The sequence below is a fragment of the Cinclus cinclus genome, chromosome 3 (genome assembly GCF_963662255.1).
Source record: "Cinclus cinclus chromosome 3, bCinCin1.1, whole genome shotgun sequence".
In the NCBI taxonomy this organism is placed as follows: Eukaryota; Metazoa; Chordata; class Aves; order Passeriformes; family Cinclidae; genus Cinclus; species Cinclus cinclus.
In genome coordinates this window covers 97,830,677-97,902,765 of record NC_085048.1, presented here as the reverse complement: position 1 = coordinate 97,902,765, position 72,089 = coordinate 97,830,677, and the positions used below count along the sequence as shown (strand labels likewise).

The 72,089-nt window shown below is 41.6% G+C and overlaps 2 protein-coding genes across 3 annotated transcripts; one reads left to right on the top strand and one right to left on the bottom strand.

The window, feature by feature from the left end:
- The first annotated feature begins 30,827 nt into the window (after positions 1–30,827).
- LHCGR (luteinizing hormone/choriogonadotropin receptor) lies at positions 30,828–55,408 on the top strand. 2 transcript variants are annotated; one of them, XM_062489368.1, is made up of 11 exons: positions 30,828–30,985; positions 38,840–38,911; positions 41,538–41,612; positions 43,933–44,007; positions 44,544–44,618; positions 44,709–44,786; positions 47,358–47,426; positions 48,069–48,143; positions 49,355–49,540; positions 51,967–52,047; positions 54,250–55,408. In XM_062489368.1, exons 1-11 carry the CDS (start codon positions 30,828–30,830, stop codon positions 55,406–55,408), a joined length of 2,103 nt encoding a protein of 700 aa, XP_062345352.1. The 2 variants fall into 2 exon arrangements, with proteins under 2 accessions (XP_062345352.1, XP_062345351.1); XM_062489367.1 differs by having other exon boundaries at positions 54,166–55,408.
- A 4,297-nt stretch (positions 55,409–59,705) lies between these two features.
- Positions 59,706–71,012, bottom strand: GTF2A1L (general transcription factor IIA subunit 1 like). Its single transcript, XM_062489043.1, has 10 exons — positions 70,992–71,012; positions 69,046–69,147; positions 68,655–68,778; positions 67,234–67,289; positions 67,067–67,159; positions 66,162–66,255; positions 64,380–64,975; positions 62,593–62,883; positions 61,696–61,785; positions 59,706–59,813 (listed from the first exon to the last, which is right to left on the bottom strand). The coding sequence occupies exons 1-10, from the start codon at positions 71,010–71,012 to the stop codon at positions 59,706–59,708; spliced, it is 1,575 nt and encodes a 524-aa protein (XP_062345027.1).
- Between the last annotated feature and the right edge of the window lie 1,077 nt (positions 71,013–72,089).

The following is a 72,089-nucleotide window of genomic DNA, read 5'->3' as shown; positions in this document are numbered from 1 at the left end:
ATCCTAGTGTTCAAGGAAGATATTCCACTCCCTCTGACCTGGCAGTTAATTAATCTTTGAAGAAATCTAACCCCACACACACTGAGGAAGAGCCAAGAGATGATGAGGACAAAGATCTGAAACCAGGGTCTTCCTGCTGGGTGAGCAAATGCAAATGATTCCCAGATGATGGGTATAGGAATGAGGCACAGGTTTTATATGATGCCTGAGTCAAGGTAATGCTTTTTTATTATTGGACAAAATATAAACTATTTATTTCATTCATCACTCACCTTTAGAGAAGAGGAGACTTGTGTCTGTTCAATTATAAATAAACAAAAGAACATAGTTTGATAAGAGTATGTGCAGCCCCACCACAGCAAGTCTTGCAGTCATTTTTGTACATTGAATAAAATATCGGCCTTTTATGAAGTCTATTACATTTCTTAATTTGTTTTAGACTGTGTTCACTTCCTTGTTATTGTTTTAAATGCACAAGGGATAATTTTAAACTAATCTTCTCATCTTTTGCAGAAAACCCTCATCAATAAGCGCTGAAAGGATGATTAAAATATCACTCCATGTAGAACAAACTAAGTCAAAATTACTGTGGGGAGTAAATTACCCTAACAGAGATGTAATGTCAATGCCTTAATTTTATGAAAGATTTATTATTGGAAAGGAAAAAGAAAATGTACCCTTAGTAATGTAAGCAGGTCTTTGTCATAACAGCTTTTTTAAACAGATAAATAGCATGGTTTGGTTTCATATTTCTTCATCCACAGTAAAACAAAAACTCAATGGAGAAAAATGATAACAGCCTTATCAGTGTCCCTGGGATGTAATGTCCAAGTGTCCATACCACCGGAATTTGTCTCTCCAGGACGCAGGGATGTGGTTGTGCCAGCTCACTTCATACTTTTCCCTCACATGGAGCTCTTTGCCATCTCTAGAGCTGATCTATCCAGGAGTGTCCCCGTCCCTGCAATGAGCCCAGCTTCTGCCAGGGGCTCAACCCCACCCTGTCCAGCAGGAGCTGCAGCATCCCAGGCTCTTTACACTCACCCCGTATTCCTTTCCTGGCAGGAGACAGAACTGCCCCTGTTCAGCCACGGCCAGAAAGGGTTGGCCTGTACATCAACCAACTCACATTATTTTAACGCTGGTTAAAAAGAGAGGGTAATTTGATCCTAAAGTACTCTGGCAACAAGGCTTCAAACCTGAACAGCTCCTGGGCTCATCCTCCATTATTGTCCTTGAGCTGTGTTTTTGCTCCAGCTACAAGCTGTACACGCCTGTAAAGCATGGATTTTTCCTTTTTGATTCTTTGTTGTTGTTACTTTTCTTTCAGTGTATCTTTTCATTCCCTCCCAACAAAGGTTCATTTTTTTCTCTTGAAAGCTTTCCAGGATTGCCTGCCTAGTTATTTACTTTTGATTTATGTGGAATCAGAGATGCTAAGTTGATATGCTTGTCAAACTAATTTTTGGAACTTGTTATATTAACCTATAATCCTTAAGGATACTTTATTTCTTTAATCTAGAGATGAATATTTGAATTCTGCTGCTATCACATCATTTTGTTCTCAGGTAAATTCCTTAAGATTACCTCCTCGTGTTTTCACATTTCTTCCTAGTTCTAACTAGGTGGCAAAAATAATGACCACGTTGAGCAGGCCTTTACTGATACAAAATAACACACCTTGAAGTTTAGGTCTACAGACCTCGAGTTAAATTTTTATACCTAGAGTAAAATTTTTATTCAGATCTGATGCAGCCTTCTTTATTCTGCTGCACTTCAAACATATTTATGACAAGAGAAAGTCAAATAACTAATATATTTCCAAATCCTGCCAGCTGCTGTGCTTGTAAACTGACCAAGTTCTAATTTAGCCCATCAAAGCAATTTTCAGCAGACTTTTCTTTTGCTGTTATACAGTCAAACATATTTCTCTGATGGACAGCTGATAAACATCTAGGGCTGGGCTGACTCAAACACTGTCAAATATCTGTCATGGCAAATTATTCTATAAGATAAAAGCAAAAAGTATGGCTGCCAAAATTTAAATTATTTTCTTTTTGTCTAAATTTGCAGTCTAAACCGAATAAATTATTCTGGTATTCTAATGCAGTTTATTGGTGAAGCAGTAACTACAGTGCTGCAGAAGCAGGACAGGTACCCAGAGAAATCCTGCCTCCAACCAAAACACTGGACAGAAAAAACAGCACTGTGGATGAAGTACAGAGAGATAAGCAGACCAATTATGCAGCACAGAGGAAATTCCCAGGAGAGCCAGTATGGAAGCCATGGTGTCCAGCGCATGTCTCAGTGGTGGGCTTACTCCTGTTCTTCACTTCTTGTTCCACATGGATGTCCCTTGCCTTGGAACCTTCCTTCTTTTGATACATTGAATTTTCCCATTCTCCTCTGTGAAAAGAGACACATCATTCATTTATTTATTCAACAGTGTCTGCTGCTTCTGCTGCAAAATTACCCTTTCCATTTTGCAGAATCCTGTTGCCTCATTCACTTCTTATTCTTTATCTACTTGAAATCCCTCGTATTTATTTTTACTTCTTGTCCAATTTTCATTTTGCCTTCTATCTTTCCTAATCTTATGTCTCCTTTAATATTTTCCAGTTTATCCTTTAATTTTTTTCAGAACACCTCTAAGTTCAATCTTTCATAATTCATGTGTCCTTTGCTGCCGCTCTTCCCACTTGAAAGTCACAGTTATCTGCATTATTTTACTTTCACAGCTCTCATCGCAGTGCAATGGCAAAACTCCTATTGATTTCAGTGGAAATGGGTCTCTTGGAGTATTTATGGCTTTGCACAACACACATAAGCCCTGGGCAGGGGTAGACAATGTAATTAAGCAATCCAGGGTGACAGTCTGCGCTGCACTGCCGATTAATGGGTGAGCAGCGTGTGTAATAAACGTGAGCCTCTGGCACACCTGAGGTGAGCATTAATCAGCCCTGTGGTACAGCCTGAAAACTCTGATAATTATGAAATGGGTAGTTAAAACATTAAAATGCCCTTTTCTAAGTGATAGAAATCATTAATCAGAGCAGAGATCTACTCCTGTGTCCATGACTCCATCAGGCTGCAGTGAATTTCCATCACTGTTCCTCTTTATGCTGCAGAAAGAAAGGTGGGACATAAGAAAAAAGACAAAGTATAAGGGCTCGCTTGTCCTACTACCATCCCTCTGAGACCCACAGAAGCACCTGCCTTGCACCACCATTGAAAGAAAACGTGGTCATGTCACAGCCACAAGGTGCTCTGGTCACACTGGGTCATTCAGGTGCACTGAGCGTGACCACATGGCAGCTCAGGCTCTGCCTGCACTCTTTGTTTGCACAGGGCAGAACTGATAGCTACTTTCAGAGTCAATCACTGTGGCTCTAAAGTTCATTTAGCTGGGAATCACAGCCCTGCTGAAACAGTACTGAGCCTGTTTTGCACTAAGGATTACGAGAGGCACCTCATCCCCCTTGGAAAACCCAGTGCTGCATGCCTCTGCTGACATCCTATTCACTCGTCCCCCACATAGCTCAGGGCTCCCCTGTAGCCTCTGGTGCTTTTCTGACCAGACACCTTCAGATTCACAATCTAATATCATTTTCCTGTAGCCTTAGCCTCCCAGATGTCTTTTGCTGGGCAGGCCATCTGCAGAGGTGGTGAGGAGGAGGAGGGAATCCAATAATAGGTAATGGTGAGCCTGCAGGTGTAGCACCTGCCAGAACACCCTCTGCTCCATGTTGCACTCTTCTAACACTTTAGGACAAACCTTCTCCCACCTTTCTTCTGTCTCCTACCAGAAAAGCTGCACTCAGATGGTAAGAGAGGCTGAAACCCACACCCCAATTCTGGGGCCGAACTGTTCTCATTGGTGTCCCAGATAATTCTGCTTTAAGTTATTAGACCTCCTCCTGTGAATCAGCTTTTGAGTAGTGAACAAGATAAAAAAGAAGTGAGAACAGTAACATCAGAAAGCAGTCAAGAAGCAGATCTTGTTCAATAAAGAATGAAATTTTCTGTTGTCCAGTGCTTTTCCCCAGCAGAGAGAACAATGGAAAAGACCCAGTCCTCCAAATTCCACTCTTCACTAAATAGCTTCTTTCTCTCCATTTGCATTGGGAAGGGCTGTTCGATGCTATGTTTGTTTTCCAATTTGAGGCCCACGCCAACACTTTCCAAAAGTGTTGGCATTTTCATTTTGTTCAACTTAATGGAGGGTGACTCAAACCTTAAGCTGTTTGAGTTTGGAAAGCAAATCAAATATACAGTGCAGCAGAGGGTGAGGAATGCTACAGCTCTGTACCAGAGACATATTTACAAGCAAAATTTCTCTGTTTCCCTTCCAGAACAACTCAAATACCTGTTCAGCTCTGTTATATCCATACATTTCCTTTCTGAAGGGACCTACCACAGACTTCCAATAGCTTCACATGCCTGTCATTTCTTTCCTTTTTCTCTTTTTTTTTTTTTTTTTTTTACTTCTGTGAATCACTGACAGTTCCAACTCCCTCAAAGCCAAACTGGTGTGAGTCTCTCTGTCCTTTCTATGCGTAAGCAGAGCCAGAATGGCCACAGAACACAGCAAGAGGTCTAAGCTCTCATATACCTGGAGGTGTTCCTTCTCAGTGCTGCAAAAAGAGAACAAAAACTCACTTGGCCCCTGAGGCTTTTTGCACATATAATAGGTTTTCTACAAGCTGGACACTGATGTGTCCCACTCCATCAGTCCCATTGCTGCCATGTTAAATCATGCAGGTGAACAGGCAAGTTGCAGAGAGCAATGATTTTTCTTTTTGGCAACAATTGGCTTTGCAAATCTGTAGCACAATTAAGCAGGCTGGATCCCAGCAAAGATTTTGGGGTATATAATTTTTTCCCCCCATCTGCAAACTCCAATGCTCTGAGGAACCAGTGGAACATCAGAGACAGGCACCAGACATTTTGTAACTAGACCAAAGATCTCTACTTTCATCAGGAGGAGAAATATTCTAGAAGAAGAGTGTATGCCACTCAATTCTTTACTGTGAATGTGGTGAGGCTTTGGAACAAGTTGCCCAGAGAAGCTGTGGATGCCTCTGGGGCTATATAAAGTCAGGCTGGATGAGGCTTTGAATACTAGATCACCTGGTTGAGTGGAAGTTTTCCCTGCCCATGGCAGAGGGGTTGGAATGAGATGATATCTAAGGTCCTTTCCAACCCAAACCATTCTATGATTCTATTTATCAGAAGCAGAAATCTAAGCATTTTCTTCTCAGATCTGAATTTAGCTCTAGAAGGGAATATGATACTGTGTTTCATACAAATTAAAACCAGAAACAGCAGGTTTTGAGGGCTCAGCAGAATTCTTAATTTCTAAATCACATAACCAGCTGGCAGCTCTGTAGCTGTGCATGAGGGGCAAAACTTGCCACAGTGCACATGGGCAGTATGATATTGAAACCTTTCCTGGAGACTCCGCTCTGGGCACGAAGGGAACTGCACACCCAGGCACAGCTGCTGGTGCAATTCAGAGTTATCACTCAAGAAACCACCGCCACAGAATGGATGCAAATCACCAGAGGCCTGCCACTTAAACAGGAACACGGGAGCAAATAAAGACTGGGACAAGTGACTAGCTAGAATTATATTTGGGAGGATTAAAGGAGAAGCCCTACTGAAGAAGACAATTTCTGAGTGTCTCTTTGTTCAGTCTTTACCCATCTAATCTGAAATACTCAAGTCTATTTCAAAGCATTCAATTTTGGTTTTATTTTAAAAAACATAAATTAATCACTCTTTGGCTGTGACAGTCAGCTCTCCAGCTAGTAAGAAAATTTCAGAAGTTTTTGTAGTCAATAACTTCCAGCAGAGAATGATTAGCATGAGGATTGATTGTGTGATTTGCTGTAGTATATGGTAAATGTTTTCTGCAACTAAATAAGAAGAGCATAATCCTACTCTGTGGGAGGGCTGGCTTTAACTGCTCAGAACATCCCCGGAAAAAAAAAAGGTGCTCTTAAAAAACTATAAAAGAAGTACTAAATAGTGTTTTCTCTTTCCACAGCAGAAGGTCAGGATGACCTAGCACTGTTGCAGTAACATTTTTAACTTAGAGGATGATAATTACAGGTACATTTCCACCTCCCAGTGCTGAGAGAAAATATCACACCTGGTATTAATCACACCTTCAGTACCAAGCAGTTGTGTGTGTGGCCCCCAGCATCTTTCACTGGGAGCAGCAGACCTGTGGTAGTGGCAAAGGCAGTTCATACCTGAGCTCTCAGCCTCGTACAGCTGGGTTGTGCTTCCACGTTCACCAGAGCTATAAGAGGGCTACGTTATAAAAAAAAGCAGATATCCTCAAAAGCACAATGAAATCTTAACCATGCCCTAGATCCTATTCCTCACCTCTTTTCACCAAAACAATAAAAGGCCTGCCTTCTACCTACCAAATACACAATTAGACACCCCCATCACGTGTCTGCTCAGCCTATTTTCTTTAATGAAAGTATGTTCTAGAGAAAAGGCTCCCACACTGTCACTCAGAACAAATATACAAAATTAATAGCATATTTCTAGATCTTTGCAGACATAATCCCATTTTCTGTGATGGAAAGAGCCTATTTTGGAGGAAAGCAAGCAGTGCTCTTGCTCAGGGCCCCAGGAAAACGTGCGAACCTTCCAGAGTATCTGTGAGAGGAGAAAAGGACCCATCTGTCTCAGGTCTCCATTTCTCACAGTGCACAAAAAACCACATCTAGAAGCAGCCTTGAATCATCAGAGCTGCTTTACTGCATCACTCACACTGCAGTACTGCTGAAGAGAGAAGTGAGGCAAGGGAGAACCTCCATAACGAAGCATGAGAAAAAAGTTGCAACAAAAGAGTACTTTAATTTTTCCCCCATCTCTCTCATAACCAAAAGAGAATGGAAGGGTGAGTGCTCAGACTTGGGAGAAGAGATGGCATGTGGGTAGATGTTGGAATTTACAACACTTGTTTGCCAGCAGGTAGTTTTTTTTTAAATGCTCCATGACTCAGTCTCATCTGAGGTTTTGCAAGCAGAGGGACTCAAGAACACTTCAGTCAGTACTTTGGATTCCCCGACTTTCAGACAGATGCACGTGCTCAAAAATCCAACAAAAATATTATAATCAGTGCTGCAGAGACCCTGTGAGGGTTACTAAGGATAATTTCCCTGTCTGGGTTTTCATTTCAGTACCAGCTATAGAAGGATAAGTATCTATACATTAACATTACTCTCCTTTCTGCTTTAATTTGGGTTTGGAGTTGCCTTAAAATGATTGTATGCTTACTTAAGAAGCTGTGTTACTTCCAGCAAGAGATGGCTTTTACTGAGAGTATTTCCCCGAATGACTTCTTAATCTTCCTACCCTTGACCTTTCAGTTCAAAATATTAAGCAAATCACAAGCTATTACTTGTATTTATTAGGCCATTAAAAGCCAAACATCTTCTGTACACCATGCCCACTAAAGGGCAGCACACAGAGAAATGCAACAGGTCGAAGATCTAGAAAAAAATTTTAGTGAAACAGAAATTTTCAGAAAAGAAGCAAACAAACAAACAAGTAAAAGCCACAAAAAACCCCTACACAAACTTCCAGGAACAAGAAGTTTAAGAACAGCTTCAAGATTTGGCAGTGTTGATGGTATTTTAGATGAAGTAGCTATTGCAGAACAGGACAGTTTACAGCAATACATATCACAGTGGTTTACTTCTCTTTCTTCTAGTGACTACATTTCAGACAAGATTCTATTAATTTATTTTGCCATCATATTTTTTAAGTTCAAGAGGTCTGTGGAGAATGTGAAAGGGCATCGTATATCAGTGTACTATGACAAATACTTCCATGTCCAACACTGCCAAATAGCAGCATTTATTCACCTGCCTCTGCTCAACCCAACATTTATATGAGGAGCTGCAGCACATTAACTTGAAGTGCTGAATTTTGAGCTGCTGTCCAAAAGGCCAAAAAGCTCATATATGTGAGGGAGATGTTCAGGTGCAAGCCAATATATATTAAAGAGTGTGACATCCAAGTGCAGAATCAAAGAAGGTGGGAATTTAAAGTGTATTTGAGGGAGGTCCTTACTAGGATCTTAATCTGCAGTGGAGGAGCCACAGACTTTCTCAGAGCTACTGCAATGGCCCAAAGTAACAAGGAGCAGGTGCCTGAGTGTTTCACCCTTCCCTTGCAGAGGAAGGTCAGCTTGTGTCCTGCTAAGGCTTATGTTACAGCAAAACAGTGGAAAGCATGGTTCTCAGCCCAGAAAAAGATTTATGAGGTTTGGCGTTCAAAGGCACGAACAGACAAGGAAAGACCTGGAATGCTCACAGGCAGGGAGCTTCCAAGTGGCACTTTCACCCAACCCTTGAGTGTCTGCAACCCATCCATCTTAGCAGACCTATTCACACTTAGAGGTTACCAAGTTTTACAGCCAGGCCCTGGTAACAAGATGAGGGTGATGAATTTTTTGCTTCTAAAGCAGCAAACTCGATGTGATACTTTCACTCCACTCAGCTGAGCACATGTTACAGTGCAGTCTTGGTCTCTGTTAACAATCACAAAGAGATATCAGACATTTCCTAAGAATCAGGTTACAAAAATGTAGCTGAGAGACATGCAAGGACATAAAAATTCCAATGAGATAAAAGCATCCCTGTTTACATAGCAATTCTGCTTCATTAGACTCAATGTTGCTTCATTATATTCAATGCCATTTAGTTTTTATTTTCATTTCAAGGCTGCTTGTTTATACTGAGGCAGAGACGGGGAAACACACTAAAAACTCTGGGCTGACTGCAATGTTGAAATGGATTTCAATATGCAATAAAATGTATATTACATGTCTAGTTAAGATAGCATCACTATTTGCTTACATAGGATACTGTACAAATAATATCCTAAAAATTAAGTTTGCCGTCACCAAATCCCATAAGCACAGAAACTCTTGATTGAAGCATCTCAGAAACTATTCAGAGCAGAGATATCTTTTTCACCTATTCATGTATACCTTCTGTTAGATGACATCCACTCCTATTCAGGGCTTCAAAGAAACACTTTTTTCTCAGGGATGAATTTCACTTATTAGTATTGATGCATATGTCCATCTGGAGTCTTTTGCCAATGGCAAAAATTCAGGGGACACGGGCTGGTACCACTGAGAAAGAACAGACTACTTGCCACATTATAAAATTGCCTTCTTTCTTAAAATGCTTTTTATCAAATTTCGTATATGCAGCAGCTCAAACCCACTAAGGGCTTAATTTTTCATTTTATTGCATGCTATTTTGCACATCTTGCTATAGGGTTTCCCTGAAAGTGCATAAACTCATTTCAATTGTTCCCAGCGCTGACTCCCGTTTAATTAAATGGTAGTACTCCAGCAAGATTTATTATGCAGAAGCTAAGACTTTTTTAAAGCTGCAACGGAACATATAATAGATGTGTCACATTTTAAAAGCCTAATTAAATCTATTGTTTCTCTATGTCCTCAGCATGTCTCTCTCAAGTGCAAGATATAATTTGAAATGGCTGAGATGTTTATTTCCATGATCATATGATACAGATCCACATTTTGGGTGGTTACTCCTGGCAAAGTGAACAGAACAGTCAGTAAGAGTACACATGTGTGGGGCACCCAGATAGTGAGAGGAGTGAGAACCAGAGGACATGTTTTGCCCTTTGTGGGTTTTATCTGATGTCCCTGGATGGGAAAGGTTGCTGAGTAAGGCTTAGGGAGGCAGGTGGAAATCCAGCTCCATTCCCACTCATTGTGCACAGCTTTCTGGCCTTCTACACCCCCAAACTGAGCCTGAGCCTTGCAGAGATGAACAGGAGAGAGTTGGACCACCAGGGAGCCTTCCCATGTCACCAAAGAGCCTCTACAAGACAAACAAACCCATCACTAGCGTGGCACAAGGGCTGGGCTTTACCTGCCTGCAGCAGGGAGCAGAGGTGGCTCTTAAATCAGCAAGGAGGACACAGAAGGGTGAAAGCAGCCAGTGCCAGCATGGGAGCAGAGCAGGCACGGAATGCTTTCCTTCAGTGATGCCTCCCAGGACAGGCTGTTCTGAACTGTCCCATCCTCAGGGATGTGCCTCATAAATAAAAGGCATTTGTCTGGAGCTGGCTGGGATGGCAGCTTTGCATGAGCTTCCCCCTCCTAGCTCAGGGAATTCTGGAGTTTGGGCTCTTTAACCACCTCATGTGCCAGCTCTCAGATGCTGAAAGGAAAAAAATTACAGTGATTATTAGGACAGATCCAGCCAGGAATTTTTCCAAAGCACCCAACATTAAGCAAACTCTGGTCCCAAAAATGGAAGCTGCCAGCACTTACAGGAGTAATTAGGCTACAGCCTTTCTAAGAGAAAACCCCCCTTATCTGTAATCTCGGAACAGAAGGGATGTGCAGCATTTCAGAGACAAGCTGAGCTCCAGCTGAGGGAGATATGAGCCCGTGAGGCCAAACTCTGCTGCCCCAGTGGTGTCTGAGGAACAGAGCAGAACCCAGGGCTCTCCTCAGAGCTGTGGTCAGAACCACTGCACCCCATGCCTTCTGCACAGTTAATACAGTCTCAGCTCATTTTAAAGGCAATCAAATACAGCTAGTCCCTAAGAATGAGAATAATAACATGCACCAAGGGAGGCAAATTCCCTTAGAGATCATTGGAGATTATCTTAAGAGAAGAAAATTCAGTACAGGCTTGACATAAGATGTAATAACTCCTAAGAAGCACCCTTTTATGGGGAATCAGAAGCACAGTGGTTATTTAGTCTTCGGCATCTACAACCTCTTATAGTGAAGAATACATTGTAATTATTTAGTCTTAAATAAGTAATCACTTTTTTCCTGCTTTAATATTCTGAAAATAATTATATTACTTGAGGTTCATTAACTGTTTCCAGCAGAATAACCAGCTTTATTTAATTAGCTGAATGAAGCTTTTTAGTTACTTATTTTCTTTCCATCACTGATTAAACATTAGTTTCAGAAGATTAGCAGCCATTTTCTTCCAGTCAGTATGCTCTCTAGTTTATAATCTTTCCATGAGAGAAAAAAAATTGCAGTAAATCAAACTGAAATGCTGTGCTTACTTAGAAAATACATCAGTGAGAAATAAGGTTTGCTGAACTCTTTCATCTGCTATCCCATCCTTTGCAGTGGAAATGGTAAAATGTTCAAAAGCAAACTGAATACCACTTGTAAAGGACCAGATTCTCTTGCTACACCTTTATTATTGAGCAAGAACTCTGCTCTGGTTACCCTCAAAGGGACACGGGCACGACAGTTATGCAAAAACCTGATTTAATACACAAACCATGAATTACATTCAACTAGATTTGATACCAAAGCACATCACTTCACAGATTGAAATATGAGCTGTTGCTCTCCCAATCCAATGTCAGCACATTATAGGCATCAAACATTCAGGATTTATTCTTCTCCTTAAATCTGACTTTAGGTAATTCCTACAACAGTCAGTTCTATATTTTTTTCTGTAGAAGTGGTGTCAAACATGCCCCTGCATGCTTCAGCGGACCAAAAAGGACAAAATAAGTAAGTGTGCCCATATGAGACCTTTTTGGCAAAGTACAACTCCTTGTATGCCACCCTGGAAGAAAAGGGGTTGGAAGGAAGGGGAATGGTGAAAGTAAGGAAGAAAGCGTCTTGGAAACAGACACTGTCTGTGTCTACCAAAAGCACCATCCAGGCAGCAAACAGCCCTGCCATGTGCAGGGAGAGGAGGGTTGCAGGCTGTGGTCCTTAGGCAGGACCCTGGGCAACCAGGAACCCAGCACAGGCTCAGAAGGTAAAGAATATTTTTATCGACAATTTACATTCCTATGTAAAGGACCAGTCGCTGCAGAAATCATCACCTTCTCTTGCTGAACACCATCTAAACTCCACAGTGACAAAGATCTGGACCACCAAAAACAAATGATCATGGGATGGCAGCATAACTTCTACTGTTTTAAGAGAATCAACAGCTTTGTAGGAACAAGATCCAACCACATCAGCTGTCTACTACTGCCTTATCTTTTGTAAATTTTAGTAAACAGAACCTCTACATCTACAAAGCCTACAAATACCAGCATGAAATTTTACATCTCTCCTTTCAGTAGGGAAAAAAATACTGTCTCAGCTTGCGTAGCCAGTTAATTTTCATGCCCTGCAAAAATTGTGCTAGTCTGCAGCAGCAAAGCCAGAGCCACTGTCCCTGCAGCACATTCCCTTGGAAATAAGCACAGCCAAGCAAATGCATGACTGCAGACTTCAAAAAGATGCACTGCTTTGATGTGCCATGGGTTTCAGGTAGTCAGTGTTAGCAGGAGGGTCAGGATTGGTGTATGGATCTTTAGTGAGGGCATAAATCTATTTCATCCTCAATAACAGACATTTGAAATGAAAATGTAATTTGTTTTGACAGAAAATTGCAAATTTCTATATATTTTAATATTTAAATATTTGTATTTTATATATATTTATATAAAATATAAATATATTATATTTTTATATATTATTTACAATTTATTTCTATATTAATATTTATTAGTCACTGTTACCTTTCCTGTGCTCAAGGCCTTTTTTTTGCAAGTTATCATACAAACACAGACCTAAACTCTCAGATCTCTTTACAAAGATCTCTTTACATTTGCCATCCTAAAACAACCCTACTGCAAATTGCAGCTTAAGGAGGAATTCAGTCTAAATATTCCTGCATGGCACGTGCAAAGGATGTCCATGTAAGGACTCCTGCAGCAGAGGCAATGGTGCACTATAAATGACTGACAGGAATATTTTGGGAAGAGCCTTCTGTTTATTTGCATTGAGTCAATACCCAGCCAGCCAACAGTCAGAATTCAGACACCATTTAACACCTATTGCCAGTATATTTGTTTGCATTACCTTTTTGAACATTATATACATTTTTGCAGTGGGTAAAATCTGCCCAGAACTCAACAAAACATGCCCATCTATTGTCTGGATGTTGGAGAAGATGAAAGTTAGATAGAGAAATGGTTTGCTTTCTTTGCAGGAAAGTGATGGGGTGACAAAGCAGAAAAATATTTCAACCTCTCATTTCCTCCCTGCATAAGCAGTTACTAAGTTAGAGAAAGTCTCTTTGCAAAAGAAGGATTTGATACCTGCTTCTGTAAAGGAAGGAAAACTGATAGTAGGTGGCACTTTGGTTCCCATATTCCCAGAGCAAGATTGATGTTGGAGGATCACAAATTAAGCAAAGCAAAGTTTCTCCTTTAAACATAGTATAACTTGGCAGGCTATTAAAATTCCCTTCAAGAGCAAATGTATTGGGTAATTTAATTCTTTATTAGTAAAAATCTTCAGCGCAAGATAGCAAAACCAGAAATTCTTCAGGATTAAAGGACAAAAATATTTTCCTTTACTTTCTAAACCTTATTATGTTTGGCATGTTATTCCATTTCCCTTACCCTCAAAATCTGCTTGCAACAAAACTGGAGGATGAAGCCAACAGCTCTGAATCAGATACAACACTGATTTCAGACACCAATTTCATTGACTCCAGCAAGTCGCTCTGGGCCACTACTATAAATCTGCACCAAGAGCAAGTTCACTGCTGCAGTTTAGCCAGTCTGTAAGGAGAGTTCCTTCATTAAGCAAAGGGTCTCCTATTTGAAGAAGGCAACTAAGATCTTGATCCAGCATTAACTAACAAAGCTTTACTAACTGTAGCTCTACAGACTTCCAAAAATTTCAGACTTGTGGCTTTGACAGCCATTTCACAGATGCTCCTTCCCTCCAGCTCTGAGCCTCTCTGCTGGCTCTGTCCCGCTTTTCTATACTTTGTTGGCACCTCACAGCTCTGAAAACTATCACTTGTTCTAAATTCTCTAGTCCATGCTCATAGCCAGCAACTGTGGTCATTGTTGCTCCTTTTCAATTTAGTGTTGTCACCTTGATTGACTAAATGGCAAATCTTTCAATAGCTGATAATGTTTGTCAACTCACCATCTACAAAATAAGCCTCTGACACTCAAGGTCACAGAGAGAAGCTGGGAGAGCAGGAAAAAAGCAACCCCTAAAAGCCAAACAATAGGAAGCAAAATTAAACATCCTGCCATGTACTCATTTACATGGTGGACTGGTTTGCATGAAAGCTACACGTGAGTTTTAACTGCTTGGGACCACTTCTCAGCCTGTAGTTGGGTGGCAGGTTTTGGCAGCACAAAAAGTCATTACAATAAGTTTGCCTTCACTGTCCACCCAACACAGCCCCCCACTGGGGACAGGTCATCTGGAAATTTATAAAATAAGCTTGCCTCCAAGACCAGTTTTCATCTTCTCTTTTAAATAATCTATAAAAATGGTTTTCCAACAATTTGCACCCTGCAAGAGGATTTCATTGCATCCTGATAATTTAGGATTTTCTTCCCCTGCTGTCTGCAGTTAAGGACTTTTTTTTATCTGTTCCATCTGTGAAGTGCAATGAATTTCTGATAGACTTTATAGTGACTGTCCTTACAGTTTAAATCTTCCCAGAGAACTTGTTTACCTGTGCTTACTAACCAGGCTGTGGTACACTAAATCATTTAAATGGACTTACAATTTGGTAGTAAAACATCAAGGGATGCTGACCAAGAACACTATTACATTATAAACAGAAAACTCGTGTTATAAACATTGTTCTCATGCATTATACACAGTGCAAGTTAGATATTCTATGCAGTAATGGAGGCAATAGAGGGGTTTTTTCTAATAACATTGTCATATTCAGGGTAGTTCCGTGCAGTGATAATGTCTTGAACCTCACAATGGGTCTGATTCTGCCCTGAATTAAATGGTTTTCACTATGATTCCTTTTAATTTTTGCTGTAACAAGAAAATCTAGGCAGCCCTTGGGAGCTACATACATGTGCATATACTGAGTTATATTTTAGCAGTGTTTGGACAATATTACAAACCTGATACCTTTCCACGGAACAAGGTTACCACACACGGTACCCCTCCAGGGCTCCCTGGACACAGAGGGAGTTGTGAATGATGTATGAAAGCCATATTCTTTTATTGAAGCCAGACCTAGAACATCCAGACAGAGGCCAGGGCATCATTGTGGCAGCTACTTTAAAATCGTAACATCAAACCCCTGAAGTTGATGGCACAGAGGAAAAGGTATTACAGTCTGATCTGATGGAGAAGAAGAATTCAGCTGACAGACTCAAAGATGACCACGCAGAAGCATATGGCAGAGGCACACAATGTGCCTGCACAATCTGGGTCATCTACCCTCACACCAGGATGCGTCTCCCTGTCCTTATTCAGCTCTGAGTCACTCTTCACTTACATAAAATGCCACAGCAGAAACAAATACCAGTTCCTGAAACATCCCATGAATGCACTCATATTATCCAGGAGGATAGAGCTGTCACCTCTAAAGGGTGATTTAGGGAGCAAGAAGTGGATCTGCTAAGTTACAGAGATGACAGAGCTGCACAACATTACTGCTCAGCCTAGAAAACTCATGTTTATGCTGTTTAACTACTGAGAGCTTGGGATCCCAGAGAATTTTGGGGAATTAGGGATGATATCCTATAGGGAAGGCCCTCTGAGGTATCAGAATGAGTGGCAGCACACTGTGATACTGTGCGGGAAGGGTTTCTCAGCGTAGCTAAATTTAGCCTTTTTCTTGTGGCTGTCAAGACTTCACCAGCCATAACAGAGATAGCATCATAAGCCACAGGCATTGCAAAAACTTCATCTTAAGGAGTCAAAGGAGAGAATTAGGTCAAAATGAACTGAACCAAAATCTGGTGGTATGAAGGAAGGAGAGCAAAATAGAAAGGAAAACAAAAAATTCATACTACACACATCTTCAGATATTGGGAAGGAGTCATGGAGGGATGAGACCCAGCCTCTGAAGCATACAGGAAACATGATGAGGAGATGCAATGTGGAACAGATAGTTTTGCACTTTCCAGCTGTTTCTTTGCTGCCAACAACCACCATGCATGCATCACCACATGCTTGTTGTTACCCTTCTGCTGCAAGTTTCCACAGTACCTTCTGAAACAAAAACGGTCACTTGACCATTAGTTTTACTTTGGACATGTAGATAAAGCTTTCCTCATCCACTTCACTGAAGTCTGAAGTAAGTTCACATAATCTTTTACACTGACTCCAGCACATTGGCCTCAACAGTCAGCTGGCCCAAACTGGCATGTTTCTCAGACCCAGAACAGGATATTTGCCATCCCCCAACATTGTCTTTGCTCTTCATAAGCTCTGTGAACACTCCAGCCTGAGAAAGAACCTGTGAGAACTCCAACACAATAGCAGCTCTTCTTCTGGATAAGCAAAAGTTGATTTGATTTACACTTCTTCCACCTAATTTATAGGCAAAGCATAAGAGTGTACTAATGTGGGGTCAAAGGATGATTCTCTGGGTCAAATTCTGCTCACAGCTGTATGAAAACAAATTTGTACATCCACTTAATTGGTATTTACATCAGTGTAACCAAGTGAAGGAATTGTCTAGTCAACTCTGATCTGACTCTTACACCACAAAGATCCAAAGCACAGAAAAACCTCCTATTTAAATAACCAATTTTATGCAAGGGGACTGGCAACCTCTGCATCCTTACAAGTCAACAGTACCACCTCTTCGACACCAACCACTTCATTTTAAGCATGCACTTCCATGCTTTGTCCATGTGCTGGCTGTGCATGGAAGGCACCTGGGGGGAGGGCATACTTGGAAATTTTTCTCCATGAGAACTTCCTCTGTGAGTTGATGGGACCAATTGGAGGCTGGTTTGGTTGCTGACAGCCTGAGAAACCGATTGGAGAAGTTAGTTCGCCTCTATGAATTCACATTTTAAAGCAAGTAAACCCCAGGGAAAAGCTCTCTTTCATTTCCAGCCTTTCACAAGGTAACACTGACCTGGCCCGGGCCCCCTCCCATGTGGCCTGGGTAGCTGGGGAAGCTGCCGGGCCCCGTTTCCAACCAGGGTCCATGCTGGCCGGGCAGGAGAGGCCCATTGCTAAGATCCCAGCCCTCCCTCCTCCCTCGGCATGGCCGTGGCTCGGCCGGGCCCTGCCCTGCCGCCGGCTCGGAGCAGCCATGGGGTGGCCGAGCCCGCCCGGCCGCCCTCACGGCCTGGTGTAGGCAGGGAAGGCAGCCGGGCCCGGTCTGGGAGAGCCCTTCCATGCCCTGGCTCGCTGGGCAGGGTGGAGGGAGAACAGACGCCGGCGGCCAGCCCTCGCCCAGCTCCCCAGGGCGGCCAAGTGTCCAGAGATCCTGGCACTGCTCCAGCATGGCCAGCCACAGCAGCCCTCTGCATCTTCCGTGTGAGAGTCTCACCCTTCCAATGCTCAGATAAGGCTTGCAGACCTTCCATCCTCCCTTGAGTGAGAGGAAAACAAACAAGAGAGGATGCACCAAAGTCAGCGAAGTAGGAGCCAAGTTCTAGAAAGAAGGAGAATGAGGAGACGCTGTGAAGGTTGGCTGAAAATCTTTTGGTAAGCTATAGAGATCGACTGTACTGCACTGAAAATTCCTACAAACTGTGGAAAAAGACATGGGGGGTTGGAGTGTTCAGAAGATCCTTTACCCCGAGGGAAAAAGGGGACTTCTGTCCTAGAGATGAAGTTGAACAGAGAAAAAGAGAGATGAAGAGAACTTTTGCTTTTGAACAGTTCATTCATAAAAGTAAATACCCCATGAGTTTAACACGGCCCATAAACACAGTTCGGGAGAGCTGTGAAGATGGGAGGAGTTTCTGAAAAGTAAAGCCACAAGAGAACTCTTTTTTCCTTTCTTGTGGAAAAAACCCTATAGCTGACAAAGAGGAGACCTCTCTAAAGTGAACTGAAAAAGATCATTTAAGTTGGTAACTGACTGAAGGGTTCCTGTATGTTGTTGTTAAGAAGGTGTGGGAGAGGGAAGGAGGTGGTCTGAAGGTTTTATTCTGAATTTATTGTTTTCTTTGTGTTGTTAATGAAGTTTTTTTCTTTACACCCTTTTAAGTTTTAGGCCTGCCTCGATTTTTCTCCTAATTCTATCTCACAACAGCAAACGAGTATAATGAAATTGGCAAATCTAAAATATAACAGTCCAATACGCACCTTATCTTAAAGGGGAATTTTCTTATACATCTCTGAAAGCCTCTACACTGTCCTCCTTACTACCCCATCCCAATTTCCTACAAAGCTGGCAGAACTAAGAAAAAAAAAAATCACAGCTGCAATGAAGCTTCTGGCAAACCAAGGTCCCTGCTGTCCATGCACACAAACCATCTCCTCCACCCATTAGTTCCTGCCCACACTTCCCTGAGCTCACCGAGATCTGTTTGTACAGCACTTGGGTACGTCAGGTCCATGGCCCATACTGAGTGTTCCCGGGCACAAGTGTAACAAGACCACAAAGAAATCATTATCAAATCACAGGGAAGCAATAAAGAAGCAGCTTTTCACCCACTTCCAGCAGACAAGAGAGAACTCGAGCTTTCTTAACTTCTACTTGTACAATTAACACTGCTTCGTTTCACTTCATCATCATGGGGCATTTTCCTATTTCAAATTGTTTATTAACCTGAACCAATTTTTTTACTATGTATTTACACTTAATCATCCAGCAAGCCTGATTATCTTGAGTACTAATAATAATCAACACATTACTAACATCACTTTAGTTTTAAGCCTTATGACTAAACATTGCAAATTAATTCCAAGTTAATCAGTTTCATTAGCTATGCAAATATGTCTTTGGCTTAAAGCATTAAATCAGATTTAATTTGCTAAGACAATATTCACTGGGAGTTTATGCAATCCATTCTTGCTTTCCATTAATTAAGGCACATTACGCTGTGGGTTCTCTATGCAACAGAAAAAGAAAACTGAAAAGACAAAACTGTAAAACTTGTGCCTTCACTTGCAACTTTTGCATTACAACAAGATCTGAAGAAAAAGAAAAACAAAATCGAGCCAAGGAGACAAAAAAACCACAACTCCCTTGTAGTAGAAAATAAAAAGGATTTAGATGTATTTAAACTTATATACATCATAAATGTTTTCTCAAGATCACTGTGTTAAGTTTTTCTTACTGCAAGAGTAGTAACACAACATCACAGCATATAGGAGCGATCTCATTTGTGCTTTAACTCTGAAGTATCTCAGTGGGAGGCATGAAGAAAATTCACTGAGAATGCTGAGGTGCAGAATTAATCTTTACAGGATATGCAGATGTACAGAAACAGGAGACTTTGTGAGCAGCTAGCACTGTAGACAAATAGAGTTGGTTGATCCTTTAATTTATTTGGGTGAGTTTCCTTTGCATCAGTGGATGTTTCTCCTGTGCAGAAACACAAATACCAATGTCTTTGAGTAGGGATTTAAGTACCTGGCCTACTGGCAGGAAATTATTAGAGTTATCTAAACACCAGGTTCTTAATACTAAAAACAAACTGGGAAATTGAGGATGTGAGAGCTAGATGAATCAATGGGTTACTCTGGAGACTTGAATGGGCTGCAACAGATCCAGCTGTGGATGTGCTCCTTGTTGCATCACATCTGAGCCTGCAGCAGCAGAGCTTAGCATCCAAAGTACCAACTCACAGAAATCACTCTTTACCCCTGTAAAATAAGGAAGGGCCAGGGATTAAAATATTACTTGAACACCCCATGTGCCATTGATGAGTCATTTGGAATCCAAATGCCTCAGCTCTTAACTTTCAGTAACACTGGCCTGTGAAGAGGGATGCTTGAAGGACTGGAAAGTGCTAAATATAAAAGGACTATGTAAATTCTGCTATTGTTTTTCAATCTATTTAGGTATTGATGATGTTGGATTTATCCCAACAGCATTGTGGAAATAGTAGATCCACACAGGGAAGTTCTTCTTTTCAGGAACACCTTGATGTTCAAGCTATGGAAATGGAATCCCTGCTCAGCCTTGTGAGTCCTGATTTGAATGGCAGAAGGGTGACAGGGAATTATGCTAGTTATTGGTAGTTATTTGTAGTTATTTGCATTTTACATCACATCTTCATATTTCTGCCCTGTGCATTTCTCACTCCTTGCAATGTTAGACATGTCTAAAGGCTGGCCTCGAGCCACACAGAATATGTACATCTGTGTACAGCTTTAGTGTTAATGAGCAAAGAAAGAGCAGGGGTAATTAAGGATTGAACTCAGAGGTAATTTTCATTTGGATGGACTAAAACTGTTATGGGATTTCAAAAGGTTTTTCCATTTCAGATACATCTTGGCCAGAGATACCAAATGCTTTCGATTTCAGTGACAATGGGCTATGCCTCTCAACTCTCATCACTTAGTCACACCATGACTGGATGCACGAGGAGTTCCACACTTCAGTCGTGCCACAGATCTGGCCATACTGCCCTCTGCAATGACTCGTCATCTACACTAACAGTGCCCTCCCATGAAGATGAAAGGGAAATGGATCAGCTTGGGTCTGCCTAATTTGAGAGGTGACAGAGGGATCTTCCCTTTGCACTTTTGGTATGTGGAACAAGTGAAATAATGCCACATTTGAGCCCCTGTGCTGAGGTGCAGCTCTCCCATGATGTCCCAAGCCAGGGGCAGAGGGGACAGGAGAGCCTCAGACCTGTCTTTGTCTCCCAACCAGTTTGTGCTTTTCTTCTGGAACACACTTTCTGAATCAGGACTGAGCCTTTCCAAACCAGTGAAAAATTCCTGCTGTTCATTTCCATTCTGCAAGCCATTTCTCACAAGCCATCTGCCTCAACTTTGGCATGAGGACAGTCTGGTTAGATCTGGGTTGGCACCACACCGGTCCATTAAACCGGTGCTCTCTCAAAAATGTGTCTGCCCAAAAGTCATTTTCCTGGACCATCATCATCATTTCCTGCACCATCCATAATTCACATTTCTTTTGCATACCTAAATTGCATCAGTGATTATATAGAAGTAAAGTCACATCTAAAGACTGATATACAATTACACCATGGGACAAATTCCACCCTGTCACCACTACGTGAGCTTGAAGTAACTGAATGTAGAAAAATGGACTGGGTTATAAAAGTTGGGTTTCACAGCTTCATCTGGGGAGATGGAGGATGGGATATACACCTGCCTCCCATGGCAGCTTCATCAAGTATTTACCTCTTTAGCAGACCTTTCCAGGACAAAAGGATCCATGGGTAGCTGTACCTTCACCATTCACCCCCTTAAACTCAGTGGGATTAATGCATACAATAAACCTCAGTCCTATGAATGTGCTCAACTTGCTTTTTGTCAGACCCATGCAACTTCAATAACTGAAAGGCATCCCAGACATCAGAGACAAATTTAAAAAAAAGCAAATAACTTCTTGTTGTTACAAGTACTTCACACATGTTCACAAATTTAAAATGTATAGAATTAAAAACCACTCATTTCCTTTAGCTTTTATTTATCACAAATTAAAATGTTTGCTATTATTTTGTTCTGAGCCTCTTACTCCCCTTAGCAGGATACAAATCTGTATAAAGGTTTCATGGACACATAAGGAGCATTGAAACCCCCTCCATCTTTTCAGATTTGGTAATCAATTAAATATTTATTTAATAAAGCTCAAAGTGACAAAGCTTTTTTTTTTTTTAAAGAGAATTTTTTCTTATCTTTTTAAAGTTTCTCAGTTGCTCATCTAAACAACACACACATCAAAAAGTAATGAGGAAAGGTGTGAAAAAGGACTATCTTGACCTCTACATTTTTCACAACCAAGAGATGTTCTGAACAAGTTTCATCTGTGAAGCTGCAGCAATTGCATATGAACTCATAAAAAGTACACCCTGTTCCCATTTATCTGACCCCAAAACAGCTGAAGTGGAGGCTTAAAGCAACTGACATCCCACATTGATACAACCTGGCCCCATTCTCAGCAGCTACACCAAGGATAGTCCCCTCATGACATTCTAGGATCCTGTGGCCAGCCTGACCTTGGAAAAGGCACATAGCACACTGAGAAAGAAGAGAAAAAGGAAAGTAGTGGCAGAACCATGAAACATCTTTCTGATATTTATCCCACCCATATTCTTCTGCTTCATTTTAGCTGGAAAAACACTCTCCTCTGGCAGCCATGCACACAATCCTACACTCACTCTGAGCCAACAGGAATGAGGTGGAGACAGAGGAGTTGAGCCAAAGGGTGCTTGCTGTGTGATCTGGGCATGCAGCAACTGCTGGCTGCCTAAGCCAGAGCTCTTTCCATCTCCCCTTCACACATAGGCTCCATCTGTGCTCAGGGAAGCAGCAAGAGGCACGGCAGGGCAGCACCAAACCTACAGCTGGCAATGTCTTTGGCTTTTTGGGTTGGTGTGGGGAGTTAGGAGAGTGTGAACAGAGCAAACTAGCACTGAAAGGAGTAGGAGAGGATGCTGTGTGGGAGCCAGAAACAGTGAGGAAATATCTCTGGGTAGCAGTGAAATGTCTCAGGGTAGCAGTGCCTGCTAGCCAGGCAGTGAACATACAGGGAGAGCTCCACGGGCCTCAGGGACCTGCTCCTCTGGGCACCGTGGGCTAGCAGGGCCAGGGCAGGAGCAGTGGGACTGGATACAGCTGAAGTGTGCCAAGGCTTGCTGGCATAAATGCCTTTGGGAAGAGCAGGAAGCTCTTGCAACCCAGAGGAGGCCAAGGGACAGGATCTGAAGCACATCAGGGAATGCTCAGCTGAGAGGTTGTACATGGGAGAAGATAGCTCAAGAAGGACAGCGGGACATCCCAAATTAACATATAAAAGTAGACAATTACTCCAAATCCAAACAAGTAAATGATCAGAAGTACTGCACTAAGATGTCATCCTGTGGCCCTTACCCACATCACTGGGCTTTGGTGATGTGAGACACCATCTGAGGGCTCGATTTTAGTCTCCTTTGGCTGGTATTCAAACAAGACTGGCCATGAAGAGCCTAACACTTCGTTTCATCCACAATAGGGTAAGTTCAGCGGGAGAACAAGAGAGCGTCCTGATGAGAAAACAAGTCGAGAAGTGCTCCAGAGACAGCTGGTAGAGCACAGATCTCAGAAGAACATTCGCAGTAACAGTACATAACAGATAAACACAATAAAGCCATAGCAGCAAAGATCTCTCAGGTAATCTGAACCAGAAACAGTAGAGAAAAAAAAAAAAGAAAAGCAAGCAAAAGTTATAGCAAGCTATCAAACATAAGAAAAAACTACCTCTTTCCTTCCTTTACTCCAGGCAGCAGCTTTCAGGTGCAGCCAAGAGCAGCACCACTCATCTGGAAGGTGGGAGGCACAAATCCAGTCCCCTTTGAGCAGGAAAGGCACCAAACCCAGTCTCTCTTTCCCTTACAGCAGCATCTCTGCCCTTTGTGGAAACTCTTTAAAAGCCAAATATGAGTTTGCAAGGATTTCCTCCTCCCAAATTATAGGTGTGGTGCTTTGCAGCTCTGCATCCTGAATGGATGCAGCTGTTTGCTTCCAGGAACCCAGTTCCAGGGTCAGCTGGACTTCATGCCTCTGCCCAGAGCTCCCTGGCTTACCCTGGATGGCTCTTTATACAGTTTGCAAGACTTGGGGCCACTTTTTTGGAGGGATTTTATTCCTTCCATGAGCTTCACAAGAAGCTTACAGGCCAAATCTTGGAGATGGGTACTGCTGCTGCAGTGGTTGGACAGGTAAAAGGTAGGAAGAGAATTTTTGTATCAGCCACAGCTCTTCACCTCAGGTGATACTATTCACTTCTGCAAAAACACATCACTGCTAAGCCCTGGTAAGAAATGAAAGAATTGGGGTCAGTCATCTCCTGAGGCTGTTTCCAAGAATTACACTAACTCCTTACCCACACCAGTGAAACATTACTGAAATGAAAAAATAAGAAATAAATTAACAGAATAAAGAGGCATATGAGGCTAACCATAAGTAAACCAAAAGTGCCTATCATTTAGATTTTGATTCTAATCTTGCTTCATGTTGGTGTAAATCAAAATGTCTTTTTCTTGAATTTCTGCCAGTAATAATTAAAAGGTTTTACAAAATAGTATTTCTTTAGGGCTACTGTACAATCTATATTCAGGGAGATAATCTGGTTGTCAGGATGGTTGAAAGCATTAATCTTTCTGGATTCTGGCCTGACAATGCAATACACACACATCTCCAAAAACATAATATCGGCTCTAGCTCATTACCTAAACAGCTGACAGACTCCATTCATTTGACATGGATTCAGGGAAAAAAGAGCTGTATGTTTTGTAAGTGATATAAGGGCAAGCAGAAATAATTCCTACATGCTTTATCATTATTAATGCTTTTTTTGACTGACGTCCAACTACACAAGGTCCTGCACCCCTGGAGAGGATCACCCTTGGAAATATTGACCTCGAAATAATGTAACCCTCTTGGATGTCAGTGGAAGAGGTGAGAAAGTGAACAAGCTGAAGATGGATAACACAACTACTTACTGAAATGAACACCAAGACTTAGAATTATTCTCCCTTCTAAGTCTACATATCTTTGTCTAACTCAAGAACTCCTACTTTAATGAACTCCCAGTAAAACAGAAGTATTAACTGCTTTCCAACCATTTCATATTACCAAAAAAAATTAAACTAATATATTGCATTTCTGCATTTCTGATTTTTATCAAGTTTGTGAGCTATTATTTTTATCTAATGAACTTGTATTGACTGTTAAACCAATATTTAATTACTGAAATCACTGCAGTCTTTTATAGACTGTCCTCTAGCCATCTCTGCACTGTCAGAATCTCACAAGCCTTACGTAACAATTGAAATTCAATGTAATTGCAGCCCTTTTGAACCTGAAAGTCCATTAAATACTTGAACCAAAATCTCAGGATCTAGGCAGCATGCCATTATGTTTTTTCACTCAGTATACAAATATCATGGGAATGGCAAAGTGTAACTCAGTGGAATTTTAGCAATCTGACATCTACTGACAGAATAAAGAATACCCATTCTGAGTCAGACCATTAAAAAGAGATCAAATGTACCACATGTATTTTTGTCCAAGGTGGCATCCCACAGCATGGAGCATACATATCAAAGATTAACGAGGTTGACTGCAAAACTCCTTCTTACCTCATGAACTTTGGAAGTCACATTTTGATCTCATTTGCAGCAATGTTAATCCAGAGTTCAATCAAATTCAAATTTATGCCATTACAAACACAAGCAGAATTTGGCTCTTAAATTACAGCAGCTAAGCACAACAGATTTTGTTCCCCTTGGAGTGTTTTTAGGCTCCTGATATGGAGACAGCTTTTATGTATTTAATAATGCCTTCTTCCTGAATTCAACAAGGTGAGCATCAAACACAACCCAGAAGAGAAGGGCTCCCTTCATTTCTCACTATGGCTTTAATTTATTTTAAAATAGTCTTTAAATCAGTGCATAATATGTGCTAAAAGTGACAGAGGAAGCAGGCTCAGATCTCATTGCCTAAATGCAGCAGAATGGCTCAGACCTCTTTGTAAAAGGCTGTACCACTCTCTTTTGACATTTTGAGATAACAGACCCCAAAAAAACAAATAAAAAGGTGAAAGGAAGTCTTAGGAAGATGGACTGTAAGACCACTTTGTACTTAATTATTGGATTTATCACCCAACTGACACATGGATTACTGGATCAAAGATGGGGATTTGTCATCTAGTGAATAAAACTTACAACTCATCCTACTTCAAAGCTTACCCAGCCTTTAGGCTTTGCTGTGTAACTGTACCTGTATAAATTCATAGCCTGCCGTTTCTGTTCAGTGCCCATTTCAGGCACTCAGACATGGATGCAGACAAGGAGCCCCACTGGCCACACTTGGCACCTGTAAGTGTACCTCACATACAGTTACAGATAAGCCAGATTTAACTGATAGACCACTGCAGAGCTGGTCCCACTGCTGAGAGCCCAGGATTAACTCCAGTGCACTCATGGCCTCCACATAAGGATGTAGAACACCCACAAAATGGTCACAGTCCTTTAATTCATAAAGACACGAGCACTAATCCTGTCATCATATTCATGAAGAACTGGCAGCTCTGGCATTACACTGAAAGCACATACAGTGAAGTCCTGAGGCACAGTAACAATTGTACAGAGATATAACCAGATTCAGATTATTTTCCAACTGCTTACAGATGAGCCACAGGCTTCTTTCTCTCTCAGCATCTTTCCTCTGGCCTTTACTGGGGGTAAATCACTGGTTTATATACCCTAGCCAAAAGCCCTTCCAAAAATTTAATATATTTTTTGGTCAGAAATTGCCACAAATCATAGCTCAATGCTGCCAGACAAACTAGGAAGAAAGCCAGTCATTAAGTAATTGGCTAAATAACAGAGACACCCCTTCTGTAAACAAGCTCTCCTATTAATCAGTACTCAAGAAGATGGATGTGGTCCAAAGTTACTTACTACTTGCTGCTTTGTGGCTGTAGTGGCATATTTTTAATAGCATCTTTACAAACGTGTTTTTTTCCATCGTTCAGGCCTGGTTAAAGCAGAAGACAGCAAAATACTAAAAAAATGATAAAAAATTCAAGTAATGGAAAGGAACTGAAGATTTGTGTTAAATTTGAGGAAGTACTTGACTAAGCTGGCTCAATCGTTGTTGGCTCTAATTCAAGAGTAATTAACACAGCTCAGCACATTGAGAGGTACATTAGTAGGGCTATATCAACTATTCTGGCCAAGTTAATCTATAGGATAGAAAATAATGAGCCACTTTAGGTTTAGTTCACTAAACAGTACACAGAAAAGCACTTCATCTTTCCAATACCACAGTGGAAGAAAAAAACCTCACACAGCAAGCAGTGAGCACAAACTCCTGTGATGTGCCATGCTGCCTGTTACCTCTGTCCTGCTCTTGGCGTGACACCTGCCCTTAGGACGAAGTGTGCACTCAGAAATGATGGGATCTGAATCACCATTGCATCTTTATAAGTCTGTCTGCATGTAGAAGACTAAAGCCAAAAAAAACTACAATATAATTCCTCCTGACAGATGTACTCAGCATCAGAGGTCTCTAACAGAGTCTGGGTAGAAGAAATACTGAAGCATCTGTGGGCTGCTCTGCTTTTCAGGCAGAAAGCACAGTCCATGGCAGCCTACATGCTCACTGTTATCTTCTGGAAACTAGAAAAGCATATGTTACAGCAGATGCTGCACTATGATTTCCCCCTTGGACTCTGTTAAGGGCATCCAGCTAATTGTAGCACTGTAATTAGCTGTGTTCTGTATCTCAGAAGCATTTTTTTCTACACAGGAGTATTCCACTGGCACCACTTCTCTGAAGAACTGTAAAAAGGCATGTTAAGGTTAATAAATGGGGAAAGAGAAGGAAATATTAGAAATTAAAAAGTAAATTAGAAAAACTAGCCTAAACTGGGTCTACAGTAACTGCAAGTTCTGGGTTGTTCCTGAACAAATTGGGCTGACAGGTTGCAGCCCTGAGTGAGAAAGCTTGTACCAGTTCCTCCAAGCCAGATCTGCCAGTCCTTACTCAGTAACCCCACATTTCAGGTCAGTGGCAGATCCAAAGGAGTAAGGACTGGGGGGAGTCCCTGTCAGCATTTTTTGTCTGTGCAGAGCAAACCTACAACCTCCATCTGCAGCTCTGGCAGCTGTTATCACTCCTGCAATTCCTCTGTGCAGAAGGGCTCACATACACTTCTGCACAGCAGCCTTGAGGCAAGGATTCAGGAGAGCACTCCAACATGTGTAAAGCAATCCCTGCCTCTGCCAGCAACTCAAGCAGAAGAATAACATCAGGCATATCTGTAATTCCCTGTAACTTCAGTGTATCTTCAACCCACTGAATTCAAGTTCCCACTTAAGTACTGCCAGAATAAAGATGGTTTCTTGAACTGTAAAATATATATATTGCCATTCATTATGATCACGTAGCCATGTAAGTATGTACGTGTGAAGCTCTTTGTAGTAGTTTTATAGTAGTTACAGAGCTGTAGAAGGTTCTTCTATGTGTAAACCGCTGTCACTCCTGGGAACTGTCAGTTTGGATTAAACACCTAAACACCTATACATGAATATATGTTACAGATAATTACTGCTTCATCTTGAATAGATATTAACTCAGAAACAGATATGCAGACAGCATGATTCATGATCGTGTCTTTCCATCAGAAATAGGTTTTTTTTGCTTACGATTCTAATTTAGGTGTATTTTAAAAAATTGGCATTGAGACATTTTGATATATATGGGTAACATTTCTCAGTTTCAGGGGCACTTTCAGGGGGCTGAATGCAATTAAGTATGTTCGTTACATATTATTAAATGGCTTTTGCATTTGATCACAAGATCAAATACTCTTTGTATTTGATCATACTCTTACACGCATGAGCATAATGACACATATTATAAATATAAGATTTATAATTACACAACTAACTGTGATGCCAAACTTGCTGAATGGGCAGGAGGAGGCTCAGAGATCTGTTATGTCTTGATATCAGCACAAACCCGGCCTTCAGTGAACCTTAAGTTACGAAACAACTCACAGCCACTGGTACTTTACTTGGAGGCCGAAATCCTGAAGGCAAAAGAGAAGTAAGGTAAGGACAGAGAAATTCTCCTGCATCTGTGCTATGGTGGCATTGTTGCCAAAGACAAGAGTGCAGCTCATACCCAAACCAGCTTGAGCTCACCAGCTCTCAAACGGCTGCAGCACACAAAACTGCCTTTGCTCAAAATTGTTACATCTCAGCGAGGCCAGTCTGTCCCTATAATTCACCATCACAACCCGGCAGCGGGTTCTGAAGGTCACAGAAGCCACTCAAGGTGCCATGTCACCCAGGCATGACTCTCCTGGCAGGGACTCTGCTGAGGAAAGTGGTCACGTCCTCAAACACCACACACTGTTCTAACACCCTCATTAAAAATATCCTCAAAGGCATCTGAGCATCACTGAAATCCTGCAAACCATCAAATGTTGTGGATAATGAAGGCAACCCATGACACCTGCCAGGCAAACAGTGACAGCAGGTGTCACTCACCCATGCTGCTGCCCCATGGTCTTCCAGGATGGAAACAAATTTTCTTCTTAATTTTGTTGGGTTTGGGGTATTTTTTATGATGATGCACTACTTTGCCCGACTTTGGGAGTATAGGCAGTTTTGTGGACTGGCAAACTGTCCAGCAGAAGTGAGTTTGCTTCTTCACATCAAGTGCATGGGCAGTCAATCAGTAACCAAGCTCCTCCTTGGGACCCAGTGACTTGGCAGGAGTCTGGAGACTGAACTTTCTTGCTTGCCCTCTGACTGTCTCCTCCCCAAATCAATGTATGTGGGCACATGTAAATAATGCAAGAGTATAACCAGATTTTTCCTCACTGATTATGCCTCCTGTATTAAACCAAGCTGCATGAACCCAGAAATCTGCTACTGTTCAACATTAGCAGCTGAGTGTCAGGAAAGAGTCAGCAATGACACACAGACAGATCTCAAGGAAATCGCAGGTCCTCACAAGAGCACAATGTTATCCTGCATTTGCCAGCTGGAACACTTCAGTTGATCCCCTGATTTTACGACCCCATCACTTTCTTTGATTTCAAAGATGATGGGGGGTGGAGGGGGAGGAGAGATCAGTACAAAGGCACATGCTAGCTGGAATTAGGTAGACCATCCATCAGAACAACCCTGCTGTAGTGTTGGATAAAAGACAAAAGGGTGTGCCAAGCATACTGGAATAACATGACGGAGCGCACCTCATAACCATTGCAAGGTCAGGATAAAAGCTAACATCACTATCAGCTACTGAGGAGCAGATGACACTGAAGGAAGAAGGTTGAGTGGATGGTCAGGCTCTTGAACGGACAGCAAAGCAGGGTTTTGCCACCCTACCCTCCTGTTGCTGGTCCAGATGGGCACAGGTCATGTTGCTGAGGACCAGTCCAGGCGAGTTCTTAGCAGCTGCTAACTGTTCCCCACAACTCAGTCCCTGCTGTGAACACAGAGATGCCCCAAACCACACGTCTCATGCCTCCTTCCTGACTCACATTTTATTCCGGAAATGTATAAGGCCTTATTATTTGATTCCATGACTTTAGAGTTGGAAGAATTGTTGTCAGGCAAATCCCATGTGGTGCTGGGTCATTCCCTCCTTGACTCTGACTTTTCCTGGATACACTCAAAGAGAGGGATAGGATGATGTGCCCATACCTTTATACTTATTTTACAAAGCGTGCTCTTGCAAATTTTTTTGGTGGCTTGCTCCATCCCTTGCCATAAATAAGATCCTGACTTCTAACTAGCTTCTAACTAGGTTCTTTCTATATTCTCAAAGCTACAGGTGTAGCGATAAACAATAATAACAACAACAGTAATGACAGTTTGACATGGACATTTGTATCCCAACCACTTCCATCTTCTAATGAGGCTGCTGTATCTACACAATAAGCATTTACCCCGTTAAGAGAAATACGGCATGTTTTCCCTTAGGCACGAACTCTCAAAGACGTTCACAGACAGATAAACGGGGGATTGCAGGGCCCACCCCTCACAGCTTTCCCACTAGGAAGAGGGGGGCACTGGGAAGCTTTCCGCTAGGAACGGGCAGCATCCTCCTAGGTAGGACTGTGGGGACCAGAACTTTCGAAAATCCAGGGAAACCTTCGCCAGCCACCTGTAGACTTTGCAGCCAACTTTCCCAGTTAGAGCAGCCGAGGAAGGACGTTCCCCGGGAAGCCCCGGGGGCCGGAGCGCAGCATCCCCGCGGCGGCGGGCGGTGATCCCGCCCCGGGGCGGGGGGAGGCGGGCGGCCGGGGCCGGTCCCGCGGGCTGCGGGCGAGCAGAGGCGAGCGAGAGGCGGCGGGAGGCGAGCGGGGCCGGCCATGGTGCCCTCGCTGCTGCTGCTGCCGCTGCTGGTGCCGCTGCTGGTGCCGGGGTGGGCGGGCGCGGGCGGGCGCTGCCCGCAGCGCTGCGCCTGCACCCACGGAGCGCTGCGCTGCCCGCGCCCGCCGCACGGCGCGCTGCCCGCGCCCGCCCGAGCGTGAGTACCGCGGGGCATCGCACACGGACCGGGATGGGCTGCGGGAGCCGGTTCGGGACGGGACGGGACGGGACGGGACGGGACGGGACGGGACGGGACGGGACCGCCCTGCCTTTCCACCCGCCGTGCGGGCTTGGAGCATCCCTGGCCGCGCGGAGGTGCGGAACGTGAGGCTGATGTTTCCAAACTTTCAAAGTTCAAGCAAACCCGCACGCAGAGTTTTCCCCTTGGGAAGGAGACGCGCATCCTTTCGGGACTTTTTCTCAAGGGCAAACTGTCTCACTGTGCAGTAGCCTGAGTGCCAGAGGAACGGGGTGCAGATGTCAGGGCTGTCTGTGCTCTCTCGCTGTGGCAGGAGGCATAAACTGCCTTTCCTGTTCCAAAACCAACGCCTTGTAGTGGCGTGGTTAGATTTAAAGAAATTCGATTCAAATCTTGAGAAGCCATCTTAAGCCTTCTGTCAGTCCTAGGGTTTGCTTTTTTCTTTCACAACTGTGTTGGACTTCTTGTAACCTCTTCTCCCAAAGTTTGTGCGATTAATTTTCCCTCTGTCCTGAACCATCAAAATCCTCTTCACTATGCTCATTGCATCTTCTTGCGGTCCAGATGATTGACAAATGATTGACTAATTTATTTCCCCCTCTCTTAGTAAAAAAGCTGCTGAGTTTTGACGGCTGTTTAGATCTCTGCAGGATGGTGCATCATAACGTTCTGCTTAATGCTTTGCTAGTAATTAGGATTAAATTAAAATAACAAGACAGCACGGGCGTTCCCTTTCCCCACTCACACACCATAGTCCAAGATCATGATCTAGGAGACCGAACCAAAGAATTTATATGCGTAGGTATTCAAGTGTTTTGTTGTTCATGGGCTGTTACAGCCCTGATCTAAACAATCATGGCGTCAAAATATGGGATTAGAGGAGCAGCTGATAGGATGGTTGCCATTTCCAGGATCCCTTTGTTATCTCTGCATGAATTAAGATGGGGGTTTCATATTATGACATTTTCAGTAACAAAGCCTGTGTTTTCCATTTTCATCTGACCTGTTTGTAAATTTAACTTGCTCTTGAAATTCCCTTGCAGTGATACCAACCCATATCTCCTCTTCCCTTTCTCCCTATCTTAAGAATGGATAGGAGCAAGAAAACCTAATTTGTATTAATCTAGAGCCATGTGAACTATTCCTCTGAAGTCAGACATTGTAGCAAAATTTGTGTCCTGGATTTATTCCCTCCTTATTCCCCTATGTTACCTTAGTGTCAGAGAAAGCAGAGCCCATGGGAGCAGGAGACTCTCCCATTACATTTCTTCCCCAGTATTCACAGTACATGCAGAGCAGGCAGTGCATTAAGCATATTTATTAGGACAATGAACATCACAGCCCAGAGAGGTCATCAAGAGCCCTAAACGTACGTGATTTTATCATTTTTCTGGTTTTGTTTCATATTTTATTTCTCCTTTTTCCCTCTGTCACCCCAAGAAGAAACCACATCTTAGCCTCAGTGATCATGTTAGAACAGATAATGGGTTTATGGCTGTTGCCAGTTCTGCCTCACTGAGAGCAACAGGGCTAGGTAATGGACCTGAAGAAAAGAGAAAAAAATTTTGTTTCCACCTTCAATATAACATTTAATCCTGATGATTTTACACAAAGTCCCTCTGTTAGGCTGGCTGTAGAAAACAACTTTACAGTCAGAAAAAGAGTTCAACCAAGATTTATCTTGATACTCCTACAGAGAAAATATTTATACTTAGAGGTAAAAATTATCCTTGTCTTTCACAGACATATCGAGGTCCTTCCACTTCCAACCTACCTGATTTATATTGAACCTGAACCTATACTATTAAAATTTCCACTTCTTTGTATTTTTTAAATAGAAAGTTTGCATTCATCATACAATTACAAAGCTGTACATATGAATGTAGTCTCTAACCTACAGGTGTACATGTATTCTCACTCTTTTGTTTAGTTGTTATTCAATCTCTTTTACTTTTCTTTAATCTCTTCCTTTAGTTTTCATAACAGTTTCTTCTTATCCATTTAGCTGTTGTCTTCCCCTCTCTCTTACTCTTTCCCTTCTCTCTAATTCATGCAGGTTTTGGAGCTTTGTTAGCACTTTCTGCCTCTCTTTCCATGCTCTCACAGTCCTCCTAGTTCTCTTCTTCCCCTGCACAGCTCTGTGTATGAGAGAGAAAGCAAGAGAATGTCAATTTTGTCCCCTCATAGCCACATCTGATTCCCACCAGGGGAATCGCAGCATGGTGCTTGCAAGTGCATTAATAATTTGGGGGGAAAATGCTGGTTTAGGTTGTTCTAGAACAACCTGGTTCCTGGGGTGCCCACGTCCTTCCATCAGTGCCACTGTAACGCAGAAACCAAACCTCAGAAAAGTCCTTCTTAATTGTACAGTCAGTCAAGAAAATAAGCTCCAATACGTAACTCCTGCTATATCTGAGTGAAATCAGATGCTGTAATGATCTGTGCTTTCAAATGGATTTTTGATGCTTTGTTATATCCATAGTATGCATCCCATAGGGAAATTTCAGCCATTTTTCTTCACCTGAGTTATTCTTGCCATGTCACATTATAGCTTATATTTTTTTCCAAATTACTGGGCTTCTGACAGGTAGCAGAATTATGGGGTTCATACAGTCCTGAATTGGCCATATTTTTCTCAAGTTCCTATTTTTAGTTTGGACCTTACACAAACGCTCTAGAACGTCCATTATTCAGACACCTTTGAATGCCCTTTGGCTACAGCAATTATATGTCCTCTTAGTCTCAGCAGAAAAATAATCTTTAATATGCCATTATATTTTGAAACAAAACATGGTTTTCCTTCTTTTGATATCTCACATGTACTTTTGGGGTTTTAAGCAAAGTCTAGTTGGATAGGTACCCAGCTCCAGCTGTGCAGCAGTGGGCATTGGATAACTAAAGGCCTTTTGTGCCCTTTCAAAAACTTGATTTCATGGTGAGGTTCACTTTGCTGTACCTGAATGTGTGTCCCTGTGTGCAGAGCTTCTGCAGTTAGGTGAGTGACATTATTTGATTAGGCACCAAATTACAAATCATCAAATACACAACTTTGTGGCAAAGGCCTGAAGAAATAGGTAGTTGTACTGCATCCTCACTGGGGGCATATTTGGCTCTTTGGGATTGTCAAAAGAATACAGTTTCAGGGACAAAGTATCTTCCATAGGAGATTATATCACCCATCATCACCTAGTGAAAAAAGCTGTTTGGGTGCTTGTGTGATATCACAGTTCACATTTCAGGTAGGTAATGCCCAACAAACTGGGCTTTAAAAATCAATGCCAACCTTTTACACTGGCCCCCAGAAGATGATAAAAATCCTAGGAAAATAGTGGGTTTTCAGCTGTAGTTTCAATCAATATTCCAAATCCTCCCAAGTTTAAGGCTGCTACAGATTGAAATGCTTGCCAACAGGAGTCTACCTTATGTGTTCACCTTTTGGGCATTGAAAAATAAAAGTAATCCTATAAAATAGATATATTCAAATATAACAAGCAATTCAGCTACAGTAACTCATTCATACCTATTGCTGCTATTGAGCCTGTGCGTTTTATTTTATTATTCAGTTCAACTACACACTTTTTCCAAAAGGGCAGTTTCGTAATACAGCGATTTTCTCCAGTGCTGTGAGTGGGCTTAGACTTTGACTCCTCCTCAGCAGGACTGTAAGTGCTCCTGAGCTCTTGGGGTATCCAGAGCTCTCAAAAGCTTTTCTTGGAACTCAAGTCTATGTGCTGACAGTTCCTGTCTTTCCCGATGCTCCTGGATAGCCTTAAATACATTTAGCTTGTCCACTTCAAACCTTACTGCCTAGAATTACATACCTTGAAAACCAATCTTGATAACATAGAAATGCCAAGCACTGCTGAATGCCAGGAAGTCTGCCTGGCTCTCCACTTCTTTTTGTCTCTTTCCAAGGATGAGAAGTCCTGCAGTTCTGTAGAGCTGGAGCATTGTAGTGCTGAATGACAGCAATGAGTACAAGCAAAAAAAATATGATGCATTAGATATGAGAGAAACTTTATAAATTTTCTTAAAAGTGCAAATATTTATCCTTTAACAATTGTCTTCAAAACAGTGCAGGTAACTTATATTAAAGATGAGCACATCCCTCCTTTCGTGAGCTACAGAAGTCAGGCCAACAGTGTGGGCAAATTAGATGTATAAAAGCCTTGTAGCTTTGTAAAAGCATTTTTGTCAAAAGCTTCCTCAGCTGAATGGCCATACCTGAGTTTCACAATCTGAGTGCTGTCAGAAAGAAATCTGAACAGGCCAGCCCACCGGGAAGACTGAGCAGATGAGACACAGAGAAAGGAACAGCTTCACATCCACAATTCCTGATCCTCAGGGGTGACTTCAACCACAGCAGGAAATAAGCAATCCAAGAGGTTCCTGGAATATTTTGATGATAACTTCTTTCTCCGAGTGATAGGAAGAGAGGTGCAGTGTGGGACTCATTCTCACCAACAAGAATCACAGAATAACTAGGTTGGAAGACACCTATAAGATCATCAAGTCCAAGACATGTCCTAACACATCAACTAGACCATGGCACCAAGTGCCATGTCCAGTCTTTTTTTTAAACGCATCCAGGGATGGTGACTCCACCACCTCCCTGGGCAGACCATTCCAGTTCTTTTTCACTCTTTCTGTGAAAACTTTTTCCTAGGAGGGGCAGGTGGGGAGTATGAAGCCCAAGGGCAGCCTTGGCTGCCAGGACCATGAATGATGGAATCTGAGGACCTCAGGACAGTGAAGAGGGCACACAACAAGCTCATTACCTCTGACTCAGCAGCCTTTGGTCTTTTCAGGCACCTGCTTGGCAGAGTCCTGTAGGATAAAGCCCTGGAGGGAAGAGGGGCCCAAGAAAGATGGCTGATATTCAAAGATCAGCTCCAGACTCAGGAGTGGAACATCCCAACAAAGAGGAAATCAGGCAAATCACCAGGAGGCCTGCATGGATGAACAAGGAACTCCTGGAAAATCTGAAACACAAAAAGGACTAGAGGGTGGAAGCAGGTACAGGAAGCCTGGGGGAACACAGAAAAATTAAACAGACTGGATCAGGTGAGGAAAGCTAACACCCTAATGGAATTAAGAAAAGGGGAAACATAACCTCCATTTTTACAGAGGAAAACAAGGAATACCCAAAGAAATGCATGCCACTCAGTCTTACCTTCATGCCTGGAGCAGATCCTACTGGAAAACATGCAAAGGCGTATGGAAACTAAGGAGGTGATTGGGAACAGCCAATGTGGCTTCATTAAGGGCAAATCTTATATCTGACAAATTGGGTGGCCTTCTAAGACAGGTTACAGCAGTGGTGGATGATAAAAAGCCACTGACATCATGTACCTGGACTTGTGCAAAGCATTTGACACTGCCCTGCCTGACATCCTTGTGTTAAAACTGGAGAGAGGTGGATGATGGGTGGGCCACTTGGTGGATAAGGAGTTGTCTGTGTGGCTGCACTCAGAGTTAGTCAATGGCTCAATTTCTGAGTGGAGAGTAGTGACAAGTGACGTTCCTCAGGGGTCACAATGGGACTTGCTCTGATTTACATCTTTGTCAGCAGTGTGGTCAGTGGGATGGAGCTCATTCTCAGCAGGTTTGAGGATGGCACCGAGCTGTGTGATGGGATTAGCACGCTGGAGGGGAGGGACCTTGAAAGGTGGGAGAGACTTACGGCCTTGGGACTGTGCAAACCTCATGGAGCTCAGCCAGGCCAAGTGCAAGGTTCTGCATGTGGGCCAGGGCAATCCCAAGCACAGATACAGGCTGGGCAGAGAACGGATTGAGAACAGCCCTGAGAGGGACTTGGGGGTGCTGGTGAATGACAGGTTGGACATGAGCCATCAATGAAAGCCAGTGGTATTCTGGGCTTCATCCAAAGCAGCACGGGCAGCAGGGCAAGGGAGGGGATTCTCCCCTTCTACTCTGCTCTTGTGAGAACTCACCTGGAGAACTTCAATCAGCTTGAGGGCTTCCAGAATAAGAAGCATGTGGACCTGCTGGAGCAAGTCCAGAGGAGGCCACAAAAATGCTCAGTGGGCTGGAGCACCTCTCCTAAAGAGACAGGCTGACAAAGCTGGGGTTGTTCAGTAAATATTCATAGAATCATAGAATGGTTTGAGTTGAAAAGAACCTTGACGATCATCATATGTCACTCCAAGCTATTGCCATTACAACCAGCAGCTGCTCATCCACTAGCACATCACAGTAAGCTCATGGCCTGATGTAACTGAAAGCCAAGATTGGGTTTTATTTGTTGCACCTTCAGTCACATTTCCATTTTCTTTGTTTTTGCAAGCAGTTTCACAAAAGAAATGCTTTGTTTTCCAAGCAATCTGAGCTGATGGTGCAGTTATGTGGTTATAGAGCAGGAATTTCTCAGCTTCTACTTATTGCTTCTTCCTGAAATTCTTTCCCTTTTGTCTCAGAGTGTTAAACAGCAGATTAGTTCTACCAGTCTCTGCCCTTCAAGCTACATGACTTAGCTTCATTTCTGATTTAACCAAACCTCACACACAGCAAAACATGCCAGCATCAATCTAGAGACAGGTATGACCCAATCACAATGGCATGACAAACATGGATACCCTTATATCACCCTTGTTAGGCAGGAAAGCATTGTTATTCCCAGTGTACTGACAGGGAGACAAGGCCCAAGGGAACTAAATGGTTTGCCCCAAATCATACAGACTTTTTGCACATAGCTAGGAAGTGACTTCCAAGATCCATGGTACATCCGGATTTGTAACCCCTAGACACAGTATGTAAGACAGCCTGCCTGTATAATGTGTAGGTATTACATGTTTTTAAATATATAAAAATATATACGTATATATAAAAACTTGATGAACTTTTAACATAAATATTGACAATAATAAACATATTTCTGCATATAAAGGATTATTATAACAGTGAAAAAAAAAGCAGGTTATATGAATATCACGACAACATTTCAGTCAAAAAGCCTTGAGGGGGTGAATTTAAGGATGGGAAACAAATGTCTGACTAGATATTTGTCATTCTAAAGCAAAATGTAGCAATTATCTGTTTTCACTGAGATAACATTTTGAAATATGTTAAATATTTTCCTATGGCTGTTATCAGGGAGTGTGGTCATGGATAGATAAATTGGCTGGTAAAAGTACCGTGGTTCAGATGTGGAGAATGGTAAAATGTGGCTCTGTCTCCCGCATCACTGTTAATTTATCAATCAGAGAAACTAAAAATTAAAAATTTCACACTGGCTTTGAATCAACTAACCACACTGATGCAATTTATTTAAAAAAAAAATCCATTATACCATCCTGATCTGAAGTTCTGCAGTTCTTCTACACTTTGTGCACAGCCACATTCATGATGCCACACTGCAACATTACAGGGATATTGCTTGGAAGAGAACATGGTGCAGAGAACACAAAGATACTGTTTTAATAGAGAAAGCTTTCTATGAAAGCCACTTCTGAAGATTTAACTTTAAATAGCCCATACCTTCCTTTAACTGTAAATGTAGCAGGCTATTTTCATCAGGCTATAAATTTACTTAATAGGTCATGATCATTATTGATTTGATGGTGATTACTCTCAGATTTATGCTTTTGAGGAACTGACCCAATATCTTTTGAATTCTATTTAACTGAGATCAATGACAAATGGATCAGGCCCTAGAGATACAGAGAACTGAGGGAAAAATAAGGTAACATTATTCTTTATTGGTTTTCTCCTTACCATAATGGTGCAATTATAAACAAGGAAACCCCATGGCTTACAATCCTTTCCTCCCTCTCTTCTTTTTTTTTTTTTCAGATCATTTACTCATCTCCCTGTAAAAGTAATCCCATCACATGCATTTGAAGGACTTCAAGATACCTTCATCATGTAAGTTGTCAATATTTTCCATAGGCTGTTCCTTAATTTCTTACAAAAATCATCCTTTTATAATAATGTAAAAATGTATGGCTAATACACTGTATTGATGAAAAAAAAAAAAAACACAGGGGGAGGATAAACATAGCATTCCTTTCCATGTAAAAAATATGCAAAAGATCCTTTGAAAATGTATGGTTTTTAACAGCCATTTAAAGATCATATAATGAAATATTACTCATGTCAGAGAGAACTGGATACAGCTTAGTAACTGATGAGAGGAGCATTTGATTAGCAGAGGAGATAGATTTCTATCATCAAACATTACCTCTGCAATGACAGCCATGGCACTCTGTGGTTATACATTTATAGAAGACCCAAATAAGACATTTCTTCAGCATATAGCAGTGAGAAATAAGCTTAGCAGAGGGTCAGTAGGATTGAGCCCTTTGATCTTTCAGCTTGCAAGTGCTGTAATTTTGCACTCCAGGTCTGTGCTGCTTCTTTACCCTCAGCATTGTACCTATTTTCCGTCAAGGATTCAGATCATAAGGCTCTTCTCACCCCTCTTGCCCTCATTTCTGCTGTCATTCCAGCTGAAATGGCATGCTTGAGTCTCCATTATTTATTATCTTTTATTTTTTATTTTGTCTGCATTGAGTGGCCTCTAAAGGACAAAGCTGATGACAGAGCAGTGCAGTGAAGAGCAGGGGAATGACCTCCCCCAAAACCTAAGCAGCAGCACAGAAGATGCTGCTTTCTTTTCAAGGTGCACTTTTTGTACTTCTCTGCTGCACATATCCAACTGCAATATAGCATTAGAACAGAATCCAGAGGTGCTGTATTCTTGCATTCACTTGCATCTGAATGTTTAATAAGAACTTAATCATTTTTACACTGGAGACAAACTTAAATCTACAAAATTTCTCCTACCTGTATGACTTCAGGCTGCACTTTCTCAAACTGTACGAATGTCATATTCTCAATAAAGAGCAGTTTGTTCTTGGACATTTTCCCTTCCATAACAAGAATTTAATTGATCTTTTTGTGTGCTTTTAATGAGTCTCTCCAAATCAGCTGTGTGGGAATCAATGTATTTTTCTGAAGTTAGTTTGTAGAACACTTGATCATTTTATTGCAATTTAGAGCTACTTTGAAAAATTCATATTTTATAATTATAAATCTCTGAGTCAGCTACTTGGCAACACATCACTCTCTGAAAGATGATAAATTATTCTCATGCCATAAGTCATTCCAACACATGTAAATGGAAAAACTGTGGCTGACAGGGCGGCTTCCATGGAAGAACAAGGTTTCAGGCCCCAAAAAAAGTTCTGTAAGCAGGCACTGATCCCTCCCAGCCTGCCTGTGAATCTCTGAGGATTAGGTGCCCAGCAGGTCACTTATTGTACATCCATCTTTTATTTATAAGTAACCAGTGTAATACCAAAAATAACATTCTCACTGAATTATGGCGATAAAAAAATCTTTGATAATTCTTTAAGAGACACATACAGAATAACTGTGTGATTTCTAGTGTGCAGCCCCCCTTGCCATTACAAATGAAATACAGAATTCATTCTGTATTGTCTAGTGGATTTTGTATCACCAGTAGAGTTGTCTTCTCATAATTGTAATTGAATTAAGCTAACACTCAGGACTGTGGCAATACTGACTCTGACAGTGTAGACACATTCCAGTTGTTTGGGAAATATTTTTTCTTGAGACTATAATCTTAGGCTTACTTTGTGTGCCCTTCTAGTCAATTCTGTTCAGAAATTTTGAAGATCTTTCCCTTATATATGCATCAATGCATATATAAGGGAAAAAGGGAATTATATATATTTCCTTATATATTCCCACTATATAAGGGAAGAGTAAATATACTATTTACTTTCAGGACTCAGTTTTGCATAGCCTCTTAGATCTTAATCTAACAAGCATTTAACAATCATCCAATAAGTGGATTTTGGGTTTTTTATGTCATCATTGATTAATCTTGAGTACACATGTGGAACAGGAGCATCTGTACATCACAATCTGAGAGTGTCACCAAATGCAGTCACGTTGGTCTGTGTCATGATGAAAAAAAACCACATCCTTTCGGTTTGCATACATGTAATGAAAATGGCATTTAAGTCCAAAAATTGTTCATAAAGGGTGCTGAATCCATATCTGTGTATTTCTGTATCTGTGGATTAGATAACCATAGCTCTGACTTGAAAATATCAGATGAAGCACCATGAACATTATCCATGCCCTCACCCCACAAACAAATTCACTAAGCAGAACCAACAATGATAGGAAGGAAGAAAAGGCTCACAAGGCTTGGACTTACTCTGTTTCCATTAGTTCTGGCCCTCTGTCTCTAGCTTACCTGCAATTTACTGAGGCAATGGAGATTGGCTGTTACAGCAATACTTATTCCTAAGGGCTGGCTTTGCCTTCTGCCAAGACATAAAAAGGTTGGTCCTCTCTCAAGCCCCACTGTCACAGCCTGCCAGGATGTCTGAGGTGAGGCACGGACAAGACTGATAGGAGGGGTTGAACAAGTGTGCATAAAAGGAGGAAATACAAAGTGGAAAGCTGGGGTCTGTTCTGCTAATGTATTGCTTTGTGTCTGCTGTTTTCATTGTAGTGAAATCTCTCAGAGCGACTCCCTGGAGAGAATAGAAGCGAGTGCCTTTGACAGCCTTCCCACCTTGTCTGAAATGTGAGCACCAGTTAAAAAAGGCATCCATGTTGTGATTTTGGATCACTGTGGAGTAAACGGTCTGCAGAGAAGTATTCCTGAACCAAATCTGTCTCTGTTACTTTGATTTGCTTTGATTGAGATCTGTGATGAGAAACATTTCTCTCCAAAGTACAGTGTAAAAAAATAGTGAGCACTCTGTAAGGCCTGGCCTTGGAGATCTTGCTCATGCAGAGATTTCCCTGCACGGAGTCCCACTGCTTTCAGTGAGCTCAGTGGCAGGAGTGGAGTTCTGGCACTGTCAGGTTTTCTAAGCAGGGAAATAATTCGAGATGACAACAGATGAGAAAAATCTTTCTTTTTCAAGATGCCATTTTCAAAGCCCTACATTATTTAAATGCAGCTGCTTAGTATGCATAGCTCTTCTGTGGAGCACTAAAATATTACTCAAACAGAACACACACTGATTTTAAACTTGACCTCCATAGCACAGGCATCTGAGAGAGAGAGTTAAAAGCAATGACTAGCAGAATGCTCTGAAATATTTAGTGGAATTGGGAACTCTAAATCTGATTCAATAGCTCATTACTGCCTATTTTGCACAGCATGACCAGTGAGTGGCTGAAAATTGTGCAACTAAGTGAGGACAAATTCATCTCTCTTTTTTTTTTTTCCTTTTGTGAACATCACTGAAGCCACTTAGTTCCATAGGTAAGGAATACAGATTAGTCAACCTCTGATTGAGTCCAACTTCCACTAGAACCAGTGGTGAGTTTAGGGAAGGAATGAAAGATTTGACTCCCAAGTTTGTGGATAGCTTGTCTTATGCCTGTCTTCCAAAACCCAAAAGCTAAACAAGGCCATTAAAGAGCTACGGGAAGCTGGCAAGAAAGCCTCCTTGAATCTTGAGAGCTGTGCAAGACTCACATTGCAAGGGCTTGATGTCCCAAGCTGCACTCAAGTCCATGTTCAATGGATGATCAGGGTAGTGAGGTCAATGGCATCCTTAAATTTCAACTTTTCTTACTGTTTCACATGTTAAAACCTTTGTATTTTTTAAGTCATGCACTGGGAGGGAGCTGGGCTCCAGCTATTGGCCTTTAGGGCAAACAGCTTTACCAGATAGTTCAGCTGCCAAAGGTGCTCCTTGGTTTAGAGATCTGCCTGTTTTTTGAGCGACCAGTAGGAAACAGGACTTCTCACACATTTCTCTCCCAGTTTCTGCTGATCCACTCCTACCAACCACTACTCTAAGGAAGTCCATGGTGCTCCTAAGTGTTTAAAGTATCTGAGGAACTGCCTTTCCTGGCTAGAAAGGGCATCAGTAATGTAATGGAAATGAGGGATGATTTGAAGGGATCTGACTGTGGAGCAAGGATGTCTTGGTTTGAGAGACAGGTGTCTGCAAAGGACGACAAGAACCTCGCTTGAAATGGAAAATGTAAACCCCATCCCTCCAAATTACTGTAATTTTGAAATTAAGGAGCTCTCAGGAAAAGATATGGGAATAACAGTTCTTTACTAGGTTAAAAAAATAAAAATACAGTAATAAAAAAAAAAAAAAAACCAAACCCAAAATGCTGTCAGAATACAACCTGACACCCCGTCAGTCAGTCAGGGTGTTGGTAGCAGTCCCATTAAATGGTGGCTGCAGCCCTCCTGGAGTGACAGATGTGGTTCTGTTGGAGCAGTGGTCCTGTAGAAGCGTACAGTTTTCCTCCAAAGGTCCAGTGATGATGTAGAAAGTTCCGGTTTTTCTTTGAAGATCCAGTGGAAAAGAGGCTGCCTTGGTGTTCCAAATCTCAGTTTTTATCTAGGTAGGAAATGCTTGGCTCCTCCCCCTGGGTGGAGCATTTCCCGATGGGATAATGGGATTTTATCAGTCATGCAGTGGGACTCAATGGCCCATTAACAGAAGATATCTTCCTGGAGGAAGGATGGTTGTGGAAAGGGTAGAGAACACTTCCTCACCTGGTTTAACAGATGGTGATAGAATACATACTTTCGGTTACAGCCTGCTTTGCAAGCCAAGACAAAGGACCAGGCACACACGCACACTCACGTCCAGGCTTGGCCCCATGTCCAAGCCCACAATGCTAACTCCCACAAGTGACCAGGATATCCAAACCAGACTAGCTCAGAGAACCACGAGAATTCAGTCAGTGTTACCTTTTTCGGCTGCCTAAAAATTGTAGGCCATTTTTATTACCAACAGTGCTTCAAAATGCATCCAGCAGCGTATTTGCAGGCTGATTTCTGAAGAAGTAAATCACAATCAAAATTCAGGGCCCTCCCAAACCTACAATGATTCTAATACTGAAATATTTTTCCCGCATTACAGATTAATCCTGAATACAAAAAATCTGTTGCACATTGAGGATGGAGCGTTCAGAAATCTTCCAAGGCTAAAATACTTGTAAGAAAGAGTTCTATTCCTTTTCTCTTTGCTATATTTATTCTTTTCTCCAAAGGAGTAGACAAATCAAATTAAGGAGTGTAAGGGAAAAGGTTTTTCATGCATTACAGTATCCTAGAAGTACATACATTGTTTACAATAGTTTTAACGTGGAGTTAGCTAATAGTGGGGTCTTTCAGTGTACAAGAGAAGGACGGTGGTGGACAAAACAGAAGTCTGCAAAGTAGCTCTGGTAAGTGCTTATTTCTAGAATAAAGCTTTCAGACTAACAGGGTACTAAACAAAAGATGTAACTCAAATCTCTTCCTTATGCTTAATGCAGTGAGAACATATGCTGCTCTCCTAGGACACTGCTTGAGACTTATAGAAACTTCATTTTTACAGGCCTTACAAATACCTTTGGAGCCTACTTTAAAAATTAGATTTGTCTGTTACTTTTTAAAGCACTGTTAATCATAGACCTACCAAGTCGGCTTCTTGTTGCATCTACTCTGGTAATATTTTCTTCTATAAATGGGAATTATGCTTTTCTCTAGGAGCATTTGTAACACTGGAATAAGACAATTTCCAGACCTGACACAGATCTTCTCACTGGAAGCTCATTTTATTTTGTAAGTAGAAACTCACACTAACCCAGCTATGAGTGTTTTCCATCTTATTCCTGAGTCACTGACAAAAATATTTTTTCTTTCCTTTCAAAGGGAGCTCTGTGATAACTTGCGTATGACAATCATACCACGAAATGCTTTCCAAGGGATGAACAATGAATCACTGACACTGTGAGTAAAATAATCCTAGCTCCAGTTCCTACTGTGAGGATAACACTTCTGCTTCAGGAAAGTGGGTTGACTTCATGAAAATCTTGATATGAAGCCCTATAAAATATATAGATGTATTGTGTGTTGAATTTTAAATGCATAAGAAACATAGGGATGTTCTTCAAGATGAAGAACAGAGTTTTATCCAAAAGATAAATTCACTTAGGAAAGAAAATAGGGCCAGTGATCTCGATCATCATCTTCCATGCAACATTGTTTTCAAAAATACCATCAGCAGGATTTTGACTACAAAAACTGCACTGGAGGCCAAAGTCTCTGTTCTTACCTCCGGGTTCTTGAAACAGCTTTCAGGGACCCAGCAGTCTGAGGGAGCTGAGCTTCAGCTGCACAGGGTCACTCTGAAGAGGAGGGATGGAGACACAGAAGAAATTGGTACAAACTACAGATGCTGCTCCTTAGTCTGATTTCATTTGCCTCAGCTTACTTTCCTATAAGATCCCCATAAGTCTCCACACCCAAGACTTTCCTTTTACCAACAGTGGGTTCCTTGCTTCAGCCCCCTGTGAGATGGGTGGGTTTGATGCTATGAGATGCCACCTGAGGAATGCAGAAAGCAGCAGAAAGGCCAAGGTGAGATGTCTTCTGCCAGCACAGCAATAACTCTGTATGGATTTCACACCTCACTTGTCTTCAGAAAAACTTCCATGAAGTAGTGCTGGAAGAGGAGAAACCAAAAGCTGAGCCTCTTGGCAGGATGTGGCCAAAATTTGAGTTTCCTGAGGAAGGACCCTCTAAGCCATAGAGAGCAGCAGCAGGCACCCACTGGGTGTGGCAGCCACAAGCCCCAGGGGAGCCCAGTGAAGTCACCTTTGGGGGCCAGGCTCCAGTACACATCCAACAGGACCCCTGCCCAAACTTCCATGGGTATTTACACCTGCAAAGGAGCTGTGCACATGAGCAAGAACGGCAGCTGATGGACTCTTCATCAGCCTAATGTGCCAGTATGACAGTAATTTTAACCCAGATGTTATGTATTGACCAATACCTTCTAGAAACAAGAGAGGAACTGGGTATAAATGTGACTGAATGCTAGTCCTACAGGACACTAAAGAGGAGCAATTGCTTGGATTAGTGCATCATTTCATCTTATGAACCTCTTTCCTCCAACAAGCTCTCAAAATAAATTCAGCAAAATTATGATTCTGCTAATGGTGCAAGAAAATGATCATAAAAAAGATGGAGAAAGGTGCTTAAAGTCTTTACTGTAACCCTAAAATGTATTAAATGGGAGGGAGTCTCAGTCATGAAACAGCCAACAGTCATTTTTCTCCCATCCTTTTGTGACTGGGAGCTCACCACAAGAAGAAAATAATTATCTTATCAGCAGCTTCCTAATTGTAGAGCTAGGTGCTAACTCCACCCCATGTGGTTAGCTGTAATTAGGTGGAGTAATTCCTCTTACTACAGCATGGTCTAGTGAAACACAAGTAATCTGTGGAGGTGTAAAGTCACCCTGCAGCCATACTTCGCACTGCAAATAGCTAATTTAGCCTTTCCAGCAGTTAATGTTTCTTGTGGATTGGGAAATTGATCCTACATGTTGCCATGGTCTTTAATACTATCACTAATTTCAGCATTGTACTGAGGTAGATACCATCTATCAAATGGAGTCAGGTGCTCCCCACGCTTGAGCACTTGGGAGCAGATTTCATAAGGCCAGTTTGTGCTTCCCAAAAGCAAGTGGAAAAGCAACAGAAATGTTGTTTAATTCATAAACAGTTCCAAGTTTTTTAATAGGGCTTAATTGTAAAGAAAAAACAAGTGACTATAATATCACAAACAGATATTAATAGACCCATAGATTAAATCTCCTAATGAAGGAAACGAGCTGGACCTGAGGTGTAGCAGAGGCCAGGCTTTAGGTGTCTGACCCAAGGGTGGGGAATCAGGAAGCAGGGTGGCATCCAGTATCCCTGTGCAGTGCAGGGGACAGCAAGGCTTCCACAGCACAAATCGAGCCTGGCAGCAGCACTTTGGAGAAGCTGATAACTCACTGACTGCTGGATGATGCACAACTCACCCCTGCCTCTCTGCAAAGCTTGTTTCTTGGAAGATTTGTCTATCCGTAGAGGATCTGCAATCCAGCAGCTCCCTCCAGGCTTTACAGTTGCTTTCCACCTGACACATCTCTAGGCCTTGCAGTCTTCCATCTGCACCTGCTGACATCACAAAATCCAGGTCTTCTGCCTCCAGGTTGTTGTCAGTGTGCCAGGAGCTTACCTGGTCTCATGTCTTGTTTCTGGATCTCAGCCCCAGGTAGGCACAGGCGAGCCCCTCAGCTGGGGGAGGATCAGTACCTCAGCAGCAGTTCTCTCCAGCAGCTGAACAGAAAGAAGCTTGGAGAATTTAAACCGCACCTTTCTTAATTTAAGAGCTGTAGTTACCTTCATTCTTTATAATCAGAGCCTCTAATCATTAAAATGAATGCAGCACTGAGGTTTGAAACTAGTAGCGCATACTGTAACCTCACCTTTTCCAAATCTTTTTCCCTTATGTTTATTCAATCTCCAGCAAGTTGTATAAAAATGGATTTGAAGATATCCACAGCCATGCCTTCAACGGGACAAAGCTGAATCAATTGTGAGTACGCTATCCCTCCTCAGTAATTTAAACAGTAAATAACAATTTAAATACAGTCAGATGCTCTTCCTTCAGTTTAACTGGCTGTGTCTTCTGTTTCTCAATTCCCATGAGAAAACTGCATCTTTCACTGTCATTGTGACTCAGTCATTTATCCTGCAGCTCTCAACTGCTTTTCCTGAAAGAACATCCTTTAAAATAGCACAGCTTTTGTGAGAAAGCTCAAAATTCTTAAGAAAATTTCAGAAATTAGTGTAAAACTTGAAACAGTAGCCCAGACTAAGGAATCTACAGTTTATGTCTGGAAACATCAATAGTTTTTAATCCCTCTCACATGCTGGGAGACTAGTTTCTTGGTTTGGGTAAAATGTGTATTTGCTACTGTAGTGAAAGAACCAGCCTGGTTTTTCCTGGTTTAAGTGAGAAGAGTTTGGAATTTATCAGATTCAAATGTAGATGACAATGATCTGATGGCATCAGAGGAAGTAAAGGTCCCATGGGAAATACAAGCACTCCCCAGTCAGGCAGTGCAACAACCAGTGCTGTGGTGGGAAAAAGAATTGAAACACATGTGAAGAAGAAACCAAAAGAAAGTTATTTTTAAAATACAGATGTAAAGAGAGTTCATTTTTGGTTCCACAGAATCCTGAAGGACAACAAGAACCTCAGGCGGATCCACAACGATGCCCTGAGAGGGGCCACAGGGCCAGATGTCCTGTAAGTATCCACTCCCACTCCATTACCTGAGTGTCCTGTGGGAACTGCACTGTGCCACCAAAGCTGTGTCACCACAGCAGACACAGGCTTCGAGTCTGGAAGGAGATTTGATCTCTTACCCTCTGTGTACAAAGTCAACGAGATGCCATGAAATTACAGAGTGAAAGGAGTTTGCACCCTGGAAAACACGTATCAGTTCTAGTGTTGGCATTGATCTCCACCTCTTAGACATTTTGGTTTTTGCTTTATTTGTGTCAGATCCTCCTGATCCTCTTCCTGTGTCTTATATTCTGACATTGTAAACTAGCCTGTCCTTTGGTAGGATGGATATGTTTTGGCAATTTATTTTGGTTCGGAATTTGTTTACAAAAGTGAACCAGCTGATTGCACGCTGTAAGCTCGTGCTGAATAAAACTCCTTTTTATCATCCTCATGATTTATTAATCAAGGACTTACTGGAGGGCTGCCCTGGTTCTAAATCCATGCAATAAAACACAGTGTGGTTCTGTAAATACCACTCTGTGCTGCACGTGCCTTTTCTGTGTCTTTTATTGGTTCTTTATGGAACATGGCATTACTGACATCACTTTCAGAAACTGTGGGCCTTTTTCTCCTTTATTTAATTAAACAAAGTTTCAGAGACTGACTCTGAAAATCCTTAGTCATTGATGGACTTTCCTCACACAAACAGCCCCTCTGAAGTTACTGTAAGACAAACTGCTTGAGTTGGTGTTGGCAAGAATGACAGATTTTCTGGGGGTTTTAATTAATAGCCATTTAATTAAAGCACCTAGAGTAGCCCTTCAGAGCTAAACAGAGAGCGAGAAGGGTGTCCTACCAGTTAGCTGGCTGGAGAGTCACTATTACCCACCTTCTTCCCTCCCTGTCTCTGGCTTAAAGAGGCAGCCCTCACTCCATGCATGAATTTCAAATGGGAAGGTCAGGACACAGATCCTTGAGTGGTGGGTTTCAGTTTACCCAGGACCAAGGGAGCTCCTTGCCTGGCTGGAGCTGCTGAGCCACAGGGATGCTCTTACCCTGCTGCTCTATAATTTCATAGACCGTGTCTCTGAGCTGGGCATCAGGTGCTGAAGTGGCTTTGTAGGTCTGAACCTTCATGAAAAAGAAACAGTTGCTGTTACCTACCATCATGCTTTGGTGGTATTTTTATAGGGATGAAAAGAAAAGTGAATGCTCTCTTTGTTTTGCAGTGATATTTCTTCAACTGCACTGGAGTCCCTGCCTAGTTATGGGCTTGAGGCCATTCAGGTCTTAAATGCAACATCATCTTACTCCTTAAAGAGGCTGCCACCACTGGATAAATTCAGCAGTCTTCTGGAAGCTGTCCTAACATATCCCAGCCACTGCTGTGCTTTTCGAAATCTAAGGACAGAAAAGTAAGTCCAAATAGCACATTAATGTACTACAGTGCTTCAGAAGCTCCAAAATGGCAATTCTACTTTATTCAGCTCACAAGGTTTGTTTATCTTTATTCCAGTTAGAGGGAAGCTGTGGTGCATTGCAAGGCCTTGCAGGAAACAGCAAATATCTGCTAAGGCCAGGAAAATTATGTCAATTTATTTTAGAGCAGAAATGGATCCCATCCTGTGCCCTGGATCTGCCAGCAGAAACATTATTCTAAGTTTGCTTAAAGCTTATATTTTTCTTGGTATCCCAATTAAAAGCCTACTGACACACAGAAGACAGACCTTTATCAATAGCACGTTGCCCTAATTAAAAAAAAAAAAATGAAACCCCTGTAGCCTTTAGCTTAATTAATACAGGTGATATGATGACATAGTAGAAAGGGCAAGCTTTCAATTACCCACCAAAATTAGGGCCTGCTGCAAGCCCACAGAGAGAAGTTACACAGTTTAGTTCCAGCCATTTCAAGTAATAGACAGAATTGTTCTCCCCACAGCTGGAAACCATGGCACAGGGAGGGCTTTGCATCCACAAACTTGGGGCAGTTAATCCAAGACAGCTGGAGCTAATTTTTAAGCATTTATTTTTCAAAGAAACCAACCCCCAGTTGGCTTTAGGCAGCCAAAGCAACCCCAAATTCGTTTAGTTTGAGCCATGAAGGTGCACAGAAATGACGTACTGAGCAGGCAGTTGTGAGAGGCCTGATCGGTGTCACTCCCATGCCTTCACTTCAGGGATGTCCTGGAAAGGCAGGAGTAGATTCCAGTTCTTTAGGGTAAAATTAGGGGTTCATCTATGCTTTCTCTGCCTACCTCATTTTACTAAGGAGTTCTTGATTCTGCAAGAGCAGAGCAGAGTTTCTACTGTCAAGCATTTCCATTGCTAATGAACTTACTCAGTCACAGATCACATCTCCGAGTGTATTAAATGCAGGAGCAACTTTGGCAGAGAAAAAAAAAGTTATTTATTCTGATAAAGATAACTACATTTCTGATACTGTATTCTTTTTTGGATGTTTGACTTTGCATCATCAGCATGGTCTATAATAACAGCTGTGCCTTAGTAAGTCACTTTCTTATATTAAGTGACTGTGTTCTTAGTAAATTGCTGGGAAGAAAATCCCATGCAAATCCAGAAATGACTGTTCCCCTACCAGGGGCATCAGCAATGAGGTGAGACAAAGCCATTTCCATTTATACTGGTAGAGTACCTGGCTGATACTTTCAAAGCCTCAAAACCAGAGATTTTGCCAAATCTAACTTGTACTGTTCAAACTGCTTTACTTCAAGCATGCAAAGTCTACCTCTGGATACCAGACAGTTTTTAAAATAGGGTCACCTGGGGAAGATTCAACCCCCAGGCACCAGTATGGGCTTGGGACTGAGCTGCTAGAAAACAGCTCAGGAGAGGACCTGGGGACCTGTCCCTGAGCCAGCAGTGTGTTCTTATGACCAAGAAGGCCAATGGTGTCCTGGGGTTCATTAGGAACTGCATTGCCAGCAGGTCAAGGGAGGGAATCCTGGCCCTCTACTCTGCCCTGGTGAGACACATCTGGAGTGCTGAGTCCAGTTCTGGGCTCCTCAGGACAAGAGAGAGACATGGAGCTCCTGGAGAGGGTCCAGTGGAGAGCTACAGAGATGATCAAGGGACTGGAGCATCTCCCTTCTGAGGAAAGGCTGAGGGAGCTGGGCCAGCTCAGCCTGGAGAGAGAACCTCATCAATGTCTGTATCTGAAGGGAGGGCTTAGAGGCTGGACCAGGCTCTGCTCAGCAGTGCTGGGCAATGGGACAAGAGGCAGCAGGCAGGAACTGATGCACAGCAAGTTCCATCTGAATATGAGGAAGACCTTCCTTTTGTGCAGTTAACCAAGCACTGAAATGGGTTACACAGAGAGGGTGTGAAATCTCCCTCACTGGGGATAATTCCAGGAATGTGCTCTAGGATGACACAGGGAGTTTGCACCAGTTGACCCACCATGGTCCCTTCCAACCTGACCCATGCTGTGGTTCTGTATCAGGCCATTTTCCCAGCTGCTGTTAACAGGCACTTTTCCAAAAGCCAGCCTAATTGCTTCCATTCATCCTGGTGGAGAATCTGGCCCACTTCAATACAATATTTCACACTAACTTTTTAATTCCAGTTCAAGTTATTCCACTATAAAAAAAATACATCCAAGCTGAAAGACCATCTTTACACACCTTAGACATCCTTACACTGCCTATTTTCACAGTATTTGAAGTCTTCTCCTTCCCACTTCCAGATGTCTGCAGGAACATTTGTGCTGCCTTGAAGCCAGTGCTGGCTTACCTTACATGCTTGTGAAGATCACTTGCAGAGAAGACAAGGCTTTGGCCAAAATCCAGCCTGAAACTTAACTTTCTTCTCATCTTCCTCGCAGACAGAATTTGTTGCTTTCCATTTTTGACAACTTCTCCAAGGAGTGTGAAAGCACCATGAGGAAACCAACTCACAAAATGCTGTAAGTAGCTCTCTGCACAGAGATGATGGAAGTAGCAAATACAGACCTCCTCCCCTTTCTGCTGTTCACATGTTTTTTCACTCTGCAGGTCTTTGCTTGCCAATTCAGTCACCCCTACAAGTTTCACAATGGTAATTTTACTATCATTAAACCAAGATTTGGATGTTCAAAAGGGAAAGGGGAATTAACAACATTCATGATTTCACAAGCTTTACTCATTCCAGTTTGTCTTCTGAATTCTGAAAGGATTTCAAAACAATGGTTAAATATTTACAGAAGTTCGTGGCCTACATGGAGACTTTCCATCCTCTAAAATAAATGTAGTTGTTGGTGTGATTTGAAGAACTGCTATTGTTAACTATTTTTTTTCTATAGAAAGAATAATTAGAACTCTGCATATCAATAGTTTTCCATGCTAGAATGGAGTCCCTGAGCTAGAAGTGTGATGACCCCGTGCCAGTGGTTTACTCTGTTTAAACATGTCTTTTCGTATCATCACATAACAATATTTAGTGTGACAATGAGAAAGGCTAAAATCAAAACAGTTGTGTTGGCTGTGCTGGATGACACAGGCTCTAGCCCAGCTTTTAAGGGAGAAGTTTAAAGATTTGCTATTCTTCATCCCTCTGCAGCTATAAAGTGGGAGACCTTGGGACTTCTTAGCAGCCCTGACATAGCGTCAAAGCATTCTAAAGTCTAGAAGAAACAAGGTTATGGTCACAAAATTCCAATAGCTAAATACAGCTGAAATATGATTCATTCATTGGGATAATTACTTTCTTGGACATTATCTTGTTTGCTGGTGGGTGAGGCCTCCTACACTTGCCATTTGGCTTTATCTCTCTGCTTGTTTTGGATTAGCATCTATTGCACTCCTGCTGTGCATTAAATAGTCTGCCCAGCCTATTGGCTTCCGAAGCTTTTTGCTTTGGCAAATCCCAATCCCAGAAATTCTCTGAGCAGTCATTACAATAAGCAAGTGAAAGTAAGGTTGTGGTTCATGGGCTTAATGGCTGCAGAACCACAGCAGAAATCATCTGAAAGTCCTGAGTTCTTATTAGTAAAAATAAAAAACCCCACAAAAATCCAGCTTCCACATAGCAGCACATTCACACAGCCTCTCAGAAAATCACAATCATTTTTATAAGTAAATAGAGTCTCATGTATTCCCTGCTCTTCTAGTTTGAGCCAGGCAAGTAAATGCAAGACATTGGGCAGTTTTCCATATATAGAGAGAAGAGTTAGGATAATAAGTTTGGGACGTTATTTGCCCCACAGGAATAGGTGAAAAGCAGCTCAGTTTCATTTGCCAGTAAAGACCCTGCTCCAGAAATATCATTTAATGGGCATGCTTTAGTAGATGTGGAAGCTTAAACATGTATTTAAATTATCCTAAAGCTACCAGTTTTCTCAAGAGTTGCCCTCAATAGAGATATTTTCCAGGTCTCACACTGCAGACTGAGTGTTTGCCCACCAAACACTCACAGTGTCTATTTTTAAAACCTACAATATTTTTATTGGGAATTGGGTGCAGCCTAAATTTAATAAATACCTAGCTATCAATGTGATTTAGTTAACCACACACTTCTACTCCCTGCCCTATAATACTGCATGAAGCAAATTCCTCAGCACCTCCCAAGCCATACATAGTCTCAGGAATTCGTTTGCTAAGTGCCTTTCCTAAGGGGAGCAATGGTGCACAGTTAAAATCCATAGGTTATTTTAGTATGGCCTTCACAACTGCCTGCAAAACCTCTGTGCATCAAACCTGTAATCCATCAGCCCAAGTGTTACTGTAGCTTGGACTGCAGCCAACCAGCAGCTTGAGAACCACGGCTCCTTCACAGAGCACTGAAAGTGAAGTACTTACAAATAAGCAAGTTGTATAAGAGAGCGTTTCTGTGGAAGGGACTGTGACCCCTGCCACTCTCCAAGGCTGCTCCCCAAACACAAAGCATCCCTGCAAGGCTTCGTTATTTGTAAACACCCTGTAGAAACACATGGAGGAAGTCACTGTTTTAAAACAACTGTTATCTGTTGTCTTTTGCAAAAGAATGCGACTAGCATGTAACAAATAATGCACTTCTGCTTGGGGGGGTGGTTTTTTCATGGTTACAGCGATGACTCCAACAACACACTGTTGTGGTCAGTGGAGAGGAACATGCACCCCTTTGCAACAGATGATGAAAGTTCTCCCTACAGCTACTCAACCATTTTCGATGACAGCGAAATGGCTGGCTTTGACTTTGAGTACGACTTTTGTCAGCCCAAAGTCCTCACATGCACTCCGGAACCAGATGCCTTTAATCCTTGCGAAGACATCCTGGGATACAGCTTCCTCAGAGTGCTGATCTGGTTTATAAACATCCTCGCCATCGCTGGCAACTTCACCGTGCTCCTCGTTCTCCTGACCAGCCACTACAAGCTCACCGTCCCTCGCTTCCTCATGTGCAACCTCTCCTTCGCCGACTTCTGCATGGGGCTGTACCTCCTGCTCATCGCCTCCGTGGACGCCCAGACCAGCGGGCAGTACTACAACCACGCCATCGACTGGCAGACGGGCAGCGGCTGCAGCACTGCCGGGTTCTTCACAGTGTTTGCCAGCGAGCTGTCGGTGTACACGCTGACGGTGATCACCGTGGAGCGCTGGCACACCATCACCTACGCCATGCAGCTGGACCGCAAGCTGAGGCTGCGCCATGCCGTGCCCATCATGCTCGGGGGCTGGCTGTTCTCCATCGGGATAGCCGTGCTGCCTCTCTTTGGGGTAAGCAGCTACATGAAGGTCAGCATCTGTTTGCCCATGGATATCGAAACGGGCCTGTCCCAAGCCTACATCCTGCTGATCTTGGTGCTGAATGTTGTCGCCTTCATCGTCATTTGTGCTTGCTACATCAAGATTTACATCGCTGTGCAGAACCCAGAGCTGGTAGCTGCCAATAAAGACACCAAGGTTGCCAAGAGAATGGCAATACTGATCTTCACGGATTTCACCTGCATGGCCCCCATCTCCTTTTTTGCCATATCCGCTGCCTTCAAAGTTCCTCTCATCACAGTGACCAACTCCAAGATCCTGCTGGTTTTATTTTACCCTGTCAACTCCTGTGCAAACCCCTTTCTCTATGCGATTTTCACCAAAGCATTTCAGAGGGATTTCTTTCTGCTGTTGAGCAAGCTTGGTTGCTGCAAGAGCCGAGCAGAGCTCTACAGGATGAACTATTTCTCTGCTTATAACTCCAACTGCAAGAATGGTGGCACAGCCACAGCCCCCAGCAAAGCTTCCCAAGCATTCCTGCTCTTGTCAGCCTTAGAGAAGCCCTATCCTGCACCACAGGACAAGACATCTCACAAGGAAAATTAACCCGGAGTGCCAAGAGATGCAGCACTTTGCAAGGCCAGTCGTGATTATCTTAGTGACTAGAGATTGTTTTACAATATTTTGAACATTTCATAATAAATAAAAATGCCAGTCAGTAATTCTTATGCAATATAACTGTTCTGATGTTCCAAGTGGTGTTTTCCCTTCTCTTCCTTTGTGGTGATAGATGTGGAAGGTGGCTGTTAGGCAAAACTTTTCTGTGTGGGGAACCAGAAGAGTCCAGGACTAGTCAAGCTGCTCTTGAAGCTAACAGCTACTACAGTGATTGCAGCCTGGCTTCTTTTTCTCCAGATCTGCTTCCCTGGAGTATTTAAAGCCTGTTTGCTACCTTTCATGGCTTCTTTTTTCATTCCTATCAGCTGTGCTGGCATTGTTGGTTTAAAGAAAGAGGCACTAAACTAGACACTTCCATTTCATCAACAGAAACTTCCAATTATATAGCCACCTACACACAGTTAAAGAAGAGCATTCAAGCAATAGGCTGTAAAGATGTGACCAAGGAGGAAAGTTGATCTATTGAGCCTTTGTCACTGGCAATTTTGCAGTTTACATTAGATCTCTGGTGGGTAGTTTACTTAAATTCTTAACCCATACACAACCATGTGTGATCTGGAAATCACAAGAGATGCAAACCCCCCCTGGTGCACACAGGACTCAATTTAGGGTATCACATGTGCACACACAGAAATCAGGTAATCGGGCTCCCTCAGCAGAAAGAGACCTGCTTCCTACACAGACAAGGAAGTGCTGCCTTGTTTTCCCTCCTGGGACAGTCTCAGAAATTATTTCCACCTGTCCACTCTGACATCACCAGTGCCAATGGCATTCAGGAATGCACCAGGGCATTCAGCACACACAATCCAACTCTACTCCAGGTGATGAAGCGGAGTAGCAGAGTAGTTACCTTTTTGTGACAATGTTTTCCCATTAAAGTCTCTCTTTACTTTCACTATGCATTGCGTGATGCTAAGTGATCGTGCTAAGTGCCTGGTCCAGATTTGTGACTGCACTGCTAATATAAGTGCAGAGTCTGATACATGAAAGAACAGTACTATTGCAATCACTTTAAACCTTTTACATTCTCCTTTTCAACCGCGTCCTTTGCTTTCAAGTCTATGACAGACACGAAGTTCCAAAGCACTCCTCTTGTTGCCTAAACACTGCACTGCAAGCTAAATTTGCTTCACATTAATGAAAGCAATTCTTTGTACTAGTGACTGGTCTATCATTAGTTCATAACTGTGATAATTAGAAATAACATCTCTGGCCCACTCTTACCTTCAGTGTAATGCCATGATTTCAATCAGCACAAAAACTCTGGATTTAAGCACAGCTGTGCTCACGAGCAGCTCCCACAGGTGGGGAATGAAGCAGGATTGAGAACAGAGGAGATTCTTAAAACTCTGTGGTTTAGCAATCAATACAAATTCCATATGATGCACCTCTTTACTCACACCAGCTCCTAAGCTTAGCCAATGATCAAATAGGACTATGATATGATATTTAACTATAATACAAGCCAAAGGTACTGGTGTAAAAAAATAGATAGTGGGCCTAAAACTTCTCTGTCACCTACCTCAAAACTGATTTTTGAGACTCATTTCTTCTGACATCCCATAGAAGAGTCCTGCACATGGTTTAGGACATGACAGCACAATATCTTACTATCTTAATTTACTTGCATCATGTTTCAACAGGACAAGAGCTTGCCAGCACACCCTCCATACTGCATAACATGGTCAGGGAATGACAGGCAAGGGAGATGAGTTAGAATTAACAATAGCACCTGCCCTACAGAGCTGCAGAAGTAACAGCCAAGCAGCAAGAGAGTCTCTCTGGGCATTTTTCTTTTTGTAGCTGCTGAAAGTGGAGTGAAATCCACCATTTACAAAATTTCTGTTTTAAAAAAAATAAAAACCACTGACAAAACATAAAATGTAATTTATATACATAAAATTTATCAACACACAAAAGTAAGCAAGTAAAACTTTAACTGGAGATTTAGATTCATGCCAGAGCTTCTCATACAAGTTACACTTGTTATTCTATCTCATTATTTTTACTTTACCTTCTTTCTGGTGTAAAGTTTTAGACAGCCATTTACTGAAGTATCTTTGAAGGCCATAACTGGTATTACACACCTCATTCCTGTCACATCTTCAGCAATATGTTTGCTAAACTGTAAGTAACAGCAATCAAAAACATTAACTCAAACTATTCAGATCAAAAGCACTGACTCCTGCTCAAGTCACTGGCTAGAGCTTACATTTTAATAAGAAACATTTCTTTTTCAGTATAAAAATTCCTGAATTCAGGTGTATTTATTTGTAAATGTCTTGTTCAAAGCTGCAATTCTTTACTAATGTTATCTTTAAAACTAACTAAAAACTAAGTGCCCTTTAGCCACTTAATTTTATAGTGACCAGGAAAAACAGGTCAAATTCAGAAGCACCATTCAGAGTCTTTTTGGTGCTAAGTGAATGGTGCATATCCAGTTGTGTCCCAGGGATTCCTGTCCCACACGACCTCTGCTATCTTTTCTGACATTGGAAATGGTCCCACAGTTCATAATGTCCACATTTACAGAGCATGAGCACCTCAGAGCCTATGAGAGAATGCTGAAACCTAAAAGCATCTATCATGTGGTAAGAGCTGCATTTCTTGTACATTTATGGGTCTGAAGTGTAGCAGCAGTGCAGCTACAAGTCATCCAAATGGGGGAAAAGAAATCATATGCTGGAATACTTTAATTGCCTCTGAATACACAATTCTTCACATTCCAGCAGCAGCACCTATAAAAGACAAAAGAAATGTAACATTCGGCTTAAGTGCTCTCATTCAGTGTCCTGTCTTTGATACCGGAGAGTAGCAGATGCATCAAAAAAGCACACAAGAAACTCAGTAATTGTTAAAAAACTACTTCCTGCCTTCCGGTGTTAGCAAAAGGTTTTCCACCGTTATGAACAAGAGCTGGGTTTTTTCCCTTCATGTCTTCCACACATTCATTCTCACCCACTCTCACATATCTTTTCTTTCCCTTCTCCCAGCCTCTGTACCCTTCTCAGGGATTAGAGATAACCAAAATGCCTCACAATGTCTCATTCCCGCAGACATGGGAGCAGCAGCCAGGGAGAGGCATGCCTTAGTGAAGCACTGCCCTTCCACCAGGATGATCCTGTTCTGAGGCAGCCTGGCTACAGCTTTACCATGGAGTTGCCCATCTTGCCCTACAAGGAACAGAAGTCAGCCAGGGAAAAGCTGCAGCTCAGAAAGACAGAGGCTCAAAGCTTCTTTTGGACCTTTACTTCTAGAAGAACTAATAAAAAGTTGGTGTTGAGGGCTGGGAGGAATACAGGTCTCACGGTAGGGTGAGCTACTGCCACGTGCATGGCTTGTACTCATTCCTCTAAGCAGAGTCTATAGTGAGGGAACACAAAAACAACTCTGCACTAGAAATGGATACGAGATGATACTTTTATTATTATGCACAATTTGTATCATTCACAGTTTACTGGTCTGTAGTCCTAGAACAAAGTGGAAATGTACAGTAGCAAATTCAAATAACTCTACATTGACAGTGAAAATAAATCACATTTTAACGTTACATCACACTACTCATTCCATCTCAGTAGACATAGCTAGTATAGAATAAACAATAATTCTCATATATTGAGAATTCCAGGATCTTTCCTAGACATTACCCTTCTTGCATCTAGAGTACAGGTCTTTAAACTGCAATCGAAAAAACACAAACCAACTAAAAAAACAATTGAGAAATGTGCAGCTTCAGAAACAGCCACACCTTTCAGACATGCAGAAATATTTTCTTTTCAACTCAAAAGTCTTTGAAAAGACTAACAAAACAGTGTAATATTATATTTCAAGTCATACCTCAGTTAAAAACAACAGAACTACAACTTATTTAATTATAATCAGTATTTCTTTACTAATTACTAAGTATTTCTTTAATTTCTTGAATTACAAACAGTTGTAACACTTCAAACTTTAAAGCTATTAATACCAAAGATGCTTCTTCATTGGAAAAAATGAAATAATCAGAACAGCAAAGACAGTTAATTAGCTAACAGTACAGTGGTTTAGGTTGCAAACTAAACAGATTAACAACAACACAGATTTTGCATATTTTTTATCACAGCTTTGTTGTTTTGTGGATTTTTTTTGTTTTCTTTTTAATGGCACAATAGAAAGTCCAGTTGTTTGACAGAAGGCTTATAAGGATATAATGCCACTGTCTTCAGGGACATACTGGAGTGAGGTTTCACCACTCTGCATCTCCAATGGCTTTGGCAAAAACATGGTCTTTACCCTCAATGGACATCACTCCATCTTTTAAGAAGAACTTCCATTTGTTCTTAGTTCGATGTATCTGATCAAAAATAATAATCAAAATTAATGCAACCACAAATATACATTAGACCATTCATTTAAAAACAAACAAACAAAACCCAAGATTTAAGCACAAGCTGTTTTACACACCTAGTTTTTATTTTAAAATTCTTATGGCCCAAAATATTCAATGTAAGGACTATGCTTCAATTGTTTATAAAGAACTCCCTGCCCTCCCAAGAGAGAAACCTCCTGAATCTTATCCCATCCTGTCCCACTCTCCTATCCCACAACTTCCCCCCAGAAAAGTGTTACCTATAACAGTTCAACACCAGCAAGATAAGACAAATGTAATGGGGCAATCCCAAAACACAGCACACTTTGCAAACTAGTTTAGCTTAACTAAAATGCAATGTTTTCTTTTTCACATGGAAAAGCAATGTTGTGTGCACAGAGGTGTTAGGAACCGGCTAAAAGCATCAAAACTTGGCTTAAAAGCAAATACAGCTAATAAAAGAAAAGTAAGAAAGAATTTGCATAGTCTGCTTCTTTTTAAAGGCCTGGAAGAAAATCCACTCTGCAGAAAGTTTTGTTTTATACTAAAAGAAGGAATTTTAAATATCTCTAGAAAAATCCTTGAATTGTCTGTATCAGTCTATTTTCAAATTCAGAAAGAAACAGGACAGCAATGTTACCAACATTGCCTTAAAAGTGACAAGGTAATTTAAGATATAATTGTTTTTATCTACTTTCTACTGGGCTTACATGTTTTATTAAATCTGTATTGTAAAGGGGAAAGTTACCAACATCTTTCCCCAGCTTCTGTAACTCACAATTTCGAATAACATCTGATACTAAATTTCCTATAGTACATGCCCAATGCTGACCTTGCTAGTAGTTTATTCTAGATTGTCAAGCAGTTTTTCAGCTTGTTTCAGACAAAACTTGCTGTAGATTACAGTATGCATTACCTATAGCAACTCTAACATCTGAGTTCTGAAACTGCAAAATTTGGTGAATCTTTCACTACAACAGACACCAATAGCTTCATTTCAGAGGCATTTTCTATATATATCCCTCTAACCTTGCAAAATAACTGGTCTCAGGAACAGTCAACCTCTCAGTTTTATTAAAAAAAAAAAAACCACAAAAAAAAACCCAAAAAAAAACCCCACACCCTTTCTTACCACCTGTTTCCTAAACCACAGACAGCCTTTAAGACAGGCCTAGTTAGACACACAAAAATTTTGACTAGTCACTTTTGAAGGAGTATTTTTTAAAAAAGTCAAGATATAATCTTAAACAGCCACATTTTTCCATATTTGCATTAAAATATGGACTTTTTTTTTTTATCTTTTAAATGACTTGTAAGCATCCAAAACCATACAATAGCTAAAAGGAGTTAATTTGATTTTCCAGAGTTCAAAATAGGGTTGAATTTTAAACATTAAAGTGAAGGAGGACAAAAAGGCACTTAACTACTTTGTTTTTCAGACACAACAAAATTCTGGTAGGAAAACCAGTAAGCACTACAAAGACAAAATAAAAAGTTAAAGAAAGTACATACACCTCTCTTTCTGTTATCCATTTTATAAGCCTTAATTCACAGCTGAATATGCCTAAATACATCCACAGAGATGTTGATCTTACTAAAAAAGGTAAGGAAATCAACAAGCTTTTGCTTTAAAAATCATAATTTTGCCAGACTTCTTGTTCCCTTTTCCTTTAATGGGCCAGTATGATTATCCTCTTTTCAGAAAACAGCAGGAAAGTCTTCAGACTATTGTCAGCTAAACACATCATTTAAACACTCTATTACAGCATTAGAGTTTCTTCAGAAGACAGAAGGAGAGCAGAGATGGATTTGCTGAAGATATTATTTAGGATGATTGAAGAACAAAGATAGAAGTGTATTACTGTACCTTTTCGTACTGACAAACTATCACATTTTCGGTGTCAAACAAGTCTGCAACGTCCTGTTCACTGACATCATCACCAGAGTTTAAGGGGTCCTAGAGATTAAAATTCTGTTTTGTACATTCTTTCAGAATAGCATTGAATTTATTTGGAATTAAACATACCAGAACAATAAAGTTACTATGGTAAAAAAATCAAGACGTGGAGGCTGTGAAGACCACATTGCATCAACCTCATTTACAAGTATCTTTTACACAATTTGCATTCTGAAAACCCAAAACACCCAGAACAAAAACAAAGGTCGAAAAGCAAAACTGCTAACTGATAAAGCAGATCCCAGTAACTGAAATACTGATCGAGTTGTATTTATGTGAAGTCCATATGCTACAAGTTGATTATCTTGTGAACAATCCCATAGAATACAAAATAGCATATCTTTAAGAAAAAAGAAAAACTAGGAAACACAAGGCATTAAACAGAAAACAATGTACTTGAACCACATTGTTCTGTCTAAACCCCTGTGGTCCTTCAGAAGGAAAGCAAAACCTAGATTTGCATCCTGATCTTATTTAAATAAATCTCATTTAAATCTAATTCTTTAAGTATCTTAAGTAAAAAGCAGAACTCCATTCCACTGCAGCCAGGGTTTTACAATAAAACTTTAATTCTGATATCTAAGTATTTTAATTCATCCAATAAACAAGTTACTTTCTAACAGTTCTTTCATTTGTTCACACTTGTTCAAGAAATTTCTCTGCAGTACCTCCTATCTCCAGAGGTTTGTAACTTCACTGTGCATGCCCAGCATTAAATTAACCAGGAACTGTTCTAGGTCCAACAATTCAACAGTCAGGAGAGACCTAAGATTGTTATGTGCTTCTAAAGCCTTAAAAGTAAATTACCTCCTCAACTATATCTATCTGGAGGTCTTCATTGTCCCCATCACTGCAGCTGGACTCGATGTTTGAAGAACTGTCACATTCTTCATCATAGTCTTCCTCATCATCCAGAACTCTTAGATCCTCTGAATCAATAAAGCCAATCAATTCATTCTCTTCTTTATCTTTTGTATGTGGTATTTGTTCATTGGAAGAAACATCCCCAGTGCCATCAAGCTGACTTATTCCTTCAGTGTCACTGCAGAGATCCTTCTCCAGTGGTAAATCAGATTCTGTCTGCTCCATGGGTTCCATGGGACAGCAATGAAAGAGACCAGGGACAGCTTGTGAATCAACACCACAGTGGCAGTTCATCACAAAGGCTGACATTTTTGTTTAACAGATCAACAAGACTGGGGCACTAACAAGAGAGTTGCAGGTCCGACTGCTTGTAGAACCTGAGTACATTTGCAAACACAGTGATGCATCTAACTTCAGTGGAACCCAGGTCAAACATTCCTCAGCAATACAGAAAAAAAAAAAAAAAATCCTTACACTTTTCTCTAAACACCCTTGTACTCAAACAACTCTAAAACAAAGGCAATCAAGTGGACACTTAGAATTCCTATTGCAGAAAAAAAAATCTCCCATAAACAAAAAAGTAAGCTACTCCTCCACCCCCAAAAATAGCATTTTCTATTTTGAAATAAAAAGTCAAAATTAACTGATACTTCTCCTTCAAGTCATTCAAAATGCTTTGTTTAAATAAGATATAAAAAGCTAGGAGAGACAGTAAATATTTCAGTACTTCAAGTTACTGTTCATAAAAGTGCTAGAATTCCTAAACAGAGCATTCACAGGAGCGTAAAAGGACTTTAAGGTTTCAGCCATCTTCAGTTTCTCGTTAAATCTTTATTGTAGCACTTAATTCTCATCCACATACACTTTCTAGTTCAAGAAAATAACACTTTGTTTTGACCTCCGATTCTCACTACTGACAGTCTGCATCATGCTGCCATCAGAGCTCAGATAAGCAACGTAATATGCTTTCTATTTACAGACATTTGGCATTACTGTCCTTAAATTTGCATTTAATAAATTTGCCTTAATCACATATGAGCACTACAACTCAAAGCCAGCCTGAACTTCAAACATCTGCAAATAATTTCTGGAACTAAAATTAGATGAGGTCAGGAAAGCATCTTGTTAATTAAAATCATTCAAGTTTCCCCGCACAGCTCTAGCCGAGTTTTAGTTTGTCCAGGACTTTTTCCCCAAGGAAATAACATTTTCTTCAAGGAGATTTTCACTTATCAAATTTGACTTTTCATCCTGAATGCATTCTCAATACAACTTTAATGCTCTTCACACATTACAAGTTAAAATTAATCCCAGCTGATCCTGCAGAAGCTCTTTGCCCACAACTGACCAGTATCCATACACAGAATGTGCATATCAGAATGATATGGAAGTTCTCAAGGAGTCTTTCATGTCTGCTTAGTTACAAAAAATCCCCCCAGGATTCCCAAAAGTAATCAGTAAGTCTAATATATTCTATCTCTCCATTACATTTTTCACTATTTTTATATTCTCATCAATCACAGTATTTCAGCAGTATTTTGACAAATTCTTAATGTAAAAACAAGCAGTCAGCTACTGTTATTCTAAACAAGCTTAAGAATTAACCATAAAATCAAAATAACTTTTGTTCTTCTCATTTAGAGATGCCAGCTGTCATATACACAGAAACATATTCAAACAGCTATCTTTAACAGATGTATTTTCATTAGCTGAGAAACAAAAGGCCTTACCTTGTCAGAGGAAGCAATGCTGCCCTGATCCTTCAGAAACACATTTTCATCCAAACTTTCCCCTGCAATAATCAGGTCAATGATATCATCAGACACCTGCTGCTGCAGCAGCTCTGGATGCTCCATGTCCAGCTGCCCCTCCACATCCAGCAGGATGCTGCTTGAGCTGCTTGCCAAGGATTCATCAACAAAAGGTCCTTCAGAGCATTCTGGAGTAAACACAGCTGTGTGAAGATTGTCATGCTGGATTTTTTCTGAGGATTCACTGCACTGATTCAATACTGCATTAATTTCATATTCCTGCAGACTCACAGAAGGCTGCTGGACCAACATAACAGAGCTCTCCAGCTGTTGTTTTTCCACATTAGTTGGTTTGAACAGCACAGCCTGTTGGACAGCAGTCTCCTGGGGCTGCAGCGTTTCACCAGCTGCATGGGCAGCAGATGCAGTCACCTGTGTGGCACTGGCAAGGCTGGCCTGCAGAACTGAAGCTTGCCCCAGGGGGTGAAACACCTGCTGCACCGGGCAATGGAGAATGCTTCCATCTCCTGAGGCCTGGGTGACCACAACAGGCACATTCACCTTGTAAAGTTGTCCTACAGAGAAAAGAGTTTAAAACTGCTTCAGCAGGTGAGACTACAGGTTCACCCAGGACACTGACCTGCCACCATTAAAAATAAGAACAAACACCCAGGCAAACTGTAAGAAAAAGGATGCTTGCAAAGTAAAACTTTCCTCAAGCACAATTCCAGCACTTGCAAATCAGGCATTCAGCAGCTTTCTGAAAGATGGCTTCCATCCACTCCATCATGTTTAATACCTTTTTTTGGGTTTGGCCTACACAGTACCCTGTGACAGCAAGTTCAATAATTTAACTACATACTAGAATTTAAATAAATTAATAAATAAAACCCCCGTTTAAATTTTTTTTCCATGTCATTTCAGGAACTAGGGAATACAAGATGAAACAGTAAACTAGTCCATAGCCACAGGGAGAGCTCATTCCTTTAAGGACCTTTAGGTATTCTCTCAAAAAAAAAAAAAAAAAAAAAAAAAAAAAAAAAAAAAAAAAAAAAAAAAAACCACCACAAAAAAAAAAACCTGCCTATTTTAGTTTTAAAAAAACAAACCACTACTAATTTATGTATCATTTCTTAAGAAAACCACTCCAAATACTGAATGTTTGAAGTTGTTATTATTATCAGTGTTAGAATTCAGATACCAGAGCCAAGTTCCAAATTTCATTTGATTTTTCTTCTCCCCACACACATGCTCACACAGACACAGTCACTGGTAACAGTCTACAGGGCTCATGACATCAGGAATTATACCTGAAACAGGTAACTAGAGACATCAGTTTTCATCAAAGCAGCAGTTTGAGGGAAGAGTCAATGACTGAAATAAGCCTTCCACTGATCACACCTAAGCAGTACAAGCAGGTTTTGTTGCTAAAAGAATGGGATCAAAAAGGTAAATGGATAGTTGGATTTTATTTGAATAAGAAATCAATTTGTCTCTGAAGCACCACAGTGCCTTTAGCTTCTTGAAAACATAGAAAATTGTCCCAGAGACACAGGGAGAAGGAGATACCAGTGTCTGGGCTGACAAGGGAAAATACTTATTACAAGTTGTAAAACTGACAAGCCAACTAATCAACGCAGTTACTTCCCCCACTCAGCCACTACAACTTTAACCCCTCATCTGTTTCATCTACTGTCCCTGGGACTGTCTTTCAACATCCCCAGGGCACTGCAAGGTTTGACATCTCCTCCTTACCCTTACCTGGTGCTGGCTGCAGCATCACTCCAGCTGGCGTCTGTAAAGGATAAGTAACACATGATGGGAGAGCAAGAGCCACACCTACTCCTGGAGGCCCCTGCAACACAAGAGCTGGGTTTAGGCAGAAAGGGGCACTGAGTACCACACCTAGAACATCCGTGGGAAACACAAGTGAGGGCCTCTCTGTGGTCATCTGCACTGGAAAGCTGCATCATGCTTTTGAGATGTAGACAGATGAATAGTATTCTGTACTGACAGAGTAATAGATTGCCCTAAGTGTTTCCTGCTATCATACTCCCGTTTTGTTAAGGTAACATTTTTCATATCCCCTCAATGTACCCACCATCCAGAAATGTATTTTTCCACTCAAAGTCACTTTTACCTAAGTTTATGCATTACTCCACACAGCACAAGTTTCTTGCCTAGGCCTATGAAGTCACTTCATATTCTCTTTTCCTCCTGGGAAGCAAAGAGTTGGATATGCAGCTCTCTTTCAATCTAGCTGTTCTGAGGAAATCCAACTTTTAAATCAGAAACTCACATATTGCACAAACATCTTCCCAATATTATATTTCAACTTGACAAGCTACTTAGCTTGAGGCTCAGGAGGCACTCAGTAAATTCATCAAGCTCTGGCAATTAGTGGCCGCTCCCCAAAGAAATTTTGCTATGCCCAGAGTTCTGAACTTGTCAACTATCAAAACACTCATTTTCCTTCTGGATGATTTCTACACCTCACAGATAAATGCCGCTCCCAGCTTCACTAGTGGTAGTATTTCCCAGCCATGCACTATTTCAACAACCAGTAATAATTTTTTTTAAGTATATGTAGCTGTGCATTTCTACTACACTTTCATCCTACAGGCTAAATGCATGCAGCTGTGTCTTTCCAACACTTCTGGCTTTACTTCCTGCAGAACCAGCTGGTACATCCCATCCTTTTTCACTGCTCCAACAGAAGCAGTAGTGTTACAATTCTCCCTCCTGAAGCCTATTAATAACTGGCAAACAATTTTAAAAATTTAGGAGTTCAACATAATCAAAATTTAAGTAAAACATCACTACAGCTACATACCAGTTTTGCCGCTGTGAAATGCTGAAAACCTCTGCCAGGTTGGAGGACAAAAGAAGCTGTATTAAAAAAAAAAAACAACATTAATTTCTTGGATACAGTTATCGTTCAATAATTTACAGCAAACATGGGTGAAACTAAAGCAATCTAACTTCAGCTCATCTTCACTAGTGAGCACAGGTACTGCCTTGTCAACTTGAGGAAAAAAATGTCAGCGTTTTTTTCACAGCAGAGCAAATCCAATGATGCTAAAAGTAGGAACAGTAGAGTAAGATTTTCAAAAGCACCCTATTCTGACTTCCATAGGAGAAAAAAGGGCAAAGGGAAAATTTTTTCATCCGGATTTTGGAAGCAAACAATTGAGGTAGCCCTAACTACTTTGAAAACCTCTATCCACAGGGCAATTCAAACCCCCTTTAAAAAAAAAAAAAAACAGATACAGTTACTCGCCTCAACAGACTGCTTTGCCTTAATATTGCCCTTTAAAAACTTAGGAGTAAGAAGGTAATGCTCATTAAATATAAAACCTCCAATAGCCTGGAAACACAAAAGTATATTCCCTTTAGTCACATGGAACAACTAAAATGCCTGCCTCCAAAAACTGTTGATTCAACTAGGAAGACTGCAAAAACCCAAACACAAAAAAGAAAGGGGGGGGGGGGGGGGGGGGGGGAAGAAAGAAAGAAAAGAATACCACAGATAAAGAATGCCTGCCTAAACTTGAAATACACTACAACACAGATTTTCATTAAATCATCTTATATGGGGTTTGTCCTTCATGGGCAAAGGTCCTAACAGACTCTCACTTTGGGATAAATCTCAGCTGAGTACTTACTACACTCTACCACAACAATACCACAGTGGTCAGCTGGACTTTACTGAGAAGAATAGGTCCTGGTGTCAGAGACTTTGTGAAAGTACTCCTCTGCAACAGGAACACTGCTTTTAGAAAAACTAACTGAACGAAAAACTAAAAAGCTTCCAACTCTTCTGTTTGAGCAAAGGATTACATTTTAACAAATTGAGAACCAGATTAAACCCCAACCTGACAGCAGAACTGCATGGCACAAAAGAGCCAAAAAAAAACTCTGCACACATCAGGACAGACATCAAAAGGAGAAGCAGCTTAACCCTGCAGGTTAATTTGCAACTGAAGGGCTACACTATTGGACTGCAGACAAGAAGACTAAAATGCTGCATGTTTTGCTACTGGAAATGAGCAGTTGATCAGAATTCTATTAACTTACTGAAGTTTTATTCATCATTTACTGGTCAAATTCTGCTTTCAAATAATTACTGGTCCACATCAAGCTAGATAAATGCATAAGATATATACACAAACCAAGATTATTGCGAGTCCTCCAAAAATAGCCCTGAATCACTGAGATATTCTTAAATTGCATGCATTGTGTCCAACATCTGACCTGCTGAAGTCTGCAAAATGCTGTGAGAACTGTGTGGCAGCTGCAGACTGAACCGTTGAGAACAGTGGCTATGTATGAAGAAGCCTTCTGTTGCTTTAGATTGTGTCACCTTCGTTTCCCAAAGCTGCAGGAAAATTATTATTAAGGTCAACAAATAATCAGCTTTAAAAACAAACTGCATAAAAAAGATAATCAGGTATTCCCAGCTCTTCCAAGACTAAATTGACTGATTCTATCCAACAAACGAGGTAGCCCCCACATCACCCACAGGATACTTGTAACTCTTACGTAAAGGCAAAAGTTCGCATGTTTTGGAGGGCAAAGAAATGGACAGGTCCAACATCTCAAAACACCAACACAACTACTATTAATGCAAGGGAATCAAACAAACCTGCTTCAAGTCTTTTAGAACCTGCTCCTCTACACCCTCCTCTGCAAAGAGTTCCCGCACACCTTCAATCACATCTTCGATAACAGACTTGTATAGTTCAGGCTGCGTTAGAAAAAAAATATTTCCAAGTTAAGATGAGCATTAAGTCATTTGAAAAGATAGCACAAAGTCAAATCTCACTTCATAAACTGCTGTTACAAAGTGAACAGCATGAACAGATCAGTTTAATAAACTGAATGTCAGATGCAAAGGTCTTCAAGTCCACTCATTCTTTTAAATATAATATCCCTAAAATAGTACTGGATTTGAGCCTTGAATTATTGCTTAGGCTACCAATAATTTGGTAAATGCTTAAGAAAGTCCTAGAAACATTAAAAAACGTTGCTGTTCTGTATTTTCAAAGAAGCTTGCCTAACCCCATTGTATCAAACTAGAATCATTGCTCCTAACCTAAGGGCCAACCAGTAATACAAGCTATTAAAAATTAACTGTGCCGGTTCCATCAGAAGCAGAATGTAAGGAACCCACAAAAAATAACAGATTTTTTTTCTTTGTGGAAACAATCTGATGCTGTATAGTAACCTAGCTGTGGAAATCTGAACACTACTTTTATCAATACAGATAATTTGTCTTACATTACAACAGGACTCCAACAGAACATTTCATTCCTTCTTTTGCCCATGTCAGTGATTAAATCCTAATCCTCCAGTCAGACCTGGACACCAGATACACATGAGCTTCAAGATTCCTACACTCCAATGCAAATGTAAGATAATTACCTTCTGGCAATTTAAAGCTTATTAATCTTGACTACCATTACCACCAGAATAGCCTACACAAGGTGAAAAGTGAAGCTGAGATATTTTAGGAAACCTTACAAGATTGTGGATTAACAATTTAACTTTTTAAAGTATCAAATTATTATTTTACTTATCTAAAGTTGTTCTAAAGCACAGATTACAAACAATTTCTTTTCAAAGAAAAGAAGATATTAGGAAGTAATATGTTACACCTTCTGGAAAAAGCAACCAACACAACTACTTTAAAACAACCATACTGATGTGTATTTTCTTATCAGGGGTTATCAACTTCCAAAGATTCCCCCAGCACTTTCTCATGATACTGGAAAGATGAAAAATAAATTTCCTCTTGTACTTCTACACTAAAAGCTGCTGATCAGCCCATACTACAAATACTCTGCCTACATTGCTAATCCAGAAGAGAATCTGAATATAAATCTTTGAACGGGCCTATTCCTCTCCCCAGGATCTCCAAGCTACAGCGAGTACAAATATTTATTGTGCTAGATAAAAACCGCGCCAAGCAACTGTAAAATTCAAGCACCACATGCTTGCAAATTACAGAAGAATGGTTACGGCACAGACACTATTGTACTCCAGCTTAATCCTTTTACACGCAGGCACTCCTTCGCCAGAACCAGGCCATCCACAGCGGGAACAGCCAAAGGGCGGTTTTTGAAGAAAAGGGAGGGCTTATCCCGTTCCAGCAAAGCCTCCGAGGCTCCGCTGGGATTCCCGTCCTTTGAGGGAGCACCCGGAGCCCCAGGCAGGCAGAGGCAGCAGCGGCCGAAGCCCGCCCTGGGCTCAAGGCCCAAAGCCTCTCTCCCCTCCGGCACTGCCGAGCTGCCACGGCGGGCCTCGCACCCTGCAGCCACCCGGGACCAACCCGTGCCACTACGCCAGCGGTCACTTTCAACAGGAAAAAAATAAAAAAAATAAATAAAAGGCTTTCGATGTCGTCCTTGGGCTTCCCGCGCCAGCGAACGGGCGGCGGCTCCGGCCCGGGCGGCAACTTCTTCCTCCCTGTCCCGTAAGGAGGAGAGGCCAGACCCCGCTAGCCTAGCCTAGCCTAGCCTAGCCCAGCCTAGCCCAGCCCAGCCCAGCCTAGCCTAGCCTAGCCTAGCCCAGCCTAGCCCAGCCCCTCACCACAGGGCTGCCGTGAGCCATGGCAGCAGCAGCCGTCCCCTCAGCCCCAGCCCGCCTTTAAGGCGCCGTTGCCGGGGGACGCGGCCCCGCCCGGGCCCCGAGGGCTGCCGGCCCCCGCGGCCCAAACCCGGGAGGCTCTGCGGCACCCGGCCTTAAAGCCCGACCCTAAAACTCCCAGTGACCCGCCGCTCTCCGGTCTTGGGCTCCGAGCGCCGGGCTGAGACATCGCTTTGTGAGCACAGGATTTATCTGGAGAGCCGCAGTTGTTCCCCTGGTGTGGGAGTGCAGCAAGGAAAGCTGGCTACAAAAGCGGATCATTTTTGCTCTAATAAACCCTGAAGTCGTGATTACCTCCTAAACGGGGAGAGCTGAAGCTAAGTGCTGCAGTTAAGCAGCAGCAATCTGGTACAACTACTCAATTATTGCTTACGTTTGTAGCAGTCTGTTCATATGTCAATGCAGAGATCTACTAATTTAGCAGTTACTAATCTGGAAAAATGTTCATTAATCTCATATGTGTAGAAGAATATATGCTCAGGTCTTTATGCCCCTTCGGTCATGTTGCCCTGAGGATTCTGAGAACCTAGAAGCATAATCTCTTTTTTCTTTCTTTTTCCTCTGCTTTTCATTTTTTAGGTATCTATGTCCTTACAGTGCTGTTTGGCTTGTGAGAAGGAGACTCACTCGTGAAGCTTTAATTTTTAAGGCTTACACATCCTGAAAAATGAAAATACTGTAATGAAAATACTGTCAGACCCTTAATTAAATAGCCAGACTAACACCTACAAAACAGAAGAAGCAACATCCTTAATAAGCTGTGTTTTCACAAGTGAGACAAATGCAATTTGCTATTGAAGTAATTTTTCTCTGCAAGAAAATATGTTTAATGACACTGCTTAAGTCTTGAATTAAACAGCAGTTGCATATTCAGCTGTTCTGTATGCCCTCTATCATTGTGAGGAAAAGGCAAGCCACGTTGCTTTGCTTACAGAACAACTTAAATAATAAACCATATTTTTTTTTCTTAAAGCACAGTGCTCATTTGAAACTGTCTGGGCTAGTGCATACCAAAAGTGTCCTTATTCTTCTCCTGGCTTT

Excerpts from the sequence above, each read along its gene's own strand:
- LHCGR (XM_062489367.1), top strand. The coding sequence starts at position 30,828 with ATGGTGCCCTCGCTGCTGCTGCTGCCGCTGCTGGTGCCGCTGCTGGTG. Across the intron at positions 38,912-41,537 it reads CTTCAAGATACCTTCATCAT|TGAAATCTCTCAGAGCGACT; the intron begins GTAAGTTGTCAA and ends TTTTCATTGTAG. Across the intron at positions 44,008-44,543 it reads CTTCCAAGGCTAAAATACTT|GAGCATTTGTAACACTGGAA; the intron begins GTAAGAAAGAGT and ends GCTTTTCTCTAG.
- GTF2A1L (XM_062489043.1), bottom strand. The coding sequence starts at position 71,012 with ATGGCTCACGGCAGCCCTGTG. Across the intron at positions 64,976-66,161 it reads GATGCTGCAGCCAGCACCAG|GACAACTTTACAAGGTGAAT; the intron begins GTAAGGGTAAGG and ends TTTTCTCTGTAG. Across the intron at positions 61,786-62,592 it reads AGATAGATATAGTTGAGGAG|GACCCCTTAAACTCTGGTGA; the intron begins GTAATTTACTTT and ends TTTAATCTCTAG.